At 43.2% G+C, this 72,089-nt stretch overlaps 1 protein-coding gene across 1 annotated transcript; it reads right to left on the bottom strand.

The window, feature by feature from the left end:
- Window positions 1-37,329: 37,329 nt before the first annotated feature.
- LOC142453673 (DLA class II histocompatibility antigen, DR-1 beta chain-like) lies at window positions 37,330-51,145 on the bottom strand. Its single transcript, XM_075555216.1, has 6 exons — window positions 51,013-51,145; window positions 42,956-43,225; window positions 39,618-39,899; window positions 38,800-38,910; window positions 38,312-38,335; window positions 37,330-37,979 (listed from the first exon to the last, which is right to left on the bottom strand). Exons 1-6 carry the CDS (start codon window positions 51,086-51,088, stop codon window positions 37,966-37,968), a joined length of 777 nt encoding a protein of 258 aa, XP_075411331.1. The 5' UTR covers window positions 51,089-51,145; the 3' UTR covers window positions 37,330-37,965.
- Window positions 51,146-72,089: the final 20,944 nt, after the last annotated feature.

Here is a 72,089-nt window from a genome sequence, read left to right as displayed (position 1 = left end):
TCAAAATAACTATTAACAAGGATTGATAACCATACAGTGGAATATAAGAAGCATGAGTCTAGCAAAATTGGATGTGGTCAAAGATGGAATGGCATTGCCCATCTTGAATCAGGCAAACATATTCAGCTACGCACATTAAAATAAAATTTTGTTGAAAGAATTTCAAAAATATTTTATCAGTACATCCTCAGGGAACTGCCCTAAATTCGAGATGGATTCAGAGGACAAGCAATGAAAGATATTATAACTGACATCCGATGAAATTGGCTGAAATCCAATAATTCTGCCAAAAAATGTTTACTTGTGTTTTATTGACTATATAAAGGTATTCAACGGTGCATAACCGGTAATGCACAACATTTTAGAGAATGGGAATTGCATCATAGTTGTGTTCCAGAATATATTGGGGAGTATGCAAGAGGATATGAAGCAGGTAAATAAAATAGGTATCAGCAGAGATGTTGATGCATGTTTTCAAATGTATGTATATATGTGTGTGTGTGTGTGTGTGTGTAGATATGTATATCTATACACACACATTGAATTTGAAGAAGTGGAATTAGTGAAGAACACACAGAGAGCTCTAGAAATATTTCTGTGATTGAGAATTAGTAATTGCAGGATTTTCTAGAATACAGTTCATCATTTGAGAACATTTTGTCTCTAATTTTTTCCTGTAAAGTAAGGCAGTTTTCATACTTTAAAAAGTGTACAATCATTTGAGAAGGTGACAAATTAAATTGTGCAGATGCAAGGAGAAAGGCAGGGCAGAGTTTACCTCCCTAATCAACACTTTCAGGATAAGAAATAAATCTTAAAGATCATTATAATCATCTTACTTTCTTCTTGATAAAAAAACATAAACTTAATATGCATATTCTAACAGATCATCTACAAAAGTCCAGCATTATGATAAGTGAGACATGGAACCATGGTGTTTAACTGATGAACTCCAAAGAAGAAGTAGGTATTGAACAGCTCCTATGTTCAAGAGATGGCACCAGAGACTGGGAAATCCAGGCTGAAGATCCTTGCCCACAGGAAGCAGAGAGTCTGTATAGATAATAAACTGAGTGCATCAGAGCTTTTGTGCACTCTTCTCTCCTCGGTTCCTAGAATCATTCCAGGTTCAGGGTAACACTAATGGTAGTTGATTTAATAAACACTGTGTGGAGAATAATCTATCCATATTAAAAGTCCAAATACCAGTGAAAATCAGACTGTGTACTGATTTCACAGTAAGAAAGTTATAGGACAGCAGAGGAAACAGGTGTGCATCTAGATGGGAGAATGTAGAGGAAACTTGAAACTGTATTTCATTTGCAGAAGTGGGCTCTGAAACAAACAAGGAGGACGATATGATTCAGAGGAACTGCAGGGGAAAGGGAACAATCAGTAGTCAAGTGAGTAAGAGCAGGACCAGGAATTGGACAAGGAGGTGGATTAGGAAGGTCCAGTGACCAGAGGAGCATCCATTAAAGAACAGAGAGGATGCACTGTGTGAAAGATCTTGAACACTGCACAAAGACGCTACTTCTTCAGTACGTTGAAATGGGCTAACGCGAACTCTTGGTAACCAGAAGTCCCATCGTTATGGAAATATCTTTCAGAATAGGTAAGTGATTATAAGACTAGAGGAAGTGCCTGGGTCTTCCAGACATGCTATGAGAGGGACTGGATCAGTAGTGCAAGGAGCTGGGGAGCATTTAGAACTGTCTCTTTTCTTGTTTCAGAGGCAGCGTCCAAGACTCCTGGAATATCGAGTTCCCTCTCTATCCTGAGCTCTAGGATCTGTGTTTTATGATGAAGCCAACCAATTTGTTGGACAAAGAATGTTATGAACATCTTCATTCTGTATCAATTTCCTTGGTATTCAACCAATGAATAAAATGGTCATTTGTCTCCAGCAGGAATGCTATAATATTAGTTGCAAGTCTCTATTGACGTGAGGGGCAGGGAATAGGATGAGTTAGGTGGTGGAGGAATGGTCAAGTACCTGAAGTTTGTGGAAGGAATGAGGATACGGGTCCAGGGACTGTCAAGAACTCTCCCCGTTAGAGTTTTGAAGGTGGTTTGGAAGGTTGTTGAGGGCTAGAATGAGGTCCATTTTCAGGCATCATTCGACAGCCTGACCAGCATTAAAGGGAAAGGAGATTGTTGTAATGCTAGTGTCTCACTGCTGGTAGAAAATTGATCTCTGTGATGTGTGTGGCAGTTACATAATCTCCTGTCAATGTGAAGGGGTGGAGTCTAGCCTGTCATTCAGGTCATAGTCAATTAAGCCTCCACATTAGCATGGCCTTCTGCTGAGGATTCTAGGAACCCCTGCATTCCTCCCTGGAGGTGGAAGACACTGTCTCTGCTTCCTCTTCCTGCTGACAAGGCACATGAAGCTACTCTGATGGCAGCCAGAGCCCCAGAGCTGGAGGAGCCACGTGGAAACCCACACCAACACTCAGATGCGTCTTCCACCCCTGGATCCACAAGAGTTTCCACCCACTGGCCTGCAATGTCTCAGGCTGCACTTGGCATCATTGCATATGCTGCGTGAGTCTGAAGAAGAATTTATAGACTGATAACAGATATATGGGCTAATATCGAATTTATGGGCTTTACTTGGACTGGGCTGGCATGTTTTATTAATGTACAATTGCACTTTTATATAAAGTTCTCTCTTGCATACATGTGAGTGTCTCTGAGTTCGTTTGTCTAGTCAGCCCAGACTAACACAGTGTGGAAGGGGAAGGTGGAAGAGAGACAGAGACAGAGGTTGGCAGGGTCATCTACCCTCACTGGTTATCACAGGAAAGAGAATGCAGAAAATGATGGGGAATGGAATCAATCGTTATAGGCATAGACCTTTACTTCAACCAATGGAAATAGAGAGTATAGAGGCATCACTTGTCTCCAGCAGCTCTCTCTACCGAGAAGGGCTGATGCTTGGTGTTGGGGAGAAGTTGGAGAAGGCGCAGGATGATTGATATGTGGTAAGAGGAACATCTGATGACTTCTTTCAGGGAAGAAAACAAGGTGTGGTGTGTAGAAAGCTAGGAGGACATATTTGCTGTGAAACAGAATAGGGAGTAAAGATCTATTATTTAGTTGGAGAAACTGAAGTTCTTCAGGCAACTGTGGAAAATCCCTGGTCAGTTTTCAAAGAGCAAGTTATGCTTTTAAGTCTGGACCTTCCCTGCTAATGATGCAGGAGTACCTGTGGCGGGAAGATGGACACTGTGTAAAAGTCCATCCTGCCACAAGGATTGTCATAGGACAGCTTTCAGGAATATTATCTGATCTTGCACTGATAATATTTTTGCTCACCAGGTAGTATTGATAGGTGCTGTATCTCATTTAGTCACCAAACTAAACTAATTTTAACTACTAAATCATTAGCACCCAAAATAGTGCTAGATACTCAGTAAACATTTGTCAAATTGGTCAATAAATAGGAAAGAGAATAAGAATTTGTGAAGTCCTCTGATACATTTGCTTTTATCAAACAACTTTTTCCTATAGGCTTTTTTTATCTTGCAGAAATTGCAATATATTTTAAGTAATACCAATAATAGCAATATACTTTATGTAATTACCAATGTCCTTATTATATTTTAAAATATATAATTCTTAAGGGACAAATAATTATTCACAAACATGCACTTTGATGGGTAGGTTTATTGTGACAACACGGCAAATAAGAACATGTAGGATTAATACAGGCGCAGTTTGATTGGAGGCAAAGATATCAAAGGCAGGCTAGCCCCTCCCTTTCTTGCTTGCTCTCTGGTGACCAGAGCAGCATGCAGCTGCTTTAGCTAGTTCTCTGCCCCAACCTGTGAGCTACACTGCCTGTGGGCCAGCCAAACCGTGAATCTGGTCACTAGAGCTTGAGATTCCTTCAAGACCTGCTTTGCCAAGCTACTGGAATATACACTGCTTGAGTTTGAGGTTGTTGGATCCTGCTGTCTGGCATTGATTCACTAAATTCCTGAGCTGCTGACGGTTCTTGATCACCTCTGCTGCCTGTCACCAGAATGCCTGCATTACTCTAAGGAAACTGAGCTGTCTGCTTCCTTGACCTTGGACCCAGTAGTCCTCATGACTTGAAGGACTTCCAGTATATTAGCTGTTCCATGGAAGTGAGTTGAAGTGGGCCATCTGTATTGCTGTGTGGACTAATTACCTGTTATATTCCTTCATGCTGTATCTAACTACTTATCTAAACAAAATCTTAAGTGTCCTGGTTTTGTTTCATTAGAGAACCCTGTCTAACACTATTGGTACCGGGAGTGGTCCTAGAGAAACAAGATCATAGATATGGGTTTCTCAATTTGGCGCTCCAGCCTGATTAGGCTTAACAGCACTGATAATGCAGTCTCCACCCATAAAGGCATGGGTAAGTCTGCCTATCTTACTAGAGTGGGTGGTGTTAATCCATGGTGTGAGGTCCCACCAGTAAATGAAGTGCTGGTGAGAGGTTGTGGCTGATTATGTGAGTGGTATTTTCCAGCACTTTTGACAGGAAAAGAAGTATAGGGAAACTGGTTGACTGGTCCTTACAATAGAAAATGTGATCCAGGAAAGGGATGATCTCAGAACCTCAGAAGCACGTCTCAAGTGCCCAATAACAGACCTAAAAGCTTCTGCGTGTGCAACAAGGAGAGCCTTCTCTCCTCTAGTGATAGAGCTGACATTGCCAACAACAGAGTCTCATCGTACGAGTACCTGAATTACAGCTTCCTGTGAATTGCTGGTCGGCAAGAGTGTCTGATATTCAAGTAAGGGCATCAATCAGAAAAAACTGGGACCCTGAAGCTTGGGGTTGGAACATATGGACTGATGATACAGAAAATTAGGATACTGATCCTCTAGAGGCGATTGAACCACACCAGTCAATAGATCCACCGCTACCACCTGAGGACGTTAATCCACTCTCAGTAAAACAACTCACATCTGCTTAGATTAACCAAACTGCTCAAGCTGAAATGCCAGATGGGGCTGCAACTGTAGAACTTCCTGAGAGAAATGCATTGTAAAATATTGCTGAGAGCCCCCAGAAAACACCCCCACCACCCATTATTTCCTCTAAAACTGTAACTAGAATTAAATCTCAGAAAGTTCCTAAAGATAAAGTTCAGATGATGACTCAGGAAAAGTGTACTAGACCCATAAAGATCTGAAGGAGTTTTCTCATATGTATGAGCAGAAACCTAGGGAATATTCCTGGGAATGGTTACTAAGAATGTGGGATACTGGTGCAAGGAATGTAACCTTACACCAGTCTGAGTTTCTTGATATGGGGCCCCTAAACACAGATCCATCCTTCAGTGTCTCAGCAAGAGAGAATCTAATTGCTTATTTGGTTGGTTCACTGAAGCATGGGCTGCCAGGTGGCCTAGATTAGACCTATGTGAGCTACCTTGATACACTGTAGATGGCATGCAAAAGCTTAGGGAAATTGGTAGGTTGGAATGAATCTCTCACAGTAATCCCGTAGACCCAAAAGGGAGTGCCCGAGGACATTCCTTTCACCACAACCATAAGGAAAACACGTGTCAAATGGTCCCCAGCATCTCTGAAGACCCCTCTGGTTGCTGTTGTATGTGCACCAGGATTAAAAGAGGGAACTGCCCTTAGTGAAATCCGACATTTGACTACAATGGGGTTGATTGGGCCCCGTGGTGGTAGAGGGCAGATGTCAAAGGGTGGACGTGGTTATCGTAATGGACAGCAGGGTTCTGTAGTAATCAAAGCAAACTGTCTCATGCGGACTGACAGCATAGGCTACTACACCACAGTGTCCCTAGGAGTGAAATATATGGGAACCCTAATGAATGCTTACCTGATCTATATAGGTGAAAGAAAGCTAGATTAGGTGAACAGCAGAATACAGATCGATGATCGCCCAATCAATTCCCACACCTGAGAAAGTTTACAGACCCACAACCCCTTGAATTAGGAGATATACACACACACCTCAGGAGTGAAGGCCTGGGTCACCACATGAGGCAAACAACCACTGCCAGCTGAGGTGCTAGCCAAGCACAAAGATAATACAAAATGGGTCACAGAAGAAGGTAGTTCTACCTATCAGTTGCGGCATGTGATCAATTGCAAAGTGAGGTTTGTGATTATCAGTTGATCTTCTTCATATGTGCTTATTGAATATCTTGTTCCAATATGATGTTAGGTGGAAGTGTGATTTCATTAATGTCTGTAGATTACATATGGCTAAAGAATTGTGTCCAAGTGCAAAGTTGGCAAGGGGTGGACTGTGTGTGATTGGTAGGTTTATTATGCCAACCTGGCTAATAGGAACATGTGGGATTAATGAGGTTGCAGTTGGATTGTGGCCAGACTGCCTGCATTGCCCAAGGGAAGAATCAGCTGTCTGCTTCCTTAACCTTGGACCTGGCAGCCCTCATGAATTGAAGGACTGAGTAATCTGCATGGCCATGTGGAGTAATTAGCTGTAATATTCCTTCATATTGTATATATCTATCCATATTTGATATATAAATCATAATTGGCCTGGTTTTGTTTTTCTAGAGAACCCTATCTGACATATGCACCAACATTATATCTGCCATAATTTTTTGCTACACCAAAAGATATTTTTTATTTAATCTTTTTATTTTGAGGTCCCTGAAAATTCACTGGCATTCAAGAAATAATGTACTTGAAGGCTTTAACTTCTTTTCATAAATGGAAACATTTTACAAAACTATAGAAAAATAACAGACTATTTATTGTACAAGTAGTAATTTGGCTGGAGTATATTATTAATGGGGCTCAAACTGTTCACAACTTCACGGCATCCTCAAATTTCATGATGTACAAGTCACATGATTTTCTAAACTCAGAAAGGAGAGATAGGGCTGGATGGAGCTTGCTGAAAGAAACCGATGGACTTAGCTGACATTAATATATGAGTCAGGCTTCTAGGTTTGTCAGGTCACTAACAAAAACGCACCACTGTGCATCTAGAGATCTCAAAGCAAACCTTCTCTATTAAGATATCTTGATGATGTTTCAAACGACACTGTTGTTCTCACAGAGCTTTCCAGGTGTGTCCGTTTCATGGTTGACTGATGTCATTTTTTTTAACATTTTATTAGGGCTCATACAACTCTTATCACAATCCATACATATACATACATCAATTGTATAAAGCACATCTGTACATTCTTTGCCCTAATCATTTTCTTTTTTTTTTCTCCTCTTCTCTTTTTTTACATTTTATTAGGGGTTCCTACAACTCTTATCACAATCCATACATATACATACATCAATTGTATAAAGCACATCTGCACATTCACTGCCCCAATCATTCTCAAAACATTTGCTCTCCACTTAAGCCCTTTGCAGACTGATGTCATTTATTATGAACTCCATCAACTGAACTGACACACCCAGCAGCCACCTGACAACCCATAAAACCACACTCACTGCCACTGAGTCTATTCTGATTCATAGCAACCCTATAGGACAGAGTAGAATGGTCCCTTTGGGGTTCCTGAGACTGTAAATCTTTACAGGAGTGGAAACCCTCATCTTTCACCAGTGGATTGTCTGATGGATTCAAACTGCTAACCTTCTGGTTAGCAACTCACTGCACAACCCATAACATTGTCAGGACTTCTTTTAAAGGTCATAATCCACCTGAATTCTACCCATGGCCTGAATAAGGTGACATGGACGTCATGGCTTAATATACCCCAAGCTGATACTCCCATACACATTGCAGACTGATGCTTCAAATACTGAGGTAACCTGATTCTTGGACTTGATTGACCAGAGATTTCTTTTCCTCCCCTTACTTCTTCCATTAATTGACACCAGATAATATATGCTACTTATCATGAGGTGGAGATAGCCTGACGTAGTAAAGCAGAACTGTGAGGAAGTGAAACCTTGTATAAAAGAAGCTTGTTGTTGTTAGGTGCTGTCGAGTCTGCTCTGACCCACAGAGAGCACGTATGTGTACAGCAGGACAGAACGAGGCAGTCCCACACCATCTCACAATTGTCCTGTTTGAGCCCATTGTTGCAGTTACTGTTCCACTCCACTTGTCTGAAATCCCACTAAGCCTTACCTATAAGACACCACTCTATGGATGAGACGTATACTCACGCCTCCTGTAAGATCCCACTAGGATATTCCACCATGGATCTCTTCTTAAGGAAATTAAAATGTAACACCAACCTGGTGTCCAAACAAAGATTGGTGTGTGATGCTCAGCTACATCCCTGATCCACTTACTTTGGATCCATGGGAGAGACACTCGTCCAGGGATTATGGGTGATTTTTCCTCCATTTTGACACTTTACATATTCACATTTTTCTTCCAGAAATTTTTGCTACACACCTAATTTTCCTTTAAAGTGAATTCTATGAGACGTTGAAACCACACCAGTGTTAGCAAGTGGCTGCTCTAAAACTTATCAGAACACTGCACTTCTTAAAATCTCACCCCCAGGTAAGTCTTGCACACATTCACCTCATGGGAGCACTCCAGGTGCCTTATTTAGACCTCTTCAAATGCTGCACTCAATATTTTAGAGTCCATCTCTACATCCATTCATTCATCAATCATTCGTTAACCACAGACTACCTAAGGGTGTTGAAATGTAGCAATAAATGCATGTTGGGGATCATATGTGATTATAAACATTTTCTGTTATTTAATTTTCATATAGGGGCTTATCTCTGAAGTATTTTATTATTGGCTGTAGCCTTCTTGAATAGTTGTTATATGTTTTGAAACTGATTGTTTCCAAATTTATAATACTCCTTGATGTGTTAGAACCAAGGAATGATGTGATAGCTGTATTAGGTCCCAATAAAATGGTTTTGGGGGAAATATTTGGCAATCAATTCTTCTATATCATTCTAAGACCTTTGTCTTTGATATCCTTAAGCCTGTTGAAAAACTAAATACTATTTATTCTGGAGATATGTCCTACATAGGTATATATGGGATTCTAAATAAAATATTCGTAAGGAATATATATTAATTTTTTTTCAAGGTATACCTGTGATTTATAGTCCAGTGGAGGGACAAGCATGAGCAAGTAAATTACAGTATAGCATATAAGTCCTGTCTGACACTTATTTTTGAATGTAGAATAGTTCAAGCACATAGAAGAAATGAAGTGACATAGCAAAAAGATTTATGCTTCAGCATGCTATAGTTTGGTCACTCTTGCTCCTTTTTCAAAAGTATTTTCCTGTGAAAACAAAGACTTCCTGCTAAAAATTAATTTTCAGCATGTTAATTTCTAAAAACCAATTAGTACTCTGACTTGCTTTTCAAAATGATAATTGGGTTTGTAACTGGCATTTTGTATTAAGTATGTGCACACACAAACAGTCACAATAAACCAAACATGAATCAATGATGTCTAGTAAGGATAATAAGCCTTCATTAAATAGTTCATGAAACATAAAGACAACCAAATAATTCCTGGTACCATGTTTCTCTAATTTGCTGTCACCCCTCTGTAGGACATGGTGCGAAGAGCCCTGTTCGTTTGTCTGGGAGGATGCAACCATCTGGGAGACCACCAGGGTTTGGTGCATTAAAGGGCTTTCCGCTTGCGCCGTTCAGCCTCCAACACAATGCAGAACCTCAGGGAAAAGCAGGCCAGGAAGCAAAGACATTGTTTAGATCCACATCTGAGCCAAAGTCAGAAATATGTACGTGAAAACAATCTCTTTCTTGGGTTTTAAGTGTTTAGTTTTCATGAAGCTGTTGCAAAAAGATGGTTTTCTTGAGAAAAATTTTGAGTTCACTTGAAATACTTGTCTATGGCGAGCAGAAGCAAAGTTCATGTGCATGGGAAGAGTAACAGTTGAATAAAAAAAGAAAATGGGTAAAATGAACCTAAGCCACTATGAGCAATACTGAGGACCTCCAGGGTGAGACCAGGGTCTGCAGAATTCCATAAGGTCGTCATGGAACCAAGAGGGAGCCAGATCCTGAAGGTGCACTATGTTGTGGAAGATAAGATAGCAGCACTAAAGCTTTCCCTGCGTTGCCAAGCTGGGACAAAGATTCTTCCTTGAGTGTCACTATCCTCAGTTTGGCTCACAGACCTAGAAAGAGAAGAGAAGAGGGTTGTGTCCAAACCCATAAGCAGTTCCTCCCCCTCCACTGTCAGCAACCCAGCTCACAAGGTAACCCAGTCACGGGAAATGAAAGCAAACGAATGAAAGTCTTCTAAAGTTCACATGATGCAATGTTACCCAGAGCTCAGGGCTGTTAAGCAGAAGGAAGCATCTTCTATATACACTCCCTGATTAGAACCCTGAATCCAAAGTCTTTCCTAATATAGCTGTCTCTTGTCTTGTCACCTCTACTAGCAATTATAGGAGATATAAGTCTAATTTTAAAAGAGGAAATTTCAGTTTCTGGAGGCTGAAGTCCAGAGCAGTCTCATAAAAAGACAGAAAGAAATTTTTGTTGATAAGAAAACAAGGTAAAGCAGTTCCCACATCCCAGGTTCTCAGTTCTAGATGTTTCACCTGAGATCTCCCTAATACTGCAAGGCATTCAACGCAAGGGCTCAGAAAGCCTGCACTCTGGAAGGTTCCGACACCCAAACCCAGCATGCTGTGATTAGATTGAGTGGCTCTCTTCATCTCCCCAGGGAGCTTGGCCCAAGATCTCCCTGCATAACAGCACCTTTCTTTTATATGCGCCGGACAGCCAGAGTTTCATCTGAGAAAACAACCAAGGGCTCCTGATTTCTGGATGTGCTGACATGTGAGGTTGATCGAGAAGTGAAAGCTTTCTACTCGGTCACTGCAAGGAACTAACTAGAATGAAGCCACACTCCTTCCCTCGGGAGGAATCTCAGTAACCAACAGGCTCCTTACCTTTCTGATTTCTGAAGTGGATGAACATCCCCACCCCAATGAAGAGCAGACCTGGGACAAAGCCCCTCATTCCCGTCAGCATCTTGCTCGGTGCAGATTCAGATTGTGCTCCTAGGAGAAAAAGCCAGGGTTAGTGATTTTTACCCCAAATTCACTTTCTCTAATGGAGACCCTGAGATTCAGAGCTTTTAGAATGGGGAAGGGAAGAGGGGGGGTAGATAATCTATCATGTAAAATAGCATCATTAGTCTCTTCCAAAAAAATAGAAAAATATTTTACAAATTCACATGGAGTAGGAAGGTACAAGGCTCAGGCACAGAACTCATGAACATTTACAGACCTGACATAAGATGTTTGACCAGGATCTGATGTGTCAGGAGTCTGGGACTCCAGGCCATCAAGTAGCTTGTCTACAGGGAGCGACCTAATGAATAGCAGGACTTAGGCTGCCCTCCTGTCAGGCAAGCAGGACCGACAGTCAAGAGAAGGCTCACAACGAACATCTCTACAGCTCAGAGCAACAGCAATGGAAGTGGAATCTCCATCCCAAAGAGTAGATTTGGTACCCAGTGCAAAGAGGTGATGATGTACTACTTTATCATGAGAAGATACAAAAACAAAGACAACCTCTGTTCTGCCTTCCAGCCGTCATTGCCCCTCCTGAGTGTATATGTGTATGAGGAACCTTCCAAAGAGGTTTACAAGAGACCTGAGCTAAATGAAAGGAAAGTGGTAGCAGATGGAAATACTGTGTGAGAAGAAGTGAAATCTGACACTCAGAGAAAACCAAGAAGTATATGAGGTCATTAGAGCGGCTCACTCCATTCCACTGTGACGGGGCTGGTCAGACTCAGGTGCTCCACTCGGCGGCTGTAAACCTCTCCACTCTGAGGAGTGACTTCCAGCATCTCCAGCATCTGGAAGGTCCAGTCTCCATTCTGGATCAGGCCTGTGGACACAACCCCAGCCTTCTCTTCCTGGCCATTGCAGAACCATGTGACTTCAATGTGGCCTGGAGAAAAACTATTCACAGAGCACACCAGGAGGTTGTGGTGCCTCAGAGGCTGTGTCTTGGCAGGATACACACTCACCACAGGCTCAACAAGGAGAGAAAAGGCAGAGAGATCAGCGAGGGAGACAGAGGAAGTCTTGCTTGGCTCCCACTCCATCGCTATGCAACTCAGCCTTCAGTCTAGGGCAGGCCTCCCACAAAGCTAGCCAAGTGTCTATATTACTCACTAAGCCATGGGTGTTGAATTTAATCAAAACAACATGGACTTTAGTTATGGAATATGCAAATATACTAGTGGGGTTTCAATGAAATGAACAAATATTCATTATTGAGGTCTTTACAGATTTTATAACACATGCTTCTAAAAAAAAAAATCTTCCTGAGCCTTGGATTACTCATTGATACTGCAGTTCAAACCCACCACAATTGAAAAATTTTCTGACCCATGGAATTGTAGGACAGAGTATAACTGCTTGATAGGGTTTCTCAGGCTGTAATTTTTACCCCAATAGTTGAGGCAGTTTATTTATACCAGCAGCCATGGGGGCAATAAGGAAATAAAGCGTTTACAAAACTAGCTACCTGTATACGATGGATTATATATGGAGACTGTCAAACTTTAGGCCAAGAAACTATCTCATTTCCTTTATTAGACCGGTTGGTATTTCAAACGTATGATCTTTCCATCTGCTACCCAGTGCTGAGCCAAAGGGGGATCAGCGCTTCTTTCCTCACTAATAAAGGCAGATAATAGTAATTTATCTCTAAGGGTCATATGAGAATTGAGAAAATGGAAACATATAAAACTAGAGCTTAGCCCTCAATATTACATAGTTAGTAGCTTTACATACTCTGAGAGAAAAGTTGATTCAAGTAGGATGGATGTGTTGGGATGGGTGGGGAGGTAAAAAGATGAAATCCTCATACACAATTCACCTTTAAAGCTACAGCAGAGCTGCCACCACAGGGAGGCAGCACCGACAGAGATGAAGCTCTCACCCTATGGATTGTGACCCAAGGAAGGCATGAGGTCTGAAGGAGGGAGAAAGTAACACTGAAATCCTTCCATCTAAAAAGTCCAAAGATTTACTTCCATCTAATCAATTCTTGTCCCTTTACAGGGCAAACTTATCCAGCACTGGAATTGATACCTTTTCAACTGTGTCTCGTATTAAACAGACATCTGATGACAGGGCCTGCTCTAGGACTAATTACTATATCAGTGTAATAAATCCCTGATATAGCAGGCAGACTCATCAGGTGTGGGGTGCAAGCCCCCACAACCAAATGGGTCCAAGAGGGGCAATAGTGTGATTGAAGAATAAATTAAAGAGACATCGGACAAGACAAAGCATGTAAGTGCTCACCTCTGACATCATGTCCGCTCAGAGAGATTATATTTCCAACACCTTGGGGAATGCAAGTCCTCCTAATGACAGGTAACCACGTAAGTAACAATGTAGGCTTACCCTTAGCCCTACTAGTTCATGAGTTCAATGGAGGAGTAACCAAACACCAGTCCTGGGAGATGAGGGCAAGTAAGGGGAATGACTGTCCCTTGAGCAGGGGAAACAATTGCAATACGGCTGCTCCTGTGGATACAGCTGCCAGATAGATAGCAGCCAGCTGTGTGCTTGTAAGAGGGTGCGTAAGGCAGCACTCATCTGGGAGTAGGTTGTGGGGATTCATTTTAGTCATGAGAATGTGATTGGGACTCATCTCTAACTCACAAAGTGTGAAGGCCTCCCTCTGCCCCGGAATCCTGGCCGGCCAGGCTTCTTAGTGTATGAGAATAAAGAATTCATCCACATACACTCTCTTCGCAGTCCTCTGTTTCCCACAATCAGGAAATACTCTTTGAAACGAAGAATGAAACTAAGAGATCACAGTTTTATAGTATCACAGAACGGTAGCTTTACTGTTGATGAGGAATCACTATTAATCCTTTAAAAAATATATCTCATTTAATTAAAGTGTTTAAATCTTAACACTGAAAACAACAAACTATAAACCACAAAGTAAAGAAAGCCAAATCAACAATGTGTTAATAAAATTACTTTTCAGGGAAATTATTTCCCTGAAAAATGAATAGAAACCAGATGTAATAGTCAGTAAATCAGTTCCAGAGTAGTTACTACTGGCCAATAGGTACATGAAAATGCTTAACAAAATCCAAAATGTAAAAAATACAAATTAAACAGTAAACACAGTTTACCTGTGCACTCGGCAATACTTAGAACAACTAAGAAGCAAACTGCTATAACTCTACAAAGTAATCATGTAGAATAAGGTGACTACCACCAGTGATAATATAAAAAGAGCAACATCATATTCACCAACAGGCAACTGATCTTCATCGGGGGCCCAAATGCATTAAATCAGAAAAGACAGCCTCTTCAATAACCGGTGCTGACAGAATTGGAGCTACCTCTGCAGAAGAATGATAACAGGACCCAGGCTTGGCCCATGAACAGAAACAAACCCAGGTGGATCAGACACCTGAATGTAAATCCCAAAGAGATCAGGATCATCAGGCAGAAAACAAGAATGAACGTCGGTGTTCTCTTGCGGGGCAGAGACAAAGTACTACATGTAATAAAGGAAGCTCACAGAGTGGAAAACGAAATAGATGACTTGGACCTACTGAAAGCAAGACATGTGTGCATATCTAAAAACATCCTCAAGAGAGTGAAAAGAGAACCCATGGAGTGAGGACGGAATCTTTAGCAATAACCCAATGGACAAGAACCTAATTTCCCTGTCCGTTGACAGAATTCTGCAACACCTCAATAAGGAAAACACAAATAACCCATTCCAAAAGTGGGCAAAGGAAAACTAAAGGGCCTTCAGTGTGCCAATGAAAGATTCTACTTTAACAAAGTTGCCTTTGTTATTTCTGTTGCAAAGCATAGCAGGGAAGTCCTACCTGTGAACACTAAATCAACCAAGGAGGCAGGCAGTGTGTGGACAACCACAGGTTAGAGAGACAATCCCTTGAGGGGAGCAGAACGCACACTAACAGCAGCAGGACGGACAATGCGACTTTGGGAAATAAGTGGTGAAGCCTATGAAATCTATATTTCAGTTCGCTTGCAGATCACAACCCGCCTCCTCCTCAGAGATGAGGTTTCACTGGTTAAGAGACATGCGCAGCAAGCGCACTGGTGACTGCTAGGTGACCCACAGTGGCGGTCCCAGCACTAACCAGGATTTGAACTAAGAATAAATGAGACATGCACCTACCCAACTAGTTCCACTAGGATCCCACATGCTTTAGTGACAAAGCCCACTTGGAATTTTACAGCTCCATCTTCCCCAGAAAAATATTTATTTGTGTTCTCTTGTCTCTATAAAGACATTAGAGTGTGTTTCCTGTGGACAACTCTGAGAGGTTGGGGATTTAAGAGCACTTCATTGTGATCTTATGGAAGCTGTACATGGGTTAACAGACTGTCGTACCAACAGAACTAGCGGATTGTGCATCATTTAGAATCCAGAAAGGTGTGTGTTAGGGTTGCATTCCGCTCGCCATGCTGAGAAAATATCAGAGAATCTGGATTACGTGAAAGGTCAGGTATTAGGATTGGGGGAATGCCTTTTATTGAAATAAGAATAGTGCTGCTCAGTATCCCGGATGTCCTTGCTACAAAGTCTTTTCTGAGATTTGGAGCTCAATGTTGACCCAAAGCTGTGCACTGGCCCTCTGAACAAATGGGCCAGGAAAGGCTCGTCCAACCAAATGACTACACACACTGCCCAAACACAGACCTTGCCCCAAGAACCACATATCGATTCTGGACTAAGACAAAACTGCTGGCTGTGTGAACGCAAAGAGACTGCTGACTGTGGCAAGTTCCCTGCGGTCGTAATGGAGTCACCATGGTCTACGGTGGACCATCCTGCAGGTCTGTTCTTTATTCAATGCATTCGTGCAATTTTGTCTTTTTGTCCATGTCTATCTCCAAGAATATTGCCGCTATGGAAAAAAATGTGTGTATGTACATATATTTTTAATAGGAGGGATTTGAATCTAAAAGAACGGTCAGAGTGTAGGGGTCCATAAAAATTTATTCTATCTAACTGCTGTAACCGGGGAAAGAGGAAAAAGGATTAACTGTCCAGTATCTGTTGACACCTGAAACGCATTGATGTGGTTCTCTCAGAACAGAGAGCCCAACCCAACTGCCGCCTGAAGATGATATCTCAGTCCAGGGTGGCCACCAGCAGGACAACAGACACCAAGGTCCTCAAGGCAGGGGGAGTGGGGGTGGCGGTGGGTGCTGCTGTGCCTCATCTGGACACAAAACTGACCCCAGCCCATCTGGTTTCTCCCCTTCCTGCTGTAGCCAATAAGCCCTCGGTCTTCAGCTGGCTATCCGGGTCCTTACCCATCCCCTTCTCTCAGGGAGCCCCCACCTGAGTCAAGCCCTGGGGAAATGATAAGCCTTTGTCTCCACTCTGTGTCTGCTCAGTGACACCAGGACAGAAACCTTCTCTGCCGGTGTCATGGGGGATTTCACAATTTCCAACCCCCACCCACTAGCAAGAAAGAAATCAGGTCCTTTGTCCTCAGTGAAATGTTGATGCAAACATAAAGCATGCAGTTTTACTTCCGGGATTTCCTGACTGGATATAAGAGGACTGGAAGAACGATGGAAGGACGGTCTGTGACTAACTTCACAGGACCCCAGGGGCTCCTTGCCACCTCTGTCCCTCCACCACCTCCCCCACCCCACACAACTGAAATATAGGCCCCCAAGTTTCCCAAGACCCACCCAAATTGTGCACCCATCTCAGGGCCCTTCACTGCAGCCTCCCCTTCTCTCCTCATCCCAGCTTTCCCACAGCAACCCCAAGGGCCCCCTGAAAGTCCATTCCTACACACCACACCCTCCACACCCACACTGCCCTCCCTCAGTCCCCCAAATACAGACAGTCACACACACACACACACACACACACACACACACACACACACACATTTGCTCCCTGAGTCTTTCTGCTGACAAGCCGCATGGAGACACACTGATGAAACCAGAGCCCCACGGACAAACTGATGAAACCAGAGCCCCATGGAAACCCACGTCAGTGCTGAAATGCTTGCACCACCACGGGACCTGTGAATGTCCACCCACTGGCCTCTGGTTTTCCTGCATTCATTGTCATTGCATGTGCTGCGTGAGTCTGAAGATGAATTTATAGACTGGTATCGCACATGTGGCCTAATGTCAGACTTCTGGACTTCATCTGGACTGGGCTGGGATGTTTTCTTCATATACAATTACTCTTTGATATGAAGCTCTCTGTTATATATATTTGAATGTCCTGGATTTGTCTCTCTAGTCAACCCAGACTAACACACTGTGTTATCTTGGTTTCACTTCTTGTCAGATGACCTGAAATAGTGCTCTGAATGCTGAAAAATATGAAATCCATATTTTAAATGTAAATGCTCTGTACATATTCACTCCCTGATTCTAATGATTTCAAGCCACAAAAACACTACTTTCTAACTTGAAAAGAAACATTTTATTGTGGACTCATACAACTCGTCAGAAGCCATCAATCCATCCATTTTTTCAAGCACATTTATACATTTGTTGCAATCATCGTTCTCAAAACATTTTCTTTTTACTTGAGCCCTTAGTATCAGCTCCTCATATTTTCCCTCCCTTATGAACCCTTGATAATTTTTTTTTCATGCCTTATACTGACCGATGTCTCCTTTAACCCACTTTTGTGTTGTTTGTCCCCCTGGGATAGGGGTTATATGTAGATCATTGTGATCAGTTCCCCCTTTTCACCCCCTAATTCCCCTCCTGGTATCACTACTCTGAAGTTTGGTCCTGAGGTCTTTATTTGTCCTGGAGTCCCTGTGTTTTCAGCTTTTATCTGTACCCGTGAAAATGCACTGATCTAGCCAGATTTGTAAGGGAGAACTGGGGACATGATAGTGGGCAGGGTGGTGGAGGAAGCATTAAAGAACTAGCGGAAAGTTGTACGTTTCAACGCTGCTATACTGCACTCTGACTGGCTCATCTCTTCCTTGTGACCCTACTGCAAGGGGACACCGCATTGTCTACAGATGGGCTTTGGGTCTCCACTCCACACTCCCCCACATTCACAATGATATGATTTTTTTCGTTCTGGGTCTTTGATGCCTGTGTTGGACAGGGTTCTCTAGAGAGACAAACCAGATTGCTAGTAATTATATATAAATATATTTATATAGATAGATATATAAAATACAAGTAATGAACCATTAAATTATATACAGATAGATAACACAAGAAATTAACAGTTAAGTTATAAAGCAGTGAGACACTAGCAGTCCTTTAAGGCTTGAGAGCCGCCAGTTGCCAGTCCCCTTCTGTAGAGAGAGCTGGGCTATATATACCCAGGCAGCAAACAGCAAGGCAGGTCCCCAACTGTCATCAACTGTCGGTCCCCAGCTCCAGAGATGAACATTCCAATCGTGTGGGCTTGAAGAGGCCTCATCTTACAGTGACACAGTCCACAGGCTAGGCATCCCACAGGTAGTGTACCCCTTTAAACTGAGGCACAGAACAAGCAAGGCGAGGCTCACCAAGCCATTTATCCCTCTGCCCTTCAGTTAATCCTACTTGTGTTTATCGGTCAGGCTGGCACAATAAACTATAGCAATGCCTGATCCCGTAGACACCTCATGATCACACAAGCTGGGGTGCTTTTTCCATGTGGACTTTGTTGCTGCTCGCTAGATGGCCACTTATTTATCTAGAAACCTCTAAGACCCTGGATGATATATCTTTTGATAGCCAAGCGCAATCAGATTTCTTCACCACATTTACTTTTGCATCTCTTTTGTCTTGAGCGATCTTGTCAGAGAGGTGAGCATCACAGAATGCCAGGTTATTAGAACAAAGTGTTCTTGCATTGAGGGAGTGCTTGTGTAGAGGCCCAACGTCTGTCTGCTACCTTAATACTTAAAATATAAATACATGTACATAGATTAATCTCCCTATCCTTACACATAAACATATTTACTATGTACATGCCTATATTTAGACCTCTATAAATATCCTTTGACTCCCGGTTCTTTCCCCTATTTCCTCTTACTTTCCTCTTGTCCTACTATCATATTTGGCCTTCATTCGGCTCTCAGTAATTCATCTTGGTTATATTGCCCTTGATCAAGCCCCAACAGCCTTCCTATGCCCTCCTCGGCTTTGATTTTATACCATTTGTTGCTCCCTTTTTCTTGAGTTTGTTTACACCCATTTCCTTTCCCCTGTCTCCCCATCTCCCGTATACCCCCAGAACAGTGAGTCTCCTTGTTTTCTCCTTCAGGATGGTTTACCCTGCCTATCTTATCTAATAGACATACAGAGACAATAATAAGTGGAAAAACTAGACAGAGCTAAATAGAACAGAGGAAAACAACAACAAAAATCCAAGGACTATAAAAGAGAAAAACCTATGAATAGTTCCAGGTCTATTTGTTGACCTTTAGGAGTGTTTCCCAGTTCAGGCTGATGTGGTGCCATGGCCTGGCCCCAAAGTCTATTTTTGGCAATCCCCGGGGACTTCATTGCTTTGTTACCCTTGCTCCTCTATTGCACACTCTAAACATTTCACCCGGGGGTAATGGTGTCAAATTGGGCACCGTTCCTGCACTGTCTCCAGTGTTGTCCCTTATAGTGCTAAGGGTCAGTGAGGGACATTGTGTCTCCTGGTGAGGCCTACCCTATGGTCCTCTCTGTGCATTGGTTACTCTGGCCACGAATATCATCCTTAGAGTTGGTGGGCCAGGTTGTGTTCCACTCTCTCTCCTTTCCTCTTCGTTTGCTCTTGTGTGCTGTGATCAGATGTGTCCCTCTCCCTGAACTGTAGCTTCAGTGCTGTCATCTGAAGTGAATTCTTCTGGGTGGAGGAGGGATGTACACAAAATAGGGAATGGGGCCGGCCACGCAGATCTCTCTATTGGTTTCCCGCTTCATTCCTGCATGTTGCATTCACATCTTGGCACACCGGGTTGAAGTCACATCCTCTGTCCCTCTCTGGTGGAGATAAAAACAACACCCTTCCCTTGGATGGGTTAGTGCCCTATTCCCTGCCATGCATGTTCCTTTCTTTCTTCCTTTCTTTCTTTCTTTCTTTCTTTCTTTCTTTCTTTCTTTCTTTCTTTCTTTCTTTCTTTAGTTCTTTTACCCTCCCCTCCTTTTCAGTTGGCTACCATATGTGTCCCTGGAATGGGCCTGGCTCCTGCCATACTACCTGGACCTCACTCTAGGAATATATGTATACAGTAGCTTTTTCCCTATGTCGCTTTTCTATTTTTAAGCTTAGATCAGCAGAATCATGTTGTGCCTGTCCTTTTGTGCTTGGCTTACTCCCATAGCATAATTTTCTCCAGTTCTTCCCATGTAGCGATATGCTTCATGCGTTTACCCCTGGCTTTTAGGGATGCATAGTACTCCATTGTATATATGTCCCCCAGTTTTGTAATCCATTCATCCATTGATGGAAATATGGGTTGTTTCCAACTCCTTGCAATTGTGAGCTGTGCCGCAATGAACATTAGAGCACAGATGTCTGGCCAGGTTTTGTTTCTTGCCTCTTCTGGGTATGTGCCCAGTATGGGGATTGCTGGGTCATATGGTAGCTCCGTTTCCATCTGTTTTAGATCTGATCAAACTGATTTCCATAGAGGTTTTACACACACAACTATAGGTCCACCAGCAGCGGATGAGAGTCCCTACCTGACCAAAGCCCCTCTAACACTTGGTACGTTCTGATTTTGTGAAATGGGCTATCTTTGAAGGTGTTCGGTGCTATCTCATAGTTGTTTTAATTTGCCTTTCTCTTATGTCTAATGATCAGGAACATTTTCTTATAGGTTTACTGACCATTTGGATTTCTGCCCTTGTTAAATTCCTGTTCAGGTCCTTAGCACAGCTCCTCAGCAATACTTTCTAACTTTTAAAAAATTAAATAAAACATGCACACATGTCATGGCAATGCAGAAGTATTAAAAGTGTTCCAGCAGATATAGGCAACTATTTTTAAGGGGGAGTGACCAATTATACAGTCAACTTCTGAAAGAGTGGCCACACACAATTCTATTAGAAAACATTCTTTGAAACAAGAAGGTAAAAAACATTGGGTATGCAGATTTTGTAAATCAGAATCTTGAGCAAAATAAAGTGTGTTTAAAATATGTGAAATCCTCGTAAGATGTCGTGTGTATGTGAACGGAAGCAGACAAAATTATAGTGTCATTGTGTAAGGCTTGGAGTTGGTTTACATTTTCATCAAAAGTATTACTGTTATGTATCCGATCTAAATCGTTGATGCCAAGTGTAATATGGGGTAAGAAATGCACGTGATGTTCTGCAGGTATTCAGGGATATAGAATTGTTTATCGCATTTTCCACATAAGCACAATCATTTGTATTACTAATATTCAGATTTGTCTTTTTTATGTGAATAAAATGAATAATGTTAAAGGTGATTCCCTGCAAATTTATAATATCCTATTTAAAATTGTCTTAACATTATAAATGTGTATGTTAGGGATGGCGTGTATTCTAGTTTCTAAGCTGTAAAGGACAGTAATGTATCATCAGCCCATTGGGGAAAGGATGTTAAAAGGGCGAGAAAGCATCAATAGAAATCACAGGAGTGGTGGGAAAATTCAAGCTATTTCCTAAGTTATTAGAGAAAGTTTTGCATGATAGCCAAGAGTTCTGCTATTGCCAATGAGCTAAAAGTGACGTGACACAATTTCCAGCTTTGCTGCAACCTTGAGGGTGCCGTGAGATCTAATTAGCCTGGAGGTTTATATTGGGTAGTAGTCTAACCTTATACATGAAGACAGCATGAGGTCCCTCCAAGCCTGGTTAGGAAAGGTTGGATGCTCAAGCACTGTGACTTACCTTCTTCTTCTCTAAGCCAGCTCTCTATTGATCACGTCTAATTGGTGGTTATTGTCTGTTACCATTTTTGTCTGGACTGAAACGTGTGATTGTCAATTTCCAAGGACAGTACAAACGCTGAAAGGTGTGTCAGACAGTTTGTGACAGGTCGTGAACCTGTGCCCTGAAGTGATCTAACATGGGTGATTCCTGATATAGAGGAACTAGCTTAGTTCTAATCTCCTAAATTTCAAACTCTTGATAAATGGTGGCTGCTAATGTACTGCCTAACATAAATTGTGGGGTTCGGCGCCAAAGAGAGGTCCGAATTGGGGCACAGGTGGTAAGTCAGGTTGCACCAGGTACATTTTAGGAAATAAAGATATTGGCTGTACTCATGAGGGATTAAAAGTCTTCTTCAGAAAAATTGAGTGAGGATCTAAGTCCTGTTGGTCTTTAACAGAGAATAACAGATTCGTCAAAGGAAGTTTCATAAACTGGAGGAGTTTGGGCGCTAGGATTTGGGGTTTTAATCCCTCAGTAAACATAGATTGTAAGGTCAGCTTTTAAACAATGAGCGTGATTGAAGCACCCTCTAGTGATGGTACAGGGCCCAAGCGGATTCACCCAGACATGGCATTTATCCCAGTCAGCGCGGGAAGAGTAGACAGGGGAAAGTTTGTGAATGAAAGGAGTGCCGCAGAGAGCAGGTGGATGTGCCAGCTTTGGAACAGATCACTGTGGATGGTGGGGGAATTGCCTAGTCACCTAGATCGCCTCATAGGTCTAGCGCCAGTCCCTGCAGCAGTGTGGAGCAATGGAGAGTGTTGGCAGAGCTGCCTTAGGCTCTGTGAGGCCCCATGGCAGGCAGAAGTTCCCTCAGCCAATTGGGACCATGGAGGAAAGACAGGTTGCCCTCCTCCATGGGGAGCACTGTGAAAAGCAGGCAGAGGTTCCCCCTAGCCAAGGGGGACTCCGCAAATGGCAGGCAGGTCTTTAACCTGCCACTGAAAGATATAGGTGAGCCTGGATCAACTGGCCATGGGGCTGGAGGGTTTTTAAGCTTGCCCAGAGATGGCAGCAAGCTGTGTCTGTGTTGTAGTAGAGCTCTTGGACCAGCCAAAGGAGCCCAATTTGGACAAGACTGTGATGGGGTTAAAGTTAAGGTTTAGCTGGCCTCCACAGTGGAAAGCCAAAAGCCCCACCGCTCCTCAAAACTTACTGGATCTGTGTCTACTTATCTTCATGATGCTCCTCATGTGACTGGCAGCATGGAATTTCCCTCTCACTTGCTCTTCTGTGCTGATGTCTGTGACGTTCCTCTGGTATGTGTTACTCAGGCACATCTTTCCAGAAATGCGAAGCTATTATTCAAAGGCAATAAATCTTTAGGGGATCAGATGGCCTCCTTTGTTCCTCAAGGAGCAGCTGGTGATTTTGAACTGGCAACCTGTGGTTAGGAATCCACACTTACCCTAAAGAACCACTAGGGAACCCATCAAAGAAATGAAAGAACGCTTGAATACGTGGAAAGATGTTCCACATTCAGGAATGGAAGGCTCAATATTGTTAAAATGCCAATATAACTAAAAATGACCTAACACTTCAGCTCACTCTCCATCAAAATTATACCAGCCTTGATCTACAGAAATAGAAAATCTACTCACTTTTACATGGAATGGAAAGACGCACGAATACCTAAAACGTCATTGGAAGAGAAAACAGATTAAGAAGATTGACTTTTCTGATGTTAACGTGTGTTAAAAGGTGACCCAACCAAGTAGAGATTTTAAAATGATATCAGTATCACATGCAAGTGCAATTCTGCTAAAGGTCACTGAAACACGTTTGCAGCCCTACATGGACTGAGAGCTGTGCAAAGTTGAAGGCAGATTCAGAAGAGGCCATGAAATGAGAGCTCACACTGCCAATGAGGGATGGATCATGGCTGACAGCAGAAAGTAACGGGAAAATGTTTCTTTGTCATTTATTGACTGTACAAATGCATTGAAATTTGTGGATCATAGCAAACTATAACATTGGGAGGAATGGGGATTTCAGAACACTGAATTGTGCTCATGAGGAGCCTGCTCATAAACCAAGAAGGCACCTTTTGAACAAAATAAATGGACAATGAATGGTTTAAAATTCAGGAACGATGTGTATCAGCTTTGTATTCTTTCACCATACTTATCTAACCTTGGGAAGCTGGACTCTCTGAAGAAGATCACGCTCTCAGAACTGGTTGAGGCTCTTTAAGAACCTGCATTTCACAAATGGCGACGTCCTGCTAGCTGAAAATGAAGAGAACTTGCAGCAGGTACTGGTGAAGACCGAAGAGTAAATCCATGGGAAAGCTTTAGCTGCCCCTATGGATTGCACCGCAGCATAGAGAAATCAAAACGCCCTCCACTGGAACAACAATCATGAGAAGAAGGGAGAACATGACATTATCATGGATTTCATTTTACTTAAATCTACAAGCAGTCCAGAAATCAAAAGATGTATTGCTGTGGGCAAATTTGCAGCCCAAATACTCTCTTGTGTGTTTTAAAGATCAGACATGTGACTCTGATCACTCACATGTGCCTGATCCAAGTCACGGAATTTTTAATTTCCTTATTGGCATGGAAAGCCTGGATAAAAACCAGATAAGGGTTGTTACGTTTGACTTGGGTGGGCTAGACTATTGATAGGAGCCCTGGTGGTGTAATACTTGTACCTTGAGCCACTGTCTGTAAGGTTCCAACCACCAGCCACTGCGTGGACAAGGGACAAGGCTTCCTACTCCCGTAAACAGTGACTGTCTAGGACACCCCAGGGGCCGTGCCATCCTGTCCTGGATGGTCACTAGAAGTCCGCATCACCTCAGTGGCAATGGGTTTGGTGTTTGGTTGGGAAGACTTGATTATATGATGGACTTCCAGAAGAATTACAGTAGGAATGGGATGGGAGAGCAAATGCTTTGAAATTGATGAGGGCAAAGAAAGTACAGATGGGCTTTACACAATTGATATATGGATGGATTGTGATAAGAGTTGTATGAGCCCTAATAAAATGTTTTTTTAAAAAATAAAATAAAACAATGCTGTTTTACTCATCATGTGTGGCAGCTAAATATCTATTGTCAACTTGAGACTTAAGTTGATGACTAAGTCGCAGCTTGATGACCTCATTTGGAGGTGCTAAGGAGATAAAGAGCTCAACGGAGGCAGGTCATTCATGATGACAAGACACATGGAGCTACACTAGAGCCCCGGAGCTGGAGGAACCGCATGGAGACACCCACCCTCCCCAGGGCTGTGATGCTTACACCACCACTGGATCCACAAGACTTTCCACCCACTGGCCTGTGATCTTCCTGCATTCAGCGTCATTGCATGTGTTTTGTGAGTCTAAAGAGAACTTTGTAGATTGGTATCAGACATGTGGGCGAATATCAAACTTATGGACTTGTTCTGAATTGGGCTGGATATCAATATTCAATTGTTCTTATATATAAAGCTCTTTTTCATACAATAAAAAAGCAAGGATGTTACCCTGTTCTCACATATTTTGGACATATTTAGGAAGAGGGCCTAGTCCCCACAGAAGCATATCATGCTTGCTGGAGTGAAAAATAAAAACAACAAACAAACAAACTCACCGTTCCAGAGTCACTGCTAACACATATCCACCCTATGGGGTGGAGGAAAACGTCCCTACCCGGCACATCTTCAGGGGAGTAGAAAGCTTCCTGTGTCTCCTCCAGAGAGCCTGCTGTGTTCAAACAGGTGATCTCACAGTTCGCAGCCCCCATGGAACTCACTCCCCCACCAGGGATTCTTCTGAAAGTAAAAGGTTGACTCAAAGAAAGAAAGAAGGAAATAAGCCCTGCAATGAGATACAATGACCAGTGACTGCAACTGTGGGTTCAACATTGCAACACTTTTGAGGCTGTCTCAGGAGCAGACAAGGTTTCAGTCAATTTAAGCTGAAACCAATTTTATGGCCCTTAACAATAACAATCCACAGTCACGGGAATCAAAGGAGATTGGTACTGGTTTGACAATCAATTCATAGACCAATGGAATAGAATTGAGAGTTCAGAAATCAACCCACCCATCTATGGTAAACAGATTTGTGACAAGGCGTATACACTCATTTGATTGGCAAAGAAGGGTATCTTTAATAAATGGACTGTGCTAGGAAAATAGGATTTCCTTGTGGAGAAAAGTGAAACAGCATCCATGTCTCACACCGAACCCCAAAACAAACGCAAAACAGATCAAGGACCTAGAGGGACAAACTGAAACTGTATAATTCAACACACACAGGGTGTTTTTAATCACATCAAACTCATTTAAACCCTGGACAATGTGTAAAAAATACCACGGAAGAATTGTCATTTTTGTTGGAAAACTTTAGCTTTAATAATAAAATCACAAAAACAGAAATGACAAATGACAGAACAAATAAATGAAACCTCATCATATTTTAAAAGAAATCCTCATCAAAATATTTTCTCAAAAGAGTAAAAAGACAAGCTCTTGTTGGGAACACAGGTGGCACACAGCCCCAATCGATCATATGTGCAGCAATTCAGGTTTTGTTCTTGTTTTTGAAACCCAACCAATCAGCTTCCAGAAGATCTTTTGTGACAGAATGAAGAATCGAGGGGTACTGGGTATCATGTAGGACACAATTCTGGTCCTGGTTAACCCTGATCGTGGACTAGTCAGTTCACACTTCCTTTCTAGGAAGACGTGGTTCTTCGTTTCTACCTAGAAGATGTTGGAGTCGCACAGCAATCAGCAGTGAACATAGTTTGTTGAATTGAGAGTTTTATGGAAGGAGTTGTATCTTTTCTGCATATTTCTCAATCTAATACCCTCATGAAGACCTAGGTGCTGTTGGGAAAACAGTTGCCAGGTAACCACAATGTAGGCAGTTCAAAACCAACAGCGGCTCGGTGGCAGAAAGATGAGGCTGTCTTGCTCCCAGAAAGATGCATTGTATAAGAATTCCTAAAAAATAAAAATAAATCCTATATGAGGTTGTTAGGAATTGCAACTGACTTGACGGTAATGAGTTTGGAGAAATGCATAGCCTCAGAGTCATAAAAAATAGTTTTGGAATCTATTTCTCATGTAATAGAATGCAATGATCTTAGTCATTTACGACCTTCACCTCCTACACCAGCAGTTCTCAACATGTGCGTTACGACCCCTTTGGAGGGCAAACGACCCATTCACGGGGGTCACCTGATCCATAACAGTAGCAAAATTAATTATGAAGTAGCAACGAAAATACTTTTACGTTTGGGGAGAGGGTGGTCTCTACAACGCAAGGAACTGTCTGAAAGGGTCGCGGCACTAGGCAAGTGGAGACCCCCTGTACATGTCCGCAATCCAGTTTGGGTCCTTCATGGTCACTCTATTACCTCAAAATACAACACTCTCCTAGCAGGAGGATACAAAGATACACATGATTTCAATCATGGTTCCCAAACTTATTGGCATACTGCCCACTTCTTAGAACAAAAATTACTCAGCACCCTCTCCTGGCAATTACACTGATTTGTACTATAGCCCACAATCCAGAGTCAAATGTAGACACCTGCCTTTGCAGCTCCTGGATTGTTCCAGCACCGCCCACAGGATGGCACCACGCACTTGTTAGATGATTCTTTTCAGGAGACTGGAGTCCACGCTAAAGACAGTTGTACACCGTGAATTACAACGTGGTAAGATCTGCGATACCACCCCAAACTCACTCCCATGGCAACAGAGGCAACTACACAAAGCAACCAAAACCCAAGTGTGTGTCCTTCATGTGAAAGACAGAAAAGTGGTTAGGCTTACCGGTAGTTGTACACCTATAGTCTGAACAAAGAGGAAACATTTCTATAAGTGTGACTTCCCAGAGGAAGTGAGGCTTGACACTTAGAGGCAAGGGTGATGTTTGAGGATGGTGAGAGCCCAGCTGGCAAAGAGGCTCTAATGACAGGCTCCTGAGGGTTGGAGGATCAGGGCAGGAGTTGGGCTAAAGAGAGGAGGCCTTTTTGATGGTATGTAAGACAGGGTTTTCTAGAGAAAAAAACAACAGGATATTATACACACACAAGCAGGACATAATATATATTATTTTATATGTATAATGAGTGAATCAATCTATAAAGCAGTACACTTGGCTCGGTGAGACAGCTGCAGTACTTCAAGTCATGAGGGCCGTGGGGTAGTCCTTTGTAGAGCAATTCAGACTATCTGGCCTCAGGCAGCAAACAGCAAGCAGGTCACCAACAGTCAGCCAGATGACAGGGTCTGACAGTCCCCAGCTCAAGCAATGTATACTCCAGGAGTGTGGTGCAGCAGGTCTTGAAGGAACCTCAAACAACAGTCCAATGGTTAGGTGTCCCACAGTTAGTGTAGCTTTAAAATTGAGGCAGAGAACTAGGTAAGGCAGCAACACACTGGTCGTCTGATTATCAAAGAGCAAGAGACAAGAAAGGTGAGGCTTGCTGAGCCATTTATCTCTCCGCTCCCCTTCAATTAATCCCACATGTGTTCATTCTCCACGTTGGCCCAATAAGCCTGTCCATCACAGGTAGAAAAGGTATTTCTTCTGAAACAATGGTGGGAAGGTCTGAAAGGATGTGCATTGAACTTTGCTAGAGATGGGAATGGCACTGCAAACAATATATAACTAGGGGTCTTGTAGCAATCCAGTGCCTTTATGATGAATTTGTTAGGTAGCTAGCCTTAGGGACTGGGATGTCCATTGACCCATGCCCAGGAGAGCCAGCATAGGACAAAGCTGGATTTTCCCACCGGAGGGCACGCATGGGCGTTAACCTGGATCATCCCACCTGGGCCAGGTGATTGCAATTCAGCCAATGGGATCCACCTGGGGTCGTTCACCACGCTACCCCCGGGAATCCTTGAAAAGGAGGAACCGAGAGGGAGAAGTCATCTTGTTTAGAAGGAAAACTTGGGAGAGAGATCTTTGCCTGACCCCCAGCAGTCTCTGCCAGGCCGCATGGTCAAAGGAATCCTATGGGTGCCTAGAACCTGAAGCTTTTTGTAACTCTCATTAAATTCACTTGGATCACGAGCCAGGCTTCGGCTTGAATTCTTTCTCGTGCGGAGCCAAGGACCGCGGTTTAAATCTAGCCCGGAGAGAGAGACCTTACATAAGTGATGCTGCGTGACTCAGCTGTACAAGAAGGCGCGTAACTGAGGAGTTTGGCTGAAGTGCTCTGGCAACGTCTGGGAGATGGATGGCTCCCCGAGGCGACCCATGAAGACATCAGTAATGTCTTCCCGTACCCCTCTCATCCTTTTGGTGTTCGGGATTTTACTTTTGTCTGTGCTCGCCTCCTTGGGAGTTTGCATGTCTTCCCCAGGCTCCATTGCTGGGAGGAAGCTGGGACACTGTGGAAGGCAGGCCATTCCCCAAGCCTCTTTGCATCTCAATTGCCCCATGCTGATCTCCCTCTAGGCTGCTAGTGGCAGCTGCCATTTTCCAAACCAAGTGAGTCTCCACGCCATGGCAACATGGCACCACAAGGTGTCTGCATTTTTGCTGCTGGTCAGTAGAGCATGTGACACTGCCAAGATGGCGCCCACCGCTCCAACCGCCTGAGGGGGCGGTGCCTGGTTAGCTAGCCCCTCCTCTGGTTCCGGGATCTACCCCTCCCTGCTCTAGTCCCAGAGCCAAATGTTCCCCTTTTTTCCCCTTTTCCCTTTTAGCCCCCCTTGGTTATTCAAACAAGCTCCATTGGTGCTCTACTTGTGTGGGTTTGGTCCTTGCTACCGGCTGGTCTTCATGGCCCAGGCCTAGGCCCAAGGCATTCGGCCCAAGGCCCGAGTAACTGTTAACGTTCGCCTCCCAGTGATGCTGCCTCTGGCACTTTATGGGACAGCTCTTAATACAGCTCCACTGCCAGGATGCTCCAGCCAGAAATTCCGGTTCTTTAAATGTTCCCGAGCTGCCAGATAGACGGCCCCTTCCCTTCAGAGATTTGGAAGTCTGCTCCTGCCAGCAGGTGTATCTGATGGCCAGGGTGCCACGCCATGCAGTGGCCCCCATAGCTTGTAATCTGGGAAGCGGTTGGATCAGAATGTCGCGAGTGGTCTCCGACTCCTCCTCCCTTGGGCAGGGGCACCTGCCTAAGACCTCAGATTCATGACACTCCAGACGTGGGCGCTGACTCTGCGGTTGCTGACTTTGAGACATCAAGCTCTCGATAACCTTCGTGTTGTTTGCTTTCAGATGGGACAGACCAGCTTGATACGCAGGGATTACCCCCTCGGATGCATCCTGTTAAATTGGGAAAGATTTTATCTGGAAAAGCTGGACAAACAGAAGCTGGTTATGCTCTGCAATTCCATTTGGCCACAGTATGTTTTAGAGGAAGAGGAATCGTGGTCGGTCAATGGCACAATTTCCCTTCCAACTTTGCAGCAACTACAACAGTTCTGTGGAATGATGGAGAAGTGGTGGGAGATGCCGCATATTAGAGCATTCTTCCTTTTAAGGAAAAATAGGGATCTCTGTGCCCAGTGCACCCAGGACCCTCTGAGGGACCGTGGACCAGAGGGAAACTATTGCCTCAACCCTGCAGCAGCCCAGAGTGTTCTACCTGTAGTAGAGGCAGCAGGGGAGCACGGTCCTCAAGCAATTTTAAAACCTTTGACCCTAACTGAACTCAAGCAAATTAAACGTGACTTAGGCAGTTACTCTAACAAACCCGAACAGTACATAGAACACTTCCAGAACCTCACCCGAGCCTATGATTTAACCTGGAAAGATGTCATGATCACACTAGGACAGACCATGATGGATTTTGAGAAAGAGCGTGTGCTCAAAGGTGCTCGAAAGTTTTCAGAGGAGTTACATGTGATGAATGAGAGATACCCTGTAGGGGAAACTGCTGTACCCTTTACAGACCCTGCTTGGAGTCACAGTGAGCCTCAGCACAAGTGGGCACGGGAACATTTCCTGATGTGCATCACGGGTGGACTAAAGTCAGGCAGGCAAAAGGCCATTAATTATGCCAAGGTGACAGCGATTCACCAGGGACCTACCGAGTCTCCTGTAAGCTTCTTAGAGAGGCTAAAGGAAGCCCTAAAGAATCATGCTGCTGGAGATATTGATTCCTATGAGGGGCAAGTCTTGCTCAAGGACAAATTCCTCACCCAGGCTGCACAGGACATTCGCAAGAAAGTCCAAAAACTAGTGCAAAAGCCTGAAGGAGCTACCCTGGAGGAGATGGTGGCTTGTGCCAACACGGCTTTTTACAATAGGGAGCAGGAGAGCGAGGCTCGAGCCCGGGAGGAGGAAAGGAAGGACATTAGGCATGCCCACATATTAGCTGCACTCAATAGCAGACGCCCGTCGAATGCCTCCCAGGTTTCCCAGACTTTTAAACCACGTACCAAGTGCTACATTTGCCGGCGACCGGGTCACTGGGCTAGGAACTGCCCTGACCGGAATGAGCCTCTTCAGACACCATGCGTCCATTGTGAGCACACTGACCACTGGGCTGGCCTCTATCCTAAGGCCCAAAACCTGGAGGGGAAGAACCCACAGTCCAACTGGCAGCTGGCAACGGAGGAGGAGGAATGAAAGTGCCGGGTCCAGACGGCCCAGCAGCAAGAGATAACTGTTACTGGTCTGAAACCTAGGGTGGGCATCTACATGGCAGGAAGGTCAGTGAACTTCCTTTGGGATACTGGAGCCAACTCTGTCCTTATTTCCTTCCCTGAACCCGTCAACCCGCACCTGCTCTATCCAGAGAGTGTCAGGAAAGCCTGTAGTTAAACATTTTACTGAGCCTCTCAGATGTCTTTGGAATAACTTCTATTTTTCTCATAGCTTCCTAGTGATACCTGAATGTCCAGCTCCTCTCATAGGCCGAGACCACCTGTCCAAGCTGCACAATGCAAAGTCATCGGGCCACATCCAGGTCCCTCTACAGCTTCCAGTTATTCCTCACAGTGGAGGAGCCTCAGATTCCCCCACGCCCCCCCCAACCCCACACCCACCCACACACACACACAGGAACCGTGGGAACAGACAAATACTCCTGTGAACCACAGGATGGTCTGAGGATGATATTTCTTCACCACCCCAGGACAGATGAGGGCTGCACAGATGATTCTGCCTAAGACCCCTCACTGCCTTTAGGCCACTGAATACCTTTCCCCTGTTCCTGTGTTTACAATGACCAAACTCTGTGACACTAAGCTAACTTTCAGGGCACTGCCAACTTACAATCTTACCATGTCTCACTTAAGCTGTTCACCTGTTGTTTGTTTGTTTTCCAGTTCTCAGGTTACAAAGGCCTCTAAACCAAGTGTGCCAGCTCCAAGACCACCGGCGTCTAAAGCCACCTCGACCTTATCCATCCTGGGCTCTAAATGGACAACCCCTTCTAACAGAGTAGGAAGGGTATGGACCCAAAACCCCACTATGACCCTTTGTCAGCATGAAGCAGCTAGAGATGTCGTCGTCAAGTACCCCAAAGATTTGGGTCCATATCTGTTCAGGGGGAAATGTTAGGTAGCTAGCATTAAAGACTGGGATGTCCATTGATGCATGCCCAGGAGAGCCAGCATAGGACAAAGCTGGATTTTCCTGCTAGTGGGCACACATGGGCGTTAACCTGGATCAGCCCACCTGGTTCAGGTGATTGCAATTCACCCAATGGGATCGACCTGGCGTCCTTCACCACGCCTCCAGGGCTACTCCCTGGTGACTGACTCTCTTCAGGGAGGATGTCTGCAAGCATCTGACCTCCCCCCACAGGTGAATCCCTGTTATTTTTATCACGGGAGTGATGGAGACTGTGAAGGAGATCTAGTAGTACCACAGACCGACAAAGGAACAAACAGCTCTGTCTGAAGAAGGGCAGCAGAGTTTTCCTAGAGGCAAGCATGGGGAGACTTAGTCCCAAGTACTTCAGACAAGGTGGCAGGAGAGGCGTGTCCCTGAAGGAGGACATCATGCTTGGTAAAGTGAAGGGGCAGAGAAAAAGGGGAAGACTGTGGACCAGTTGGGTTGCCATGGTGGCTGCAAAAACAGACTGAAACAACAATGGAGAGAATGTCACATGACCAGGGGGCTTCCTTCTGTGGTGCAGAAGGCTGCTTGGAGTCAGATGCCCCTCAAAGGCACCGACAACAACGTCGGACAAAAGGGAAATAAAAGGAGGAAACATCTCTTATCCTTTTCCAGTCAGCCAGTTGTATACTTCCAGATACTTGTGTCATTGAATTATTAGTGTCGCTTTGCAATGTGCATGTTGTATCACTGTATCGTCAGTTAACTCCTACTTTTCCAGCATTTCAAAATATGCCGCCCCATCATGTAATCTCTACCACCAGTGCCCAGCTATAACTCTGTAGAAGTCAATAAATATTGAATACTAAGGACTAGTCAAGAAATTAAATCCTTATACTTCTGACAATTTGTTGTGAAATGAAACAAATAGAAAAAAAAAAGCATAAATGTACTCCCAAATTTATTATTATAATGCCAACCTCCGTAGAACAACTGCCCAATACAAGAATCAGACCACTGGGACAACACCCCAGAAGACTTTAATATGTCTTTCATAACCACACCCACTCTTTCTCCAAAGGTAACATGTAATCCAAACTTGGAGAGCAATCACTTCCTTTCTTTTCTGGATCGCGCTACATCCTAATATTCATCTCTAAGCATGATTTGTAATATAGTATAAACAGAATCAGACTGCATTTCATTTCTCTTCTGTAATTCTGTTATAATTTCTCTCTCAACTGAGCCACCAGAAAGGCTGGCCTTGTCAATAAATGCTGCTGGATCAAGGACGTATCTTCCTTTAAAAAAAAAATCACATTTGTCAATGTCCCACATGGCACATTAATGAATGATTCTATTGCATATCTACATGCCATCACTAATCCGTCAGGTAGTCGTGGGGTGGCAGATGGTGTGGCTGTGTTGCGAGAAGGTATGGCACTGATATGCTAATACCATCAAGGTTGGTAGACCCGGTCTCAGTGGGGATTTCAGATTGAGAGGGAGAGCTTCTAGAGCAGGAGGAAAGCCCTGGAGCTCTAACTCTGCAGCAAAGCTAGGCCTGCCAGGTTGTGATGTGCTCAAAGTATGACTGAGGAAGAGCTGGTTGCTCAGACCAGTGTCACTTTTAATGGTGTGGATGGAATAAAGCTGTCAGGACCTTTATTTGATGATCTGGCACACCTCAACATGAGGTCAAACAGCTATAATATCAACTAATAACCATACGGTGGAATACAAAAAAGTATTAACCTTAAAAAAGTATAAGTTGTCAAAAATGGAATGGTATTGCTCATTTTGAATCAGGCAAGCATGTTTTACAACTCACATAAACATAGAATTTTCTGAGGTATTAGGATCATGTGCAGAAATACATCATCAGGAAGGGCCAGAAATTCAAGCCAAACACAGAGGACGTGCAAGGAAACTTGTCAGATGGATCCTAGCAGAAAGCAAGCTCGCAGGGAACCCATCAGGTTCATCAGACCAGTAAGTCTCATGTCTAAAATATTTGTCTCAATGTTTTTCCTTCTACTCTGAGACCTTCTATTGTGAAAACAATGAAAATCGCTGGTATGTGTAACCTGGCGCCATCTACTTCTGCTGGCCCCGGGCACCTGAGGCTGTGGTTGGCATTACCTCCCAGTCCCCAGTCAGACTCTTTCATTGAGTCTTTGATTTTCTCCACTCTGCTTTGCTCCGGGCCGGGAGCGACCAATGGTTGCATCCTAGATGGCTGCTGTCAAGGCTGGAATACCTCTGTCCCGACTTTACAAGTTGGGACGTAGAGCATTGTCTTTGTGGATTAAGTGAGGCCCGTAGATGATCCACAAGACAATGATTCTAAGTTCCCAGGCTCAGGCACTCATTCCCTCAGGGAGCTTGCTTGTAGTTTGGATGTTTTCTGAAAGTGATATTGCCATAGTTTCTTCTTTAACTACTTTATAACCTTTGTCCCTTTTGCTATTGTGCTGTTGTTCATTTATTTATTAATGTACTGAAGAGTTACTGCATAAGAACATTACTTTTATATTTGTCTTATAGTTGGTGAATTACCTGAAGTTTTGTATATTTCATTATTTTGTGATTTTCTCCATGCAGAAACAAAACCCTATCACTTTTATCAGCATCTTTCTCCAGTATCTTGTTCATTTCAGGAATTAAGAGAGAGGCCTTTTTCTTTAAAGATTATATCATTGATTTATGGAGATATAGTATAGATATTACAAGATTACCATCTTCAAGATATAAACGTCAATGATTTTAGAAAATGTTAGACATTTCCTCCTGTCCATGGAACAAAACTTCAGAGCATTTTCATACTCAAATAGTTCATGTTTAAATATATGTATCACATTCCTACCCCAAGTTTTGGGAATCACAGTTTTTCTTTCTGAGTCTATAAATTTGCGTCTTCTAAACTTTTGGCATATAAAAAAACTGAATGACAAATAATTTTTTCTCTGACATTTTTATGTAGTTAAATGTTTTTAGAGTACATCCCTGAAGTAGAATATATTTGTATACTTGTCCCTTTTATTGGTAAAGAGTATTTCATACAACACATTACGCAGTTTTTTCATGGATTTTTCTAGATGGTGGATATTTGATTAATTTAGACTACGGCTATTATGTGCATATATTAACATTTTCATATTTATTCTTATGAAAGTTTATGCTCTTATTTCCCTTGTGTGAGTTATAAGAGATCGAATTGCTGGATCGCATATCATCATGGACAATTGAAAAACATTGAAGCTGTGAAGGGTTGAATCTTACTTGGATCTACAACCAACATCCACGATGGCAACCATCAAGACATCACATGCCATTTGCATTGGGGAAGTCTAATGTAAAGAACTCTTTACAGTAGTAAAAAGCAAAGCTGACACTTTTGAGGATTAAGTTATATTTGACCCAAACTGTAGCTTTGACTTCTCCTTGCAAACATGTGACAGCTGGGTAACGTGTAAGGAAGACCAACAGGCAGATGCATTTAAATGAAGGTATGGGTGAAAAATTAGGATCTACAATAGACTACCAGAAGAACAAACAAATCTGTGTTGAAAGAGTGCAGCTGTAATTCGGGGAGATGCAGGTGTTCTTCATCCTTAGTTGGGACATGTTAGTAAGAGGGACCCAGCCTTAGAGAAAGGCATTATGCTGACTGCAGTAAAGCATTCCAGAAAAATAAAACAGGAGACCCTTGCCCGATGGTGTGAGATAGTTGTCAACAGCAAAATAAAACATAGCCCACCCGGGAGGATGAGCTATGACCATGAAATATTGGTTACCAAAAGGTTGCTGAGTCAGAACTGTCCTGTGACTTAAAAAATTGTCAGATATAGAAGTCTTTTGAGGTCTTGGTAACATCACACAACACACATCTGCCTCAGCAATCATGATTATAAATGTACCTGTAAAAATTAACCAGACTAGAAATGGATATGATTAGTTTCAGTAATAATATCTGGTCTGCTAATTTCATATGTTATTGAAGGAATCATTTATTAACAACAGGAAAGTCTGTTTAATCTTTAATTGGACCTGAAATATTTGGTCATTTACTTCTAGATTGTGATTCACTGGGACATTTAACCAACAATAAGTCAACTCCAACAGTGTGTTTCCTCAGAAAGATCTACTTTTCAGCTTCATTCTACTTTTTTTTTTCAAAAAAAAAATTTATCTTGAAGAATACAGATTTCTTTCTAAAAATTAGGTATCAGCATGTTAAGTTCTGCAAATCCATTACCCCTGCTCTTACTTGATTTTTAAAAATAGTACTTGGATCTACGGCAGACATTTTGTATTCAATAAATAGACACAAAATACACACACAAAGACTCACAAATGAATTGATGATGTCCAAGAAGAATAGGAACCCTTCCATCTGAGTCAGTGGCATGTGGATTGTTAATTGTGGTCTTAACCAGGATCCTTGAGTTTGAATTGGTCATTAGAATGATCATGCTTTTTGAATTTAATTACCAAGAAAATCACTGGGCATTTTTTAAGCCTAAAACTGACAGGTGTGAATTGTGGCCCTGCTTTGAGTATTGTCCCTTTGTATGGCCAGCACCGTTGCTTGAATTTGTAAACTTCATTCAAATTAGAAAATTTTTTAAAAATTCTTAAAACATGAAAGACTTTTCTCCTTTTTATTGGATTTGCCTTTGAATAGTTATAGTATCTCTTGATTCTGCTGAGAACTACATTTACTATTAGATTTTGTAACGTTTTGAGTTTTCGATTGGATTGTAAATGTGCATCTCTATTATGGGCAATGATTGGGAAAGTTACTTCGATAGAAAAGATACTTCCTGGTTAAAGATGATCTCCATTATGAAAGGCAGGCCTTTTGCTAGATTTCGTTTTCCTGGCAAAAGATAGCAAAAGTTTGGGAAGTATTAATTGGATTTTCTTTAAACTAAAAAAAAAATGAATAGGAGCCCATGATGAAGAAATTTATTCAACACACTGGAAACCTAATACTTCTACATGCCATGTTTTATTCTCATTCTCTCTGTCTGTTCCCATGGTGCTAAAGACCCCGTGTGTTTGTCTCTGAAGATGCACAGCAGGAGGAGACCATCAGGATTTGAGTACATTGAAGGTCTTTCTCCTACGCAATTGTGTCTTCTGTACAAAGCACAAAAGAGGGGGAAAGAACAGACAAGGAAGTGAGGACATCTCACAGATCCACATTCGACCCAAAGTAAGAAATATAAATGAAACCGTTTTTTTTCCCTCTTTTATTCTATTTCTTTTCATGAAGCTATTGCAGAAAGATGATTTTTCTGGAGAATTCTTTTGAGTTTTCATGGGGAAGGTTTATAAAGTGCTAGGAGTGGGAGCTGAGTTCAGGGGATGCTAAGAAGTGGGGGTTGACTAGGAGGACACTAAAGGAAAAGGAACATAAAACACGATAAGCAAGAGCGAGGGCCTCCAGAGGGAGGTCAGGTCTGGGGAAATTCATGGAAGAGAATTTTTCTGTCTAGTCACTGAACCAGAATGAGCCGGATGCTGAAGAAGCACTCTATTGTGGAGGACAGGGAGAAAACTGAATATATGTTCATGTGTTGCAAAAACTGGGACAGAGATTCTTTCTTGAGGATCAGGATCTTCATTTCAGCTCAGGAGACCTGAAGATCAAGAGAAGATAGTTGCTTCAAACATCCTCTATAACCAGCTTCTCCCCCCACCGTCCCCACTGCCAACTCACAGAACCTCATGGTAGAGCAGCACAGCCAAAAGAAATGAAAACAAACTAGTAATTAACCTCTTATATTCCCATAATGCAATGCCATCTGGAGCTCAGGGCTGTTCAGCTCAAGAAGTATCTTTCACACAAAGTCCCTGAGCCGAAGCCTGAATCCAAAGGATTTCCTACTATTTCTGTCTCCTGTCTTGCCACCGCTACTAGCAACTAGAGGAGAATCAGGTGTAATTTTAAAAGAAAGTTAAGTGTTAATACCTGTGGGCTGAAGTCCAGACTGGCCTGAAAAAAAGAGAGAAAAACATGGATTCATAAGAAATAGAAATCTGTCCCCATAGCCCAGGTCTTCGGTTCCAGAGGTCCCTCCTGACAGCTGTCAACTACAGCAAGTCATATGACACAGGGCAGAGAAGACAGCAGGCTCTGAGCCTCTGCCCTGTATGAAGAGTCTGACACGCAAACCCAGCCTGATGTTCTTGGCCTGGTGGCTCTCCCTTCCTTTGCCCCAGCAGCTTGACCCCAGATCTAGCTCCCTGAATAGCAGCCTTTCTTTGTCTGCTGCAGGCTGCAAGCACCTTGCTGTGACAATAACCATGAGCTTCTGATTTTTAGCTGTGATGGAATGTGGGCTTTGGGGAAATAAACGTTTCACATGGTCACTACAGAACACTGGCTAGAATGCAGTTGGATTTTTCTCCCTCAGAAGGGCTCTCAGAGGGGATTGTGGTCACGGACAGCATCCTTACCTTTCTGGTTTCTGAAGTGGATGAACAGCCCTGCCCCAAGGAAGAGCAGACCCAGGACAAAGCCCCCGATGCCGCTCAGCATCTTGCTCTGTGCGGATTCTGATTGTGATCCTGGAGAAAAAGCCAGGATCGGTGATTGTTACCACAAATCTACCTTCTCAGACTGAGACCCAGAGAACGGGGAGAGATTCTGTTATGTATTATGTAATTCTCCTACGTAAAATAGAAAATCTGCTCACTTCTCGAGGGAAAATTAAAAATTCAATTTGAGTAAATACAAGGCTCAGACATAGAACGCATCAACATTCACTGGGCTGACATTGCATGTTTGACCAGGAGCTGATGCGTAAAGAGCCTGGACTCCATGCCATTGAGTAGCTTGTCTAGAGGGACTGAGCTCATGAAATCAGTGCTGAGATTTCATTCCCTGGAGCAGGTGGGCCCTGCACTGTCCAGGATGCTCACAATGAACATCTAGACAGAGAGGTCCAGAGCAGCAGGACAGGAAGTGGAAGCTCAGCATCAGAAGCAGGGTGTGGTACCCAGGATGAAGAGGTGATCATGTCCTGTGATATATTGAGAAGATGCACAATGGAGACAGGCTCTTTTCTGCCTCCCAGCCTTCATTGTGTCTCCTAGGAAATAAGTATTTGGGGAAACTTTCAAAGAACTTTATCAATGACCTGAACTAAAGGAGATGAAAACTGAGAGAATATGGGAATATGGCGTGGGAAGAAGAGAAATCTGACACTCAGGGATAGGCCTAGTCCCGCTCCTCGGTGAGTGAGAAGGGTATGAGGTCACATAGAGCTGCTCACTCCACTCCACTGTGACGGGGCTTGTCAGGCTCGGGTGCTCCACTCGGCAGCTATAAACCTCTCCACTCTGAGGAGTGACTTCCAGCATCTCCAGCATCTGGAAGGTCCAGTCTCCATTCTGGATCAGGCCTGTGGACACAACCCCAGCCTTCTCTTCCTGGCCATTGCGGAACCATGTGACTTCAATGTGCCCTGGATAGAAACCATTCACCGAACACACCAGGAGGTTGTGGTGCTGCAGGGGCTGAGTCTTGGCAGGATACACACTCACCACAGGCTCCACTAGGAGAGAAAAGGCAGAGAGATCAGTGAGGGAGACAGAGGAAGTCTTGCTGTGCTGCCCCTCTGTTATTCAAATTAAGGCATCTGTCTTGGGCATGCCTCCCTCAAAGCTCCTCAGTGTGGCCTGGGGGTGGAAATTGATCCTTACAACATGGACTCCTAAAGTTTGAAATACACAAGGAAAATGGCATGTTTTCAATGTAAGGGACAGTTTATTCAATATTGAGGTGTTTACCCAATTTTGCAAGGTATGCATTATTTTTAAAATTACCTGCACCTCAGCTTTCTCATTGATCCCAAGCCCAAAGTCACTGCCACTGAATTCATTCTGACCCACAGCAACCCTAAAACACCAAGTAGAACTGTTTCTGAGGCTGTCAGTCCTTAAGGAAACTTGGAGTGTCTTCGTTTCTGGGTAGACGGTCGGGTCATTTGAACTGCGGCCTTTCCACTTGCTGCCCAATGCTTATCCACTGGGAAACCAGGATTTCTTTACTCAACAATGAAGGATGATAATGGTTATATCTTATCTTTGAGAGTCATACGATAATAGATCAAATTAACATATATACACCTGCAGTTAGCCTTCAATAGATTATCATCTATTTTATTATGATGAATACATTATTTAACAAATATACATAGATTAGGCTCTATTTGTCACCCAGTTGTTATCCTGGTCTACTCTGAGAGAAAATGTGATTCTAGTAGGAAGGATGGGTTGGGCTGGGTGGGGCGGAAAGAGGCTGCAGCCCTAGTGTCCCATCTTGACCTGCTCACACATTTACAGCCACAGCAGAGCCTCCCCACTGGGAGGCAGCAGGCACAGAGGTGATGCTCTCACCCTGTGAACTGGACCTAAGAGGGCATGCGTTCTGAATGAGCAGAAAGTAACACTGAGATCCAACCATTTAAAGGTCATAAGTCTCACTCTTTTATCAGGACACACTCACCAGCACTGACATTGTTACCATTTACAATCATTTCTCTCTGTAATGAGACATCTGAGGTCAGGACCCCGTCTTGCGGTCATTACTCTATCAGACTCATGCACCCCCTGATATACTTCAGAGCACATCGGGAAATACGTTATAAAAAGGGGGATGCAACTAAGAAACCACAGTTTTGGGGAACCACATACCGGGGGCTTTCAGGTTGATGAGGAATCATGAGTAATACTTTTTAATATATCTCATATAATAAAGTGTTTAAATCTTTACATTGAAAACAACAATCAAGCTACAAACCACACACTGAAGAAAGCCAAATGAAATATCACCAATATGTTAACAATCTGAATTTCCAGAGAACTGATTTCTCTGAGGAAAGTTTAGAAACCCAGAGATATTACTAAATAAGTAATTCTAGAGTAATTGCAACTGCCCAATAGATATATGAATATATTTAGCAAGTTGAGAAATTAGAAGTACAAATTGATAGCAATGGAAGTTTCACTGAGCACTTGGCGATACTACAAATAACTGGAGCCACATCTGCAGAAGAATGAAGCAGGACCCAGACCCCACCCATCAACAACCTCCAGAAAGGTGTGTGCAGGGCTGTCTCCTCTCCCCACCCTCCTTCACTCTGGAAGCTGAGCAAATAATCAGAGAAGCTGGATGGCATGAAACATCAGGCGTCGGTGTCTAAGAAAGACCATCATCGCACTGAGAATAGAGAAGAGGTGTCCATGTCCAACCAGTGCTGCTCAGGACCCAGATAGATGTCCTTGCTACACAGTCCAGGGTGAGTTGTGGCCTCAGTCCCTGGGAAAGCCGTGCACTCTCTCACTGAACGAATGGGCAGGGAATGAGCTAGGACAAAACAAATGAGCGCGCACACTGTCCCAACAGAGACCTCGGCCCAAGAAACACGTGAATTCTGGACGAAGAGGGACTTGATTGCTGGGTGAGCTCAGAGACGCTACTGACTGTGGCACGTCTTCCCTGGGCTTTAAGGAGCCACTGTGCTCTTTGGGCCCAGCTGCAGGTCTCTGCTCTGTGATAAACCCCTTCACACAATGTTGTCTTTTTGTCCATGCCATCTCTAGGAACAGTTCATCTGTGTAACAATGTAGATATGTATGTTTTTTTAAAAAAGCAAAACTTTGGACCTAAATAAGGGTCTGTAAAAATTCATCCCAGTTAACTGCTGTAAAATACCGTCCAGCATATGACCCAGGGGAAGGAGGAAAGTGAATTAGCTGTCCAGTCTCAGGTGATTCCTAACAAGCCCTCAAGTGGTTCTCTCAGAACAGAGACCCCAATCGGCCTGCCCCCTGAAGATGCCCTCTGAGTTCAGGGCGGCTCCAGCAGGACAACAAACACCAAGGTCCTCAAGTCTGTGGGATTGCCGAGGGGAGCCGCTATGCCTCCTCCCTGCACAAACTGACCCCAGCCGCCTTCAGTTTCCCCCCTTCCCTGCTCTGGACCACAAACCCACGGACTTCAGATGGTTATCGGGGTTTTTATGCCCCACCTCAGAGAGCCCCCATCTGAGCCAGCCCGCGAGAAATAATGAGCCCGTGTCTGCTCTGTGTCCTCACAGTGACACAGCCCGAAAGAGTCCTTCTGGGGCCCCGGGGTCTCAGAATTCACATGCCTCCCACAAGGGAGACTCCATCCATTACTCAGGCCCTGTGCCCTCAGAGACCTGTTCACACAAACAAACAAACACTGAGCGCGTGATGCTCATTTCCGGGATCTTCCGGCTGGGAAGCATGGGTGTAAGGACGGTGTGTGACTACCTTCACAAGACATCCACTGTCCCCTGTCCACCTCGGTTCCCCCCACGGCCTCCCAAATCCCCCAGCCCCTGACCTGCCGGCCCCCATGTCTCCCAGGACCCCCCAACCCAATCCCATCTCAGGTGCCTTCCCTGCAGCCCCGCCTTCTCCCCATCTCAGCTTCTCCCCCAGCGACCCAAGGGCCCCAGAGAGACCCTCCTGCACCCACACCCTCCGCACCCACACTGCCCCCCACAAGACAGACACACACACACACACTGACAAACTGACACACGCGCGCACACACACAGACACGCACGCGCGGGCTCACCTCGCCGCTGCACTGTGAAGCTCTCACCGACCCCGTAGTTGTGTCTGCAGAACCTGTCCACCGCAGCCCGCTTCTGCTCTATGATCTCCTTCTGGCTGTTCCAGTACTGGGCGCTAGGCCGGCCCAGCTCCGTCACTGCCCGGTACTCCCCCACGTCGCTGTCGAAGCGCACAATCTCCTCTCCGTTATAGATGTGTCTCTCCACAAACCGCACCCGCTCAGTCCCGTTGGTGAAATGACACTCAGCTTTAGCCTGCTCCAGGAAGTGAGCTGCGGGGACAGGAAGAGCCAGTCAGCAAGAACTCCTGGGGGGAAACGCAGACCACGCCCAGTGGGCATCACCCTGCCGGCAGAGGGGGCGCCCATACTCCCAGGCCGACCCCTCTGGTACTTCATCCCCTCAGACCCCCACCCCGCCCATCCCCCGCCTGTCTGAGCCAGGCAAGCCCATCTGCCTGTCCCAGGGCCTGGCGGAGCCCCTGCTGCTCAGACTCAGACCTCAGCCTCCATTGGGCGCCCAGGAGGCTCTGTCCCTGTCCTGTGTCTACACAGCCTTTCCTGCAGCCCCTTCTGTCACAGGGTCCCCTGACCCCCAGCTCAGAGTGAGGGGAAAGGGGCAGAAAGACCCGGAAATGGAAGAGGCTCCAGGCCTCAGGCAACCGCTCAGCCTCATTCATTTGTTCCTCCATGGTTCAACCTGTGAGGAATCATTCCCTTTGCTGCTTTTGCTTTGACTCAGAAGTTAAACATCAATGCAGCTATTACCACGACAATAAGGACCAACATGTTCTCTAAACTGACAGGACAATAAACAAACAAACAAAAACAGAAAAGCCAAACTCCCAGAGTTGCTTCTGAATCACAGACACCTCAGATGACAGGGGCCAAGTGGCTCTGCGAGTTTCTAAAACTGTCACTTTATGGGAGTGGAGAGCCTGGTCTTTCTCACACTGAGCCCTGGGGGGTCTCCACCTGCTCATCTCACGGGGAGCAGCCCACCATGGAACCCCTAGGCCTCCCTGGAACACAAAAGGACCGGATGAAGGAATTGTTTAAAATCTGTCACATGATCTACATCTATCGCCTTCTGATTTGTCTTCCTTTGCTCAGCGGCAACATGTAAAACACTCGATTCCTTTGACATTTTAAGTCCAAACTGCAAAAATATTTGTGGACAACCACCAACACTGAAGCTCTTGCTTCTGAGTTCTAGGAGGGAAAGCAAGATAAACTGCACTGTGGATTATCTGAGAGCGCTGCCACCCCGACCATGAGGGCAGGGCACAGTGTGGGAAGACAAGGTGGGGTTATGAGCCCACATCCTGGGACAAGGCAGCAGGGCTGTGGGCAGGACTTTCCCAAAGCTCTGCCCTGGGCACCTCTCTGCTGCCCTTCTCTGTTCATGGAGTCAGTGAGAAGTACCAAAGCCCGACACCTTTCCTTTAGCAATCAAATCCAGTAATGTCACTTTCTCCTTTCCAAACGTATGTCTCAACGTACTGGGACTTTCATGTCAGCCCAAGGCAGGGAACGCGATTTTCCCCAGAACACAACCACATGGAACCCGTAGGTGGTGAAGCCTTGTAGATAATATTCACCGTTTAGATTTAGTTATAAATAATAGTACATGAGGAACTATTGCTTTAAACAGATAAAAAAAACCAGGATCCAATAAAAAAAAACAAGTTCCCCATTCCTTATATACAGTACACAATCAAAAGATCTCATAAAACAAAATATGAGGGAAAATATTTGAGTTTGATGATAAACTCATTTGTCAATTCTGCCCTGTTTAGAGGTCAGATATGTCTCAGAGCTCTGACCTGTAGTGTGTGTGCTTCTGTGTATTCTTGTGATTTTTCTTAAGTTTAATCAAAGTGAGGATGGGGTTTAAAATATTTTAGGGGAGCATTGATGATTGTATAACTGAACTCAATGGGACTGAACAACAGAATTGCATGTGAGTGGATCTAATGGATTTTGTAAGATATGTCAATAAAAGTATTTTTAAAAAAAAATTTTAGGAGGCATTGACAATTAAAGTTTGGGGTATAAAATTACTATGGATGATAGAGGAGTTATACAGGAAACTACTCGTGGCTCTTAGCACCATGCCTGACTTAACACTAGAGAGACAAGGATACTGTGAGCCATGTAACGTGAGCAAAAGGGGTGACGATCACGAACTCCTTAGAGATTGAAAAGATCTAAACCTCGTACCGATTGGCTCAATAAGATAATAAAGTGGAAAACCTTTGCAGAGAAGCAACCTAAAGGGCATTGGAAGGTGTGTGTGTGTGACATGTGAGTCGACACCTTTCAGAAGCAGTGCATCGTAAGCTAGTGTTGGCGACTTTAGCAATGTTGACACTTCGCGATGAAGAATCCTCCCCGGTGGGTGGGTCTGCCTTGACTGCCAGACATTGAGCAGCATCCCTGGCTTCTCCCCAACTCCATGCCTGCAGCGTCTCCCCAGTGCTGACAAGCCAAATGTCTCCAGACATGGACGAGCGCTTCCAGAGGGACAGCATGGTCTCTGGGTGGAAGCCACTGAGCCAAAGCATCTGAAGAATCAGGGCCGTAAAGTCAATGTTAACGAGAAAACGCGTGGCAATTGTGTGGATGGTTTTGTCAATATTACGTCTGAGGAAATCCTTAGGATGAAACACAGTTCCTTGTTGGCTGGAGTGTGAGTGTGTGTGTGGTGGGGGTGATCCTAAGGACAGGGTACTTGGAAACAGACAGCAAGATCGAGAAAGTCCAATGAGAGAATGAAAAAACATCACGGTTTCTAAAAGCAGCTGAGTAAACGTTTGCAAGTTGCCACCAAACAAACTGAGCAGTAAAAAAGGTCCCTGTATTAGGCCTGCGGAATGGCTACATTGGGGTATGGTTTGTTGAGAATATTTTCACCAGAATAAAAATAAAAGGGGGACAATGAATAGAAAAAGCTCCAGCATGGGTGTCTGGAAGGAGTAAGTATTTTCCATGTCATTAATTATCAACAATGGAATCACAGATGGCCAGAGATGTGTTTATTGCCTAGCTTATTAGTCACTTTATATCTATGATTTCAATTGAGAATAAATAAGCTGCCATAGGTGAAAACAAAAAAATAATTGTCTCTGTAAAACTGCCTCCTTCTTCTCATCTAGCATTTTATATAAAACCTTGATCATTTTCTCCATCATACATTTATATTGAAGCTTAAGTCTGAGGATTCATGAATAATTATATCCTATGAAAAAACCCCTCCCCATGGAGTCAGTGCCCACTCCTAGCACCTCTACAGGACAAAGTAGAGCCGCAGGGTGACCAAGTCTGTCATCTGTAAACCCGGACCACTCATCTCATAGACAAGCAGATAACTCTAACGGTTTCCCAGGGAACACTACTGGGTCTGAACCCCAACCTTTATGGTAAGGAGCCCAGGACTATAACAGCTGTGACATTCTGTGTCTGCTGAAGGTTACAGGTGTCCAGGAATCCAAAACATTCTAGAGAAAGACTAAGCTGTTAGTTATTTTGAATGTGCTCAACCTTAGATGTTAGCCACAGGTTTGGGGCTCTGTAGACTTTGAAAATGAGCGAGCAGATGAAGTTTTTAGAAACCCCCATGAAACTAATGATAAGGGGATCATATTCAACCTGACTGTAGGATGATAGTCTATCAAATGAAAGTTTACATAAGCCAGAGAAAGCCGACATCACAGACATGCTGAGCACTAACCATGAGCCCCTGGTGGACATGCTGGGCGATGGGAGGATGGCAGTGGTGACAGGAGAGCACAGGTGGAAAGGGTCCCAAAGATCACATGACAGGAGTAGGAGAGGGGTTAATTAGCAGCCTGGAACGAGGCGCATTCCCCTTGCAGTCAGAGACACTGCAGCTTACTCAGGTAGAGACACTGCTGACACAGAGCTGCAATGATGCGCGAAGAGACTTTAAAGTGACAGTTTGGTCACGGTGACTTCATCCCTGTGACAATGTATAAATTCATCCCTTTTAAAAGACGAATTGCCCAACTCAATGTGATGAGAAAGATAATAATGCTCCTCGTGTACCTGCTCTTCTGAGACCCTTCAGTTATAGGATGAAATATCTTGAGAGTAAATAATCAGCTTATGGTATATCATATGCAAGTTTCAAGTATCACTGTCTATTTTCTCTTAGAAAACATGTTCTAGTAGTTAGTCTATAGTTACCAAACTATATTATTTGCTAGTTCTTATGATGACAATGTGTTTCAAAATTCCATGTGGCCCTTATTCTGTAGCTTGAATATTCATAATTTTAAGGGCAGAAATTTTTCCTGTTTTCCTGTGGATTGCTGCCTTCTCTTCCATCAAAGATGTTGGGAATTACTTGAGAACATGAATATTTTTAATAAATAAAAAGAGACACATGCAAAATGAGGGAAGAACTACACAAATGAAAAAATAATTAAATCAATGTTAAATAAAGTAGACCAGGCTCTTTCAATTTAAAAAATTATAATTGTAGAACTCTGCATGTTTTCAGATATCACTGATAACAGAGTATACAGTTACCTGGGTGTGGAAGAGAGGAAGACTATGTGGATAAAGGTGTTAAAAACTGTTGAAATAAGAAACAGAAGCGTGGCAGAGAAGCCACACGTGTAGTGACTACTAGACTCATGCAGTCATCAAGGTCCGCTGGGCAGACTGAGAGTTCTTTTGGAGAGCATGCATGTACATGTGCATGGATGGAAACATTATCGCTACCTGAGGGAAGAGTGTAGCGAGACAGCCCGTAACCCTCATGCTTTCCCCGTGTCATCTCTTTAATCCACAAAACAGCTCCATGAAGATTGTGCTATTTTCCTCACTTGACAACTGATGGGATTAAAGCCCACAGGAGCCAAATGACGTTTCCATGGACAAATATTTCATGGCAAGTGACATAAGGATTAGATCTCAGGAGATCCAGCTCCAGGCTCCTAGCACTTCACCAGGACACTACATTAACTGTCTATAAGTGATGACTGTTATGTCCTGGGTCTAGAACCACAGTGCATGTGCGTGAGTCATTCCTAGGAAAGATGGACAAGGGGCTCACAATTGCTAAATATAATAAATCATTTTCAATTCTCACTGGAGACCACCAAAGACCTCAACTTATCCGAACATTCAAAATACTTAGGCTTTTGTTATTTTACATTATCTGCATATTCCAACTTTTTAATCCCAAGTCCTTCTAAACAATAATGAACTCAGCACACAAGTGTCATATTAGAGATCTGCTATTTCACTCTATTGACCTACATCTCATTTTTATCCCTTCCAATTGTAGGCCTTGTGTATAATAACTGCAGAATGTTCCCACGCTTTATGCTGAGAGAGGCGATTACCTTTGCTCATTGCTGTGTCCACTTTGCCTACGGCAGTGACTGCTGTATTGTTGTGAAACAAAATCCAAACCCCTGCAATCAAGTGGATCCTGACTCACAGCTAGCATGTCTTGATTTTCAAGGCTGTAATTCTTTATGGGAGCAGATAGGTTCCTGTTGCTCCAGGTGTTCTTTAGGCCACCAATGTTTCCTAGGTGAAATCATGACTGAGTGTGGAACCCATCAGCATTGCAGATACAGTCACTCCTGGACTCCTTCCTATAGTCTACACATCTCTGGTTGTCACTTCCCTCCAGCTTGGATCAAGACACTCATTCTTCTGTGTAAGTCCAGCTGATTCTTTGGTACCACAGCACAAGCTCTCTGGAAGGCCAGCTTCTTAAAGGAGTCAATTCTACTGCTGTGGCCACGTCCTCACCTCCCATGCCCTCTTCAGTAAGTCACCAACCTGCATACACCACCGACTCTGCCAGTGTCGGTGCTCACGTTTCTGTCATGTTCTCACCGAGAATCTGTCACTTCTCAGAGGTGCTCGTCACCGTGGACCACGTCCTCCTCCTGAAATCAAATGTGCTCTCCTTGGCTTCTGCGCATCTTCTCCTTCTCTTGGTTTTCCTCAAGAGCAGTGGTGCTCCTGCTCAGTCACCTTGACTACTCATTTAACTAGATCAACTTTGAAAGTAAAGACACCCCAATGCTAGTCAATGACCCTCTTCTTGCTTTCTACCCAGATGATCTCTGCCCACATAATTTCCTCTACGTCTAGTATTTAATAGAGTTCAATGACACCAACTCCTTTATCCACAGTGCTAAATTCCCTCTTGATTCAGGTCTCAGATATTTAATTGGTCTCTTCACATCTAATCATTAGTGTCAAATGGGATATGAAACCTAACTTAAACCTTCATTTTTGTATCCTCCCACGTGAAACCATTTCTTCCTTTGATTTTTACAAACACAATTAAGAGCATTGTGGCTTCGGCGTCAATGTGGCTGGGCTAGAATTCTCAGTAGTTTGGCAGGAATCCCTCCTGATGCGGTCTAACCATGATGGAGGCTGCTTTGAGCAACCAAGGAGTTGTGGACAATATGCGAGGGAGGCAAGTCCTTTAATCAGGTCACAGCCCTGATGCATTGCAAGCACGTTTCCTTGGGGTCTAACCTACTGCTCATATGAGTAGATTCTGTAGGGAAGCTAGTTTGCTTCTTGCTTGTCTCGATTCTGCATTAGATCACTGAGTTCGGGTTCTTTCTACTTGAGCCAGTGAAATGCAATATGGTCTTTCTGCTTTATTTCCTGTCTCCTGGATTTCTTCCTGCTTCCAGGTTTTTCAGACTTACTGGCTGTGCCAGTCCAGAAAATTCTCCAGTTGAACATGTGAACAACAGACTTCAACTGTTTCTGTCAGAGTTTGAGCCAATTCTTCATATATATCTCTTTATATGCTATATATGTATGTGTGTGTATATATGTATATGTGTATATGTATGTGTGTGTATGTGCACACATGCTTTGCCTCTGTACAAACTCAACCTTACACAAACACCACTATCTACTTAGTTTTTCAGGATATAATCTTTAGAGATAAGTGTGATTTTCTGCTTTCCTGACTGTGTGCATTTTATGCACCAATACGCCATCTGACCAAACATGACCACTTTTCTCTGTCTTCATCGCCACAGAACTAAATTAAGCTACAAATATATTTTCCCTGAATAATTCCATGTTCCCAAATGGTCCATTTGTCTCCAGTTAAACCCTACAGCACCTCCACCTAGTGGTTGGAATGATGTTTTACACTAACATCTATACCTCTCCTGAAGTAAACCTGTATGGAGCCCAGGTGGTGGACTGGTGCAGTGCTGGCCTGTGAGCTGCATGATGGCAGCTCTAAGCCACCAGAAGCTCCTCAGGAGAGAGATGGGGCCTTCTTTTCCTGTAAACAGTTACAGCCTCAGAAACCCACAGGGGGCGCTATGAGCCAGCACAGAGTGGAAGGCTGTGTATTTTTGAGAAGTAAAACTGGTGGTGCTGTCAGGTAGGCATTGGAATATTAACCTCAGGGTTGCTGTTTCAAAGCCACCCGACATCCAGCAGGAGGAAGCTGAGGCTCTCTGTCTCCAGAGTGATACAGCCCTGGAAACTTGATATCGGGTTACTGTGAGGCAGAACTGACTCAAGAGCCGTGGGTTGCATGGCCCTTCTGGGACTCCACCTATGTCTTGATGTAACTTAAGAGTTCTTCCCATGGCTGTCAGGCCTTAAATGCGTTTGCTCCTGACTCTCCCCTGAGCCTCACCTCCATCCCTGTCCCTCTCCCTCTTGTTTGCTCTGTTCCAGTCACTCTGCCTTCCTTTAACCCTCAACCCCGGAAACCTCCTCTCACAAGGAGACCTTTCTGCTCAAGTTTCCTCTCCCTGAAGCTCTTGTCTCTCAGGTCTTCACAGGGCTGACTTTTCTCTTCATTCATCTTCTAACTACATGACATTTTCTCAGGGAGAAATCTCAAGTCACTTGTTGTGGAATGAATATTGGTATTTATATGATAAAAATACATAATTATTGAAGAAGATGTCAATTTTTTCAGAGCTCATGATGTAACATGACCTGAGTGCCCTGACCATGTTGGCTCTTCCTCTACCTTAGCTCACCTGTAATAATGATCACAGAGAGTGGGTACTTACATTCGGTCTCCCTGGACAAAGCCAGAGGAGGGCTCAGCACCGTCAGTATCAGTATGAGAGCTCCCAAGTTCACCATGCTGGAGACCAGGAGGACACGAAGAGGAGAGGAACAAGCAAGTCTCTCAATGAGAGCTTTGACCCTCCTCCACCCAAATCCCAATAAAGACAAACCAAAAGACTCACTACTGTGTCTCTGGATTGGGTAACCTCAGTGCTGAGATCCAATCAGCATAAAGATTGCAAAGCATCACCAGTTGCTGGTCAGACATTTAGCTTGAAGGTCCTTTCCTAAAACAGACTGGTCTTCAGTGAAGAGGATTATTTCAATGCAGTCCTTTACCTAATGGAATCAACTACATCTAAAATCTTTAAATTGGTTCCTATCGTGTGCCTGCTCTGTGCCAATTAGTGAGGCGTCCACACAAGTGTAAGTCTTTCAGGAGCCTTCATCTCTCCTTTGTTTGGAGAGACAGCTGTTCTTGTGAATGTAAGTATGAGTGTATTTAGGGATAGAGAGTGTTGACAGAGATCTTTGCTTTTCCATCTTAATCCACATCTAGATGTGAGGAAATGGACCATGCACAGGCAAAATGAAGACATGGTAATTTTTTCATGAATTTTAATTCTAGAACATGTTGATTCTTTGGATATTAGGAGCCTTCTCCAGATGAAGGATTCCCTGGTAACTGATGCTATCACAGAAGTAAGCTTTTGATTCATCAAGATAATCTGTACCTTCAGAGAGAGAGGGATGTCTCTGACATAAAGAAATCAAAAGTTAATAAATTATTTAACCTGAATGAAAAGTGTTTCAGTTTTTCTCCTGAAGTTGGTGCTGCATTTGGAGGCATCTACAGTACACAGGGAGCCACTTTATGTGGAATTCCAGGTCTTGCAAGTCCCTTTGGATCTCACTTAACACAAAGCTGATGTAAGGTTCATGTTTCAAGTCAAGGATTAAAAGGCTCAGAGACATTAAAGCACTCCTTCTCAGCCTTCATCCCAAAGAGCCTGCTTTTTAGAAGCATGTTTATGTGGGACAGTGTTCAGTCCATTGCTCTCAGTTCCCATGACGATGATTCTCACCTAACCGCACCTGTTTTTCTAAATTGATCTTCCCTTGTTTATCCCCAGGAGTGATATGAGAACAACTTGCTAATTAATAACTTAAAGAATATTCATGATATTAAAAATTATAGAGGAAACTAGGAATTGCATAACTTCATGTAACCAAACAATTTAAAACACAAATTTCCCCTTTCAGGCAATCATTAAAGATATAAAATAAATGTATCATTTCAGATTCAGAATTAAGTTTAGAAAACACTTTTGTATTAGTCTGGGTACTTTGAGAAACAAATCCACGGAACTCATGTATAAGAGAGAGTTTTGTAAAAAGGTTAAGTGCACATCAAGAAAACACCCAGCCCAGTGCTTCCCAAGCCCACAAATTCAACATTAACTCATCTGTCTGACACAAATCCACAAAGTCCTCCTCCATATCACAAAACACACACGTTGACGCCAACTGCAAGAGGAAAGCCAATCACTGAACGTGTAAGCATCTAAGCACTGGCAGGGGTCTCCACATGGCTGCTCCAGCACCCAGGGCTACATCAGGGTAAGTCCATGCGGCTTCTCCTTGGAGATGTCTTGTAGGAAGTGAGCCTTGACAGCTGAGGCAGGGATCTGGCTAAGGCAGCTCCACCCTGGTCTAACCATCACATAGCAAGAGACCTGACAATTCGAAAAGCGAGGCTCACCAAGTTTTATCTCTCTGCCCTTCAATTAATCCCACAAGTGTTTATTGGCCAGGTTGGCACAATAAACAAACTCGACCTACAACAGTAAAGATTTCTAATTCTGTTTTGGAGGAAAGCAGTGTGATCAAAAGCAAAGACAGCTGGAAACTTTTAGTCCAAAAAACTAATGGCCCTTCTACTCAAACACTCCCTCAATGCATGAATACCTTCTTTTATTAAATTGGAACTCTATGATGCTCACTCTCCCGACACAACAGCTGGAGCCAAAGTGGTTGAACAAGTAAATGTGGTGAAGAAAGCTGATGGTGCCCGGCTATCAAAAGAGATAGTGACTGGGGTCTTAAAGGCTTGAAGATAAATAAGCGGCCATCTAGCTCAGAAGCAACAAAGTCCACATGGAAGAACACACCAGCCTGTGTGATCGAGTGGTCCCAAAGGGATCAGTTACCAGGCATCAAAGAACAAAAAATCATATCATTGACTGCACACCTCCATGATAGGATCGCTGAAGACAAATGGGTGCGTAAGCAAATGTGGTGAAGAAAGCTGATGGTGCCCGGCTATCAAAAGAGATAGTGTCTGGGGTCTTAAAGGCTTGAAGGTGAACAAGCGGCCATCTAGCTCAGAAGCAAATAAGCCCACATGGAAGAAGCACACCGGCCAGTGCGATCACGAGGTGCCCAAGGGACCAGGTATAAGGCATCATGGAAAAAAAAAAGATATAAGTGTGTGTATGCATGTGTATATATGTGTATATGTATATATATATATGTATATATATATCATATTAAATGAAGGGGGAAGTGCAGAGTGGAGACCCAAGGCCCAAGTGTCGACCAATGGAGATCCCCTCATAGAGGGGTTTAGGGCAGGAGATGGGTTAATTAGGGTGTGAAGTAGTATCGATGAAGAACACAGCTTTCCCCCGGATCCTGGATGCTTCCTCCCCCCAACTACCATGATCCGAATTCTACCTTGCAGGGCTGGATAGGACAGAGGCGGTACACTGGTGCATATGAGGGTTGGAGGTACAGGGAATCCAGAGTGGATGATACCTTCAGGACCAAGGGTGTGAGGGACGATGCTGGGAGAGTGGAGGGTGAGTGGGTTGGAAAGGGGGAACTGATTACAAGGATCCACATGTGACCTCTTCCCTGGGAGAGGGACAGCAGAGAAGGGGGGAAGGGAGACTCCGGATAGGGCAAGATATGACAAAACAACGATGTATAAATTACCAAGGGCATATGAGGGAGGGGGGAATGGGGAGGGAGGGGGGGGTAAAAAAAGAGGACCTGATGCAAGGGGCTTAAGTGGAGAGCAAATGCCTTGAGAATGATTGGGGCAGGGAATGTATGGATGTGCTTTATACAATTGATGTATGTATATGTATGGATTGTGGTAAGAGTTGTATGAGTCCCTAATAAAATGTAAAAGAAGAAAAGAGAAAAAAATGATTAAGGCAAAGACTGTACAGATGTGCTTTATACAATTGATGTATGTATATGCATGAACTGTGAAAAGAATTGTATGAGCCCCAATAAATTGTTAAAATTAAAAAAAATGATTAGGGCAAAGAATGTACAGATGTGCTTTATACAATTGATGTATGTATATGTATGGATTGTGATAAGAGTTGTATGAGCCCCTAATAAAACGTTTAAAAGAAAAAAAAAAACTAATGGCCCACACAAACACCACAACCCTGAGACAGAAGAACTTGATGGTTCCTCATCAGGACCCCCAACTGCTCTCAAAAGAGTCACATTAAAAGGTCTGAATTGAATGGAGGAAAAATGTGGAACAAAATTCAAATTCCTAAAAGAAACCAGGCTTACCACTCAGAAAAAAGACATGTAGCACCCCAAGAGTACGGCCCATAGTCCCTCTAAAATATTAAACTGAACCCACCCCTGTTTTAGAGCTATCCACCACTTAGGATCAAAAGGGCAGCAACTAGCAAAGGACACACACAGTTCAAAGGGGAGTAAGAAAGAAAATGGATCCAGAGAATACAGGGAGAAATTAGTGTAAGGGATTATACACTGAGAGGATCTCAATGGATGAGTGGGAACCAAATGTATCTAAATTGTTGAATGTAAAATTAATGATCAGCTCTAAAAACCGTTTGATTCTCCGTAAAAATGTTAAAGAATTAAATTTTGCATGATCACATATCTAACATAGTTGTTTGTTTTTTTTTAATTAAGGAAATTTGTGAATCTGTACATCTTCTACAGAGTCATGCTGCTCCACAGTGAAACTAATCACTTGGCTTGATTGGGGCTGGGATTTTAAGATCCAAGTTGAGCGTCTTCTCTGTGTTGGGCTACCAGATTTTAAATTTATACTTACCTGGAGACTCATAAGACTTTCATAATTGATACCTAAATTGTCTCCAAAGAGTCCTGTCACAATGTTCTCAAAATGCTAATCAACCACTTTCTCTGTGACCCTGTGGACATTGTGCACAGACATTGGATGCTCTGGAAAGCAGGCTGCTGTCCATGTGCCTGTAAGATAGTGCTTTCTACGCAGGTTCAATCGCAAATAACCATTGGTTTTCCACGTGGGGCTGATTTTTAAACACGTTGAAAATATCCTTGTATGTACACCATTTCTCTTAAGTCTTTTGAGTTTGGATTGTTTTCAAACTGAACCATTTCCAAAATATACCAACTGTATAAAAACCCCATCACCCAAAAAGTCTCTAAGAATGACTGCAGAGTAGCAATGAAAAGTTCCTTAGGTTGTGAAGCATCATCTCATATGCAAGCAAAGGTTGGACAATGGATCGGGAAGACCAGAGGAGAATTACTGGGTTGGCAAAGACTATTGAGGGCACGATGGACTGCCAGGTGAATTCATAGCTCTGCGGTGGAAGAAGTACAACCAGAATGCTACATAATAGCTAGGACGGTGACAACTCATTCAACTAAAATACATGTAAAATTTCAACAACTTAACAACAAAATGAAAAGCCATCCAATCATAATATAAGCAAATAGCTTCTATATTTCACCTGAAAGGATATTTGAATGATCTCCAAACACTTGAAAAGACACTTGGTATCATTAGCCACCAAAGAGATGCAAATGAAACCCATCATGAGATATCACTTTGCTCCCACTCAGCTGGCTCACATGAAAGGAAGACCATAACAAATGTCATCAAGCATGTGAGGAATCTGGGACTCTGATCTCTTTCTGGTGGGGATGGCAAATGGTGCAGGCTTTGTGGAAGTCAGTCTGTCGGTTCCTCAAAAAACTTAACATAGAAAGATCAGTTGATCAAGCAATTCCACTCCTACATATATACCCCAAAGACTTGAAAGCAAAAATTTCAATAGAGATTTCAACACCAATGTTCATTACCATAATATTCACAAAAGCTAGAGGTGGGGGAAAGTTAATGTCCATCAGTAGATGTGGTTAAGTATTATGCAGCCAATGAAAGGAAGTCTTGATTAGGAGAAATGAAATCTTGATGCAGCGTGGATGGAGTCAACTGACAGAAGAAGCTCAAACAAATGGAACCCTCAGGGGACAGCGGGCTTGTATTACTGATGGAGGATTAAAAGAGCCTGAGGGTGGTGGTGAAAATGGAAGAATGTTATCACTGTCACTAGATTGTACATGTAGATACAGGTGAATTGGTGCATGCTTTGTTGTGTATATTCTGAACAGCAAAATACCTAAAATTTGGCATGAAATATAAAACAAAACAAAAGCATGCATGTAAGCTGCCATGAATAGTGCTAATAGTACAGAGGTGAAGAGTGTCACTCCTAAATGCAGGTGCACCTAAACTTCAAAGTGTGAGCTTATTTGCAATAGAGTACGTGCAGGTGTCGTGACAGGATGAGATCATATTGTGAAGACAGAAGCAGGTATAGGAGTGAGGCTGCTGATTTTTTTTAATATTCTTTTTCAAGAAGGTACCTGAGTATGATATATTGAATTTTCCTTTCTCCTCAGATTCCATTTTAATGCCAAGAAGGCATTAAATGTCGTGAAATCATGTAAAGAAAGAACATAATTTAAAAGATAAAATTAAAGAAAGGAAAGGAATTGGATTTGTTTATTAAAGAAAATTACAGAAATTATGCAAAGCCATGGGGTGAGATACAAAGAAGTAATTAGTACAAAGGAATTATGGGCCACTCAATTCCCAGCCTCCCTGATCCTGAGATCAGAAGAACTAGATGGTGCCCAACTACCATTACTGACCACTCTGGAAGGGATCACACTAGGAGGTTCGGGATAGAACAGGAGGAAATGGAGAAAGAAAATCGAAATCATAAAAAGAGCAGCCTCGGTAATCTAAAAGAAAGTGGTTGACCCCTGAGAAACCTGTCTTGGACCTGCACTCACCACTGAGCTCAACTTCCATCCAACAGATAGAGGTGAACAGTAAGATCCAGGAGGTACCCGCTCCGCAGAACAATCAACTATAGGAGAACAAAAGGGCAGTCTTGGCCAGAAATCTATGTCACAAGTCAGGAGGGGGTAGGAAAATACAGAAAAGCATGGGAAGAGTGCTGTTGCATTGTGGATATTGTAGTTCCTGGCACAAAACACAATGTGTAATATTGGTTATATGGCAAAACAATTTGTTCTAAGCCCAAATGGAAAGTTAAAATAAAACGATTTAAAGGGGGGCGGGGAAACAGATCACAGACGTATGAGAGAAAATAGAATCTAGAGAATCAAATACGCTCTGAATGTGTAGCTGAGGCATCTACTAACGGCAGAAATAAAAACTAGGGGGATAAAAAGTGTTGAATGTGTAGGTATTTCATACCTGTGCCACTCCATCCTCTTCTCCAGCCTTTGACCAAATAGAGTGTGTGACCAAATAGAGAAGTGAAATGGACACTGTTTCCCTCCGTTAATAAAATATTTTAATCGAAAACTACAGGAAGGCAGGATCCATTTTTTAGTCTTAAGGTACTACTTGTTGAGTTGCCTCAAAGCAAGATATTCGAATCAACGTCTAACGATCCAAATCCACACCTCGGGGTAGTAGTCGTTTATTCTCCTCACATGAGTGTATTTCAACATTCAGTTCAAGGGAGTATTTCCATTTCTTTCATCCAAGCATGACATTTTTAGAGATACTGACCGGGTTAGAGAAGGTGAGAATAGAAAAGTGAGAGATTTCTTTAAGTACAAGTTGTAGGGAGAAAGAATGGCATATAAGGGAATAAAACAACCAGCATCGGCAACAAAGAGCACAGTTCATGGACAGTAGACACATGTGGGTCATAAATGGAAAGCAGGATAGAGAGAGCGAACTAGGAGAATATGCTAGGTCAGAATTACTATAGAACCAAGTAACACCTCACTAGCCATAAATCAAAGAGGCAATGGTGGTGTGCAAATAATTAAAAGACAGTGGGACGTGGTTACTGATTCCCATTGGATGATCTAGGAATACTCGTGACCAATGCAATTTGCTGTAGGGAAATGAAGATATGGGAGAGGATTCTCAATCATTTTGGAAGCTACACACAGTTCTGTGAAATAACACGATCCATTTCTGGGAGAAGCAAGCTGTTACCTTGCTCAGACACTAAGGTTTCAGATTGAAGTCTATCCAGAAACACCTTGGAAGCGTTTTTATGGGAACCAAGGTCTGAAAAATCAGCTGTTGGAAACCCCATGGAGCACAGTATGACACACACGGCTAGTCCATCGGACAACAATTTTTTTTTTAAGTTCCAATCAGCTTCCAGGCCATCTTTTGGAACTGATGAATGGATGATGGGAGGAGAAGTACTGGGTACAGTTTAGAAAACAATTGTGGGACTGGTTAACTGCTGGCCACTAGTCAGTGCATTTTCATTTCTAGGAGATAGAGTTATTCATTTCTACCATGTGGAAATTGTTGTTGGAGACAAGCAGGAATTTCTGCCCAAGTGAGCAGAAATTTAGAGTTTTGTGGAAGGAGTTGTATTCTTTCGCACATTTCTCAATCCAATACAGCCATGAGGAGTGGTGCTGTTGGGTAACTAGTTGCAGCTAACCACAACAAGGACAGCAGTTCAAGTCCAACAGTTGCTCTGTAGGAGAAAGATGAGGCTACCCTGCTCCCATCCTGATTCATCGCCTCACAAACCCTACTTAGGGTAACTGGGAGTTGATAGTATGGATAGCTCTTTCTCCTGTATTTTAATGCAGTGATTTTAATCATGTGCTACTTTCACTTTCTATTTTGTTTGTTTTTCTTATTTTATTACTAATCCAAGAGAATAAATAAGTATCCAGATGCCCCGGACCAGCGGGACTCAGTTATTGGAGAGGTTACCGAGGGTGATCCAGCCTGAAAGAGAAACGGGTGACTCAGTTATTGGAGAGGTTACCGAGGGGGATCCAGCCTGAAAGAGAAACGGGTGAGAGAGAGGAGCGAGACCAAGCAGATTCTTGTCAAGGTCTCTCTTTATTGCTACACAAGCCTCTTTTTAAAGGGTGAGGCAAACAAAGGAATTCCAAGGGAAGGTAAAAAAAAGGGAAGGGAGGGGGTGTAGAGCACACAAGGTAGGGAGACACTAATCTACAGTTGTAATGTCTGGTGCTGGAGTAAACAAAGTTGGGCCATCTGGTGTTTGTCAGGATAAGATAAGGTTGAGGTGAAGTGGCTTTAGCCCTGCCGGGCAGACAGCATGGAGTCAGTCTTGTCAGGCTGATTATGTCCTGTTCCCAACATCCAGATAACTAAGATGGAATGTAATTGGAGATAATAGTAATGAGATCATCCTATTCAACCCTTTAAAGTATGTGTCATGAACAAAATATTTTTAAATGTAAGTCTCCTCCTAAGAATATATTCTTTACAAACACAAATAGAGTCACATTTCGCTGAATCAAATATTAACTTTGCTTAAAATTTACTTATGTTCCATTAAAAAATGTTTTATTGGGGTTTTTACATCTCACTACTTTCACTTTCTTCGTATGTGCAATCAAAATGGGGATATTCAATTCACAAAGACTTTATTATAAATGTTATCAAGGTTTCAAATGAACAAAGGATTATTCTAGTGGAAAGATACAAAGATACATATGATTTAGGTCATAGGACCCCAAACTTATTTCACCTATATTTTTCAAGGGGGGGGGTGAAAGTACTATGGGCCACCCCTCCCTCCTCCCTTGGCAATTAAAAACACTTACACTATGGCCTGTCAGCGAGGGTAAAGTGCAGGCATCTGCATTTGCAGCCCTTCCAGATCGCTCTAGGCCTCCTGGGGGGTATCACCCACTTGGGGAAACACTGATTTAGATCCCTCTTTTTTAGGAAACTGGAGTCCACAGTAAAGAAGAACAGAGTTAATATAAAGCATCGTGGCAAATCTACAATTGAGCCACCTACAAAAAAGCTACACAAACAAAAGTTTATGTCATTAATTTAGAAGACAGAGCAAAATGGTTAGGCTTAGATATGACCTGTATTTAAAGCAGAAAGGAAACATTTGGATAGGTGTTGAGATCCCAGAGGAAGTGAGACAACCCTTCCAGGAGAGGGTGATATTTGAGAGTTGGTCAGAAACCAACTAGAAAAAGAACAATGAAGACCAACGATAATGCTCTGGAGGGTGAGGTCGGAATGTGGTGCACAGAGAGGAGACTGTTTGACAGGAATTGGAATGCCTTCAGAAATAATGATGGGAAGGACAGACTACGTATGCACTGAATTATGCTAGAAACGGGAATGGAAAAATTGTAAGAAAGGTTCCACATAGAATCGAGAGAAACTTCTAGCAATCCCAGGGCAGTTGAGGGGATGGGGATGGAGTGTAGTGTGGTGGAGATAGAAATAAAAACTCAAACTCACTGGCAATGAATCAATTGCAACCCAGGGGCAGAATTGGATCACGTGTTTACAAGAAATACATTTTCTTTTCATTTGAAGGTAGCAACCAGAGGATCAGTCCTCAAACCAGTAAGAGAGTTATTTCTTTCTGGGTGAGCCAGTTTGGGGGAGAAAGGGAGCGCTTTACTGGAAATCCCCATCACTTCTTAGATAGTTTTCCCTCACCAATGAGGACAAAGAATGAGGTACCATCACTTGTCTCCAGAAGAAACATAGGCTTTGAAGGTCTTAGTGAAAGTCTTGGGTGAAAGGCAGGAAGGAAAGGCATGGTGACTGAACTACATGAGGAGGAGCGGGGAGCTGGAAACTTCCTCTTCCTGACTTTGATTGGCTCCAGTGGTTTGCTTAGAGTGAAGCAAGGGGTGCAGGCAGGCTTTGAGGAGCTAGGCATGTAGATGGGTAGTAACATGTTGTCTCACTTTGCGTGCGTCTGTGAGAAGGACCTGGCTATAATCAGGAGTGAAAATAAAAAGATGCAATGCTGGTCTCTCCCTGCTATTCCTCTCTTTAAATAGAGGAAGTCTGTGAAGGAGATCTAATATCCCACTCAAGGACAGAAGGGGGAAAAAAAGCACAAATTGTCTCTTATGCTTTACTAGGCGTTGAACTACATGCTTCCAGGTAATTTATTTCATTGAATTCTCACTATAAACTTATGATGTACATATGGTATCACTATGTTTCAAGTTAACTGCTACATTCCTAGTAGCTTGAAATATGCTGATCACTGTGTAATAGTTGATTAATATTTTACATTTTTAACACTTTGTTTTGAAAGAGAACAAATAGAAAACTATATAATATAAATGTACTAGTGAACTGATTCCCCTACTGACATGTTCCATAGAATCACTGCCCCATTCAAGAAACAGAGCATTGTGACAAAACCCGACACCCTAGACATGCCCCTTCCAGTCCACATGCCACAGGCTCTGCCAAAGTAACCTGTCAGCCAGCCCGTCTGGCAATCACTTCCTTGCCTGTCTCTGTAGCTCGATACCTAATGCTCATCTCTAAACACGCTCTGCTGTGCTGTATAAATGGAACCAGCCTGCATGTTCTTTTTGGGACTTCTGTTGTGACCTATCTGTCTTCAACTGAGCAGCCAGGAAAGGATGATCTTGTCAGTAAGTGCTGCTGGGTCAGTGGGGTATCTTACTTGGGGGTGGGGATGAAATAACTTTCAACACGGTGACATGATATAAAACCGAACTCCATTGTATAGCTACACACCACCACTCATCTGTCTGTCAGGTTGTGGTAGATTGTTTGTGGCTGAGATGCTAGAAGGTTTGGCACTGGTATTCTACTGCCATCATGGTCACCCATGGTGGACAGGTCTCAGAGGACTGTCCACACTGAAACACGCTAGCACGAATATCCTGAAAAAGTAGTTCTGGAAAAAAACTAGCCGGTTATATTTTGAACATTTTCAGATTTAGTGCCAGAAAGTGAGCTTCTCAGATTGGCAGGTACTCAAATTATGACCGAGGAGAAGATGTTTCCTCAAAGTGGAGTCAGTTTGGAGTACAGGATGGAGTAATGGATGGAGTAAAGCTTGGAAGACCAATATTTGTTAACCTGGGACAACTCAGAATGAGACGGAACAGCTGTAAACACAGACTGACTGCCACTGAATTGATGCCTTCTCATAGCAACCTGGGCTCAAAATAACTATTAACAAGGATTGATAACCATACAGTGGAATATAAGAAGCATGAGTCTAGCAAAATTGGATGTGGTCAAAGATGGAATGGCATTGCCCATCTTGAATCAGGCAAACATATTCAGCTACGCACATTAAAATAAAATTTTGTTGAAAGAATTTCAAAAATATTTTATCAGTACATCCTCAGGGAACTGCCCTAAATTCGAGATGGATTCAGAGGACAAGCAATGAAAGATATTATAACTGACATCCGATGAAATTGGCTGAAATCCAATAATTCTGCCAAAAAATGTTTACTTGTGTTTTATTGACTATATAAAGGTATTCAACGGTGCATAACCGGTAATGCACAACATTTTAGAGAATGGGAATTGCATCATAGTTGTGTTCCAGAATATATTGGGGAGTATGCAAGAGGATATGAAGCAGGTAAATAAAATAGGTATCAGCAGAGATGTTGATGCATGTTTTCAAATGTATGTATATATATGTGTGTGTGTGTGTGTGTGTGTAGATATGTATATCTATACACACACATTGAATTTGAAGAAGTGGAATTAGTGAAGAACACACAGAGAGCTCTAGAAATATTTCTGTGATTGAGAATTAGTAATTGCAGGATTTTCTAGAATACAGTTCATCATTTGAGAACATTTTGTCTCTAATTTTTTCCTGTAAAGTAAGGCAGTTTTCATACTTTAAAAAGTGTACAATCATTTGAGAAGGTGACAAATTAAATTGTGCAGATGCAAGGAGAAAGGCAGGGCAGAGTTTACCTCCCTAATCAACACTTTCAGGATAAGAAATAAATCTTAAAGATCATTATAATCATCTTACTTTCTTCTTGATAAAAAAACATAAACTTAATATGCATATTCTAACAGATCATCTACAAAAGTCCAGCATTATGATAAGTGAGACATGGAACCATGGTGTTTAACTGATGAACTCCAAAGAAGAAGTAGGTATTGAACAGCTCCTATGTTCAAGAGATGGCACCAGAGACTGGGAAATCCAGGCTGAAGATCCTTGCCCACAGGAAGCAGAGAGTCTGTATAGATAATAAACTGAGTGCATCAGAGCTTTTGTGCACTCTTCTCTCCTCGGTTCCTAGAATCATTCCAGGTTCAGGGTAACACTAATGGTAGTTGATTTAATAAACACTGTGTGGAGAATAATCTATCCATATTAAAAGTCCAAATACCAGTGAAAATCAGACTGTGTACTGATTTCACTGTAAGAAAGTTATAGGACAGCAGAGGAAACAGGTGTGCATCTAGATGGGAGAATGTAGAGGAAACTTGAAACTGTATTTCATTTGCAGAAGTGGGCTCTGAAACAAACAAGGAGGACGATATGATTCAGAGGAACTGCAGGGGAAAGGGAACAATCAGTAGTCAAGTGAGTAAGAGCAGGACCAGGAATTGGACAAGGAGGTGGATTAGGAAGGTCCAGTGACCAGAGGAGCATCCATTAAAGAACAGAGAGGATGCACTGTGTGAAAGATCTTGAACACTGCACAAAGACGCTACTTCTTCAGTACGTTGAAATGGGCTAACGCGAACTCTTGGTAACCAGAAGTCCCATCGTTATGGAAATATCTTTCAGAATAGGTAAGTGATTATAAGACTAGAGGAAGTGCCTGGGTCTTCCAGACATGCTATGAGAGGGACTGGATCAGTAGTGCAAGGAGCTGGGGAGCATTTAGAACTGTCTCTTTTCTTGTTTCAGAGGCAGCGTCCAAGACTCCTGGAATATCGAGTTCCCTCTCTATCCTGAGCTCTAGGATCTGTGTTTTATGATGAAGCCAACCAATTTGTTGGACAAAGAATGTTATGAACATCTTCATTCTGTATCAATTTCCTTGGTATTCAACCAATGAATAAAATGGTCATTTGTCTCCAGCAGGAATGCTATAATATTAGTTGCAAGTCTCTATTGACGTGAGGGGCAGGGAATAGGATGAGTTAGGTGGTGGAGGAATGGTCAAGTACCTGAAGTTTGTGGAAGGAATGAGGATACGGGTCCAGGGACTGTCAAGAACTCTCCCCGTTAGAGTTTTGAAGGTGGTTTGGAAGGTTGTTGAGGGCTAGAATGAGGTCCATTTTCAGGCATCATTCGACAGCCTGACCAGCATTAAAGGGAAAGGAGATTGTTGTAATGCTAGTGTCTCACTGCTGGTAGAAAATTGATCTCTGTGATGTGTGTGGCAGTTACATAATCTCCTGTCAATGTGAAGGGGTGGAGTCTAGCCTGTCATTCAGGTCATAGTCAATTAAGCCTCCACATTAGCATGGCCTTCTGCTGAGGATTCTAGGAACCCCTGCATTCCTCCCTGGAGGTGGAAGACACTGTCTCTGCTTCCTCTTCCTGCTGACAAGGCACATGAAGCTACTCTGATGGCAGCCAGAGCCCCAGAGCTGGAGGAGCCACGTGGAAACCCACACCAACACTCAGATGCGTCTTCCACCCCTGGATCCACAAGAGTTTCCACCCACTGGCCTGCAATGTCTCAGGCTGCACTTGGCATCATTGCATATGCTGCGTGAGTCTGAAGAAGAATTTATAGACTGATAACAGATATATGGGCTAATATCGAATTTATGGGCTTTACTTGGACTGGGCTGGCATGTTTTATTAATGTACAATTGCACTTTTATATAAAGTTCTCTCTTGCATACATGTGAGTGTCTCTGAGTTCGTTTGTCTAGTCAGCCCAGACTAACACAGTGTGGAAGGGGAAGGTGGAAGAGAGACAGAGACAGAGGTTGGCAGGGTCATCTACCCTCACTGGTTATCACAGGAAAGAGAATGCAGAAAATGATGGGGAATGGAATCAATCGTTATAGGCATAGACCTTTACTTCAACCAATGGAAATAGAGAGTATAGAGGCATCACTTGTCTCCAGCAGCTCTCTCTACCGAGAAGGGCTGATGCTTGGTGTTGGGGAGAAGTTGGAGAAGGCGCAGGATGATTGATATGTGGTAAGAGGAACATCTGATGACTTCTTTCAGGGAAGAAAACAAGGTGTGGTGTGTAGAAAGCTAGGAGGACATATTTGCTGTGAAACAGAATAGGGAGTAAAGATCTATTATTTAGTTGGAGAAACTGAAGTTCTTCAGGCAACTGTGGAAAATCCCTGGTCAGTTTTCAAAGAGCAAGTTATGCTTTTAAGTCTGGACCTTCCCTGCTAATGATGCAGGAGTACCTGTGGCGGGAAGATGGACACTGTGTAAAAGTCCATCCTGCCACAAGGATTGTCATAGGACAGCTTTCAGGAATATTATCTGATCTTGCACTGATAATATTTTTGCTCACCAGGTAGTATTGATAGGTGCTGTATCTCATTTAGTCACCAAACTAAACTAATTTTAACTACTAAATCATTAGCACCCAAAATAGTGCTAGATACTCAGTAAACATTTGTCAAATTGGTCAATAAATAGGAAAGAGAATAAGAATTTGTGAAGTCCTCTGATACATTTGCTTTTATCAAACAACTTTTTCCTATAGGCTTTTTTTATCTTGCAGAAATTGCAATATATTTTAAGTAATACCAATAATAGCAATATACTTTATGTAATTACCAATGTCCTTATTATATTTTAAAATATATAATTCTTAAGGGACAAATAATTATTCACAAACATGCACTTTGATGGGTAGGTTTATTGTGACAACACGGCAAATAAGAACATGTAGGATTAATACAGGCGCAGTTTGATTGGAGGCAAAGATATCAAAGGCAGGCTAGCCCCTCCCTTTCTTGCTTGCTCTCTGGTGACCAGAGCAGCATGCAGCTGCTTTAGCTAGTTCTCTGCCCCAACCTGTGAGCTACACTGCCTGTGGGCCAGCCAAACCGTGAATCTGGTCACTAGAGCTTGAGATTCCTTCAAGACCTGCTTTGCCAAGCTACTGGAATATACACTGCTTGAGTTTGAGGTTGTTGGATCCTGCTGTCTGGCATTGATTCACTAAATTCCTGAGCTGCTGACGGTTCTTGATCACCTCTGCTGCCTGTCACCAGAATGCCTGCATTACTCTAAGGAAACTGAGCTGTCTGCTTCCTTGACCTTGGACCCAGTAGTCCTCATGACTTGAAGGACTTCCAGTATATTAGCTGTTCCATGGAAGTGAGTTGAAGTGGGCCATCTGTATTGCTGTGTGGACTAATTACCTGTTATATTCCTTCATGCTGTATCTAACTACTTATCTAAACAAAATCTTAAGTGTCCTGGTTTTGTTTCATTAGAGAACCCTGTCTAACACTATTGGTACCGGGAGTGGTCCTAGAGAAACAAGATCATAGATATGGGTTTCTCAATTTGGCGCTCCAGCCTGATTAGGCTTAACAGCACTGATAATGCAGTCTCCACCCATAAAGGCATGGGTAAGTCTGCCTATCTTACTAGAGTGGGTGGTGTTAATCCATGGTGTGAGGTCCCACCAGTAAATGAAGTGCTGGTGAGAGGTTGTGGCTGATTATGTGAGTGGTATTTTCCAGCACTTTTGACAGGAAAAGAAGTATAGGGAAACTGGTTGACTGGTCCTTACAATAGAAAATGTGATCCAGGAAAGGGATGATCTCAGAACCTCAGAAGCACGTCTCAAGTGCCCAATAACAGACCTAAAAGCTTCTGCGTGTGCAACAAGGAGAGCCTTCTCTCCTCTAGTGATAGAGCTGACATTGCCAACAACAGAGTCTCATCGTACGAGTACCTGAATTACAGCTTCCTGTGCATTGCTGGTCGGCAAGAGTGTCTGATATTCAAGTAAGGGCATCAATCAGAAAAAACTGGGACCCTGAAGCTTGGGGTTGGAACATATGGACTGATGATACAGAAAATTAGGATACTGATCCTCTAGAGGCGATTGAACCACACCAGTCAATAGATCCACCGCTACCACCTGAGGACGTTAATCCACTCTCAGTAAAACAACTCACATCTGCTTAGATTAACCAAACTGCTCAAGCTGAAATGCCAGATGGGGCTGCAACTGTAGAACTTCCTGAGGGAAATGCATTGTAAAATATTGCTGAGAGCCCCCAGAAAACACCCCCACCACCCATTATTTCCTCTAAAACTGTAACTAGAATTAAATCTCAGAAAGGTCCTAAAGATAAAGTTCAGATGATGACTCAGGAAAAGTGTACTAGACCCATAAAGATCTGAAGGAGTTTTCTCATATGTATGAGCAGAAACCTAGGGAATATTCCTGGGAATGGTTACTAAGAATGTGGGATACTGGTGCAAGGAATGTAACCTTACACCAGTCTGAGTTTCTTGATATGGGGCCCCTAAACACAGATCCATCCTTCAGTGTCTCAGCAAGAGAGAATCTAATTGCTTATTTGGTTGGTTCACTGAAGCATGGGCTGCCAGGTGGCCTAGATTAGACCTATGTGAGCTACCTTGATACACTGTAGATGGCATGCAAAAGCATAGGGAAATTGGTAGGTTGGAATGAATCTCTCACTGTAATCCCATAGACCCAAAAGGGAGTGCCCGAGGACATTCCTTTCAAATACTGAGGTAACCTGATTCTTGGACTTGATTGACCAGAGATTTCTTTTCCTCCCCTTACTTCTTCCATTAATTGACACCAGATAATATATGCTACTTATCATGAGATGGAGATAGCCTGAAGTAGTAAAGCAGAACTGTGAGGAAGTGAAACCTTGTATAAAAGAAGCTTGTTGTTGTTAGGTGCTGTCGAGTCTGCTCTGACCCACAGAGAGCACGTATGTGCACAGCAGGACAGAACGAGGCAGTCCCACACCATCTCACAATTGTCCTGTTTGAGCCCATTGTTGCAGTTACTGTTCCACTCCACTTGTCTGAAATCCCACTAAGCCTTACCTATAAGACACCACTCTATGGATGAGACGTATAATCACGCCTCCTGTAAGATCCCACTAGGATATTCCACCATGGATCTCTTCTTAAGGAAATTAAAATGTAACACCAACCTGGTGTCCAAACAAAGATTGGTGTGTGATGCTCAGCTACATCCCTGATCCACTTACTTTGCATCCATGGGAGAGACACTCGTCCAGGGATTATGGGTGATTTTTCCTCCATTTTGACACTTTACATATTCACATTTTTCTTCCAGAAATTTTTGCTACACACCTAATTTTCCTTTAAAGTGAATTCTATGAGACGTTGAAACCACACCAGTGTTAGCAAGTGGCTGCTCTAAAACTTATCAGAACACTGCACTTCTTAAAATCTCACCCCCAGGTAAGTCTTGCACACATTCACCTCATGGGAGCACTCCAGGTGCCTTATTTAGACCTCTCCAAATGCTGCACTCAATATTTTAGAGTCCATCTCTACATCCATTCATTCATCAATCATTCGTTAACCACAGACTACCTAAGGGTGTTGAAATGTAGCAATAAATGCATGTTGGGGATCATATGTGATTATAAACATTTTCTGTTATTTAATTTTCATATAGGGGCGTATCTCTGAAGTATTTTATTATTGGCTGTAGCCTTCTTGAATAGTTGTTATATGTTTTGAAACTGATTGTTTCCAAATTTATAATACTCCTTGATGTGTTAGAACCAAGGAATGATGTGATAGCTGTATTAGGTCCCAATAAAATGGTTTTGGGGGAAATATTTGGCAATCAATTCTTCTATATCGTTCTAAGACCTTTGTCTTTGACATCCTTAAGCCTGTTGATAAACTAAATACTATTTATTCTAGAGATATGTCCTACATAGGTATATATGGGATTCTAAATAAAATATTCGTAAGGAATATATATTAATTTTTTTCAAGGTATACCAGTGATTTATAGTCCAGTGGAGGGACAAGCATGAGCAAGTAAATTACAGTATAGCATATAAGTCCTGTCTGACACTTATTTTTGAATGTAGAATAGTTCAAGCACATAGAAGAAATGAAGTGACATAGCAAAAAGATTTATGCTTCAGCATGCTATAGTTTGGTCACTCTTGCTCCTTTTTCAAAAGTATTTTCCTGTGAAAACAAAGACTTCCTGCTAAAAATTAATTTTCAGCATGTTAATTTCTAAAAACCAATTAGTACTCTGACTTGCTTTTCAAAATGATAATTGGGTTTGTAACTGGCATTTTGTATTAAGTATGTGCACACACAAACAGTCACAATAAACCAAACATGAATCAATGATGTCTAGTAAGGATAATAAGCCTTCATTAAATAGTTCATGAAACATAAAGACAACCAAATAATTCCTGGTACCATGTTTCTCTAATTTGCTGTCACCCCTCTGTAGGACATGGTGCGAAGAGCCCTGTTCGTTTGTCTGGGAGGATGCAACCATCTGGGAGACCACCAGGGTTTGGTGCATTAAAGGGCTTTCCGCTTGCGCCGTTCAGCCTCCAACACAGTGCAGAAACTCAGGGAAAGGCAGGCCAGGAAGCAAAGACATTGTTTAGATCCACATCTGAGCCAAAGTCAGAAATATGTACGTGAAAACAATCTCTTTCTTGGGTTTTAAGTGTTTAGTTTTCATGAAGCTGTTGCAAAAAGATGGTTTTCTTGAGAAAAATTTTGAGTTCACTTGAAAAACTTGTCTACGGCGAGCAGAAGCGAAGTTCATGTGCATGGGAAGAGTAACAGTTGAATAAAAAAAAAGAAAATGGGTAAAATGAACCTAAGCCACTATGAGCAATACTGAGGACCTCCAGGGTGAGACCAGGGTCTGCAGAATTCCATAAGGTCATCATGGAACCAAGAGGGAGCCAGATCCTGAAGGTGCACTATGTTGTGGAAGATAAGATAGCAGCACTAAAGCTTTCCCTGCGTTGCCAAGCTGGGACAAAGATTCTTCCTTGAGTGTCACTATCCTCAGTTTGGCTCACAGACCTAGAAAGAGAAGAGAAGAGGGTTGTGTCCAAACCCATAAGCAGTTCCTCCCACTCCACTGTCAGCAACCCAGCTCACAAGGTAACCCAGTCACGGGAAATAAAAGCAAACAAACGAATGAAAGTCTTCTAAAGTTCACATGATGCAATGTTACCCAGAGCTCAGGGCTGTTAAGCAAAAGGAAGCATCTTCTATATACACTCCCTGATTAGAACCCTGAATCCAAAGTCTTTCCTAATATAGCTGTCTCTTGTCTTGTCACCTCTACTAGCAATTATAGGAGATGTAAGTCTAATTTTAAAAGAGGAAATTTCAGTTTCTGGAGGCTGAAGTCGAGAGCAGTCTCATAAAAAGACAGAAAGAAATTTTTTGTTGATAAGAAAACAAGGTAAAGCTGTTCCCACATCCCAGGTTCTCAGTTCTAGATGTTTCACCTGAGATCTCCCTAATACTGCAACGCATTCAACGCAAGGGCTCAGAAAGCCTGCACTCTGGAAGGTTCCGACACCCAAACCCAGCATGCTGTGATTAGATTGAGTGGCTCTCTTCATCTCCCCAGGGAGCTTGGCCCAAGATCTCCCTGCATAACAGCACCTTTCTTTTATATGCCCCGGACAGCCAGAGTTTCATCTGAGAAAACAACCAAGGGCTCCTGATTTCTGGATGTGCTGACATGTGAGGTTGATCGAGAAGTGAAAGCTTTCTACTCGGTCACTGCAAGGAACTAACTAGAATGAAGCCACACTCCTTCCCTCGGGAGGAATCTCAGTAACCAACAGGCTCCTTACCTTTCTGATTTCTGAAGTGGATGAACATCCCCACCCCAATGAAGAGCAGACCTGGGACAAAGCCCCTCATTCCCGTCAGCATCTTGCTCGGTGCAGATTCAGATTGTGCTCCTAGGAGAAAAAGCCAGGGTTAGTGATTTTTACCCCAAATTCACTTTCTCTAATGGAGACCCTGAGATTCAGAGCTTTTAGAATGGGGAAGGGAAGAGGGGGGGTAGATAATCTATCATGTAAAATAGAATCATTAGTCTCTTCCAAAAAAATAGAAAAATATTTTACAAATTCACATGGAGTAGGAAGGTACAAGGCGCAGGCACAGAACTCATGAACATTTACAGACCTGACATAAGATGTTTGACCTTGATCTGATGTGTCAGGAGTCTGGGACTCCAGGCCATCAAGTAGCTTGTCTACAGGGAGCGACCTAATGAATAGCAGGACTTAGGCTGCCCTCCTCTCAGGCAAGCAGGACCGACAGTCAAGAGAAGGCTCACAACGAACATCTCTACAGCTCAGAGCAACAGCAATGGAAGTGGAATCTCCATCCCAAAGAGTAGATTTGGTACCCAGTGCAAAGAGGTGATGATGTACTGCTTTATCATGAGAAGATACAAAAACAAAGACATCCTCTGTTCTGCCTTCCAGCCGTCATTGCCCCTCCTGAGTGTATATGTGTATGGGGAACCTTCCAAAGAGGTTTACAAGAGACCTGAGCTGAATGAAAGGAAAGTGGTAGCAGATGGAAATACTGTGTGAGAAGAAGTGAAATCTGACACTCAGAGAAAACCAAGAAGTATATATGAGGTCATTAGAGCGGCTCACTCCATTCCACTGTGACGGGGCTGGTCAGACTCAGGTGCTCCACTCGGCAGCTGTAACCTCTCCACTCTGAGGAGTGACTTCCAGCATCTCCAGCATCTGGAAGGTCCAGGCTCCATTCAGGATCAGGCCTGTGGACACAACCCCAGCCTTCTCTTCCTGGCCATTGCAGAACCATGTGACTTCAATGTGGCCTGGAGAGAAACCATTCACAGAGCACACCAGGAGGTTGTGGTGCCTCAGAGGCTGTGTCTTGGCAGGATACACACTCACCACAGTCTCAACAAGGAGAGAAAAGGC

The sequence above is a fragment of the Tenrec ecaudatus genome, chromosome 7 (genome assembly GCF_050624435.1).
Source record: "Tenrec ecaudatus isolate mTenEca1 chromosome 7, mTenEca1.hap1, whole genome shotgun sequence".
Taxonomy (NCBI): Eukaryota; Metazoa; Chordata; class Mammalia; order Afrosoricida; family Tenrecidae; genus Tenrec; species Tenrec ecaudatus.
The sequence above is the reverse complement of the archived record's forward strand: the minus strand, read 5'-3'. Positions and strand labels throughout refer to the sequence as shown.

Bases quoted from the DNA above. Each gene is read 5' to 3' on its own strand.
- LOC142453673 (XM_075555216.1), bottom strand. From the start codon at position 51,088: ATGGTGAACTTGGGAGCTCTCATACTGATACTGACGGTGCTGAGCCCT. The intron at 39,900-42,955 runs GTGAGCCCGCGC...TTTCTCTCCTAG, and splicing joins CTTCACAGTGCAGCGGCGAG to TGGAGCCTGTGGTGAGTGTG. The intron at 38,911-39,617 runs GTGAGCAGCTCT...CTTTTTCTCCAG, and splicing joins CCCCGTCACAGTGGAGTGGA to GATCACAATCAGAATCCGCA.